The 72,089-nt window shown below is 42.0% G+C and overlaps 1 long non-coding RNA gene and 1 pseudogene across 1 annotated transcript; both read left to right on the top strand.

The window, feature by feature from the left end:
- Nucleotides 1–63,432: 63,432 nt before the first annotated feature.
- Nucleotides 63,433–63,522, top strand: LOC140480960 (U6 spliceosomal RNA; annotated as a pseudogene).
- A 477-nt stretch (nt 63,523–63,999) lies between these two features.
- LOC140480225 (uncharacterized) lies at nt 64,000–69,476 on the top strand. The gene is made up of 3 exons (XR_011961219.1): nt 64,000–64,542; nt 66,900–67,040; nt 69,343–69,476. It is a non-coding gene; the product is annotated as an uncharacterized lncRNA (long non-coding RNA).
- The last annotated feature ends 2,613 nt before the right edge of the window (nt 69,477–72,089 follow it).

Genomic DNA, 72,089 nt, shown 5'->3' with positions numbered 1-72,089 from the left:
CAGTTTGTACTCTTTTAAATGCTGTTGTCAGCAAATATAAAGCATGACAAACAATTTAAACATAACCATATGCAACAGTTGAGATAAAACTTAACGTGTGGTTGCTTTAGTTGTTTTGCCTTTAGGGATAATGAACGAACTGGAGTTTTCTTGGAAAAGGTATGCATCACTGATTTTTATCATGAACTACTACCAATAGGAATTATTGAAAAGTTTGGCCACACAACATAAGTAAGTTAAATTACAACTTACTGAACTAAAGGAAAATCGCTTAGGTTTATATGATTGCCAAATAATTTTAATGAACAATAAGAAGTAAAAGAAATCACTACAAAAATGGATTGTAAGTTACTAAGTAACAAGGAATCTTTTATGGGAACTGAAACATGTTTGTGATTGGAAACACATGCTTTACAAATCCCTTAAATATCTCACATCTCTGCCTGTTGTTTCACAGAAATCTGCTGTTCGTGAGCTTGGATGACATAGCATTAAAGTCACAATGTTATACAATAGTTTGTACAGTGACGCAATGTTAGTTTTCCCGCCACAACTTCTTCATTATACTGTTAATTATAACTTGCTCTTAACTACCAATTATGATGGTAACAAAAACTTGCATTTTCCATCAATCTTTCAACATGCAACAATATTTAAAAGCATTTCACAAATAGGCATAGAAAAGAACTGATGCTAAACCAGGAAGGAAAACATTATAAGAGATAGTTGGGTGTTTGGTCAAAAGATGGATCTTGAGGATGCAGAGAAGCAGTAAGTATAACCAAAATGCACAAACTTTCTTCCACTAATGATGGGATAGTAGAAAGGTAGACAGAAATCAATGGAAGGCTGACAGAAGGGTGTGAGGGTGTGTTTAGATTAGATTCTCTATAGTGTAGAAACAGACCATTTGGTCCTCCGAAGAGCAAACCACCCAGACTCATTTTCCTACATTCACCCCTGACTAATGCACCTAACACTATGGGCAATTTAGCAATTCACCTAACCTGCACATCTTTGTACTTTGGCGAGAATGTGCAAACTCCACGCAGACGGTTGCCCGAGGCGGGAATTGAACCCAGGTCCCTGGCGCTGTGAGGCAGCAGTGCTAACCACTGACCCACCATGCTGCCCCAAACGTACTTAAAGTTAGAAGACATACTTACCTTAAGAATATGTGAACACATCATGACATGACTGTGTACTAGTTTGAAAGGAATTGGATGATACAGTCAAATGCACTAACCTAGAATGTCAATTGTATGAACATTGTTGGATAGATAGGGTAAGTAAATGTGTAGTCTTTGACTGGAAATTATCTATAGATATAGTTGATTGGAAGATTGTTGTCTGTAAAAATAATTTAGAACTGTTGCTTCTAAAGGTTCTGCCATTTACTGTTTACTATCGTCTGCATTAGACCTTCCAAATTTATCCTCTTGCATTTGTCCATATTTAACTTCATCTGCCATTTCTCCATCCAAGTCTCCAACCTATCTATAGCCTGCTATATTCTCTGGCAATCCTTCCAGCACAGATCCCTGTGGAACACCACTGGAAAAGGTATGATGCAGAAGGTCATGGTAGACAAGAATGAAAACTTTGACATTAAATCATGATGGAATGGTCAGTGTAGCTCAAATAAATAGTTTTGCAGCTCTTAGTTTGGAAGATGATAGATATACTATACAAACATTTCAGATAGTAAAGAATAAAATACCAGGAAGGAGAGCATTAGAATTGTACAGCAATGGAAATAGATCATTTGATCCAACCCAATCTAGTCCCACCTGCCAGCACCAACCCATAACCCTCCAAACCCTTCCGATTCATATACCCATCCAGATGCCTTTTTAAATGTTGCAATTGTACTAGCCTCTACCATTTCCTCTGGGAGCTCATTCCATACACGTACCACTCTCGGCGTGAAAGAAGTGCCCCTTAGATCTCTTTTATATCTTTCCCCTCTCACCCTTAAACCTATGCCCTCTAGTTCTGGACTCCCCCACCCCAGGGAAAAGACTTTGTCTATTTATCCTATCCATGCCCCTCATGATTTTATAAACATCTATAGGGTCACCTCTCAGCCTACGATGCTCCAGGGAAAACAGCCCTAGCCTATTCAACCTCTCCCTATAGCTCAAATCCTCCAGCCCTGGCAACACCCTTGTAACTCTTTGCTGATCTTTTCAGGTTTGACAATATCCTTCAGATAGGAAGAAGACCAGAATTGCAGCAATATTCCAAAAGTGGCCTAGCCAATGTCCTGTACAGCCACAACATGACCTCCCAACTCTAGTACTCAATACTCTGACCAATAAAGGAAAGCATACCAAATGCCTTCTTTGCTATCCTATCCACCTGCAACACTACTTTCAAGGGGCTATGAACCTGCACTCCAAGGTCTCTTTGTTCAGCAACACTCCCAAGGACCTTACCATTAAGTGTATAAGTCCTGCTAAGATTTGCTTTCCCAAAATGCAGCATCTCATATTTATCCAAATTAAACTCCATCTGCCATTCCTCAGCCCATTGGCCCATTTGTTCAAGATCCCATTGGAATCTGACATAACCTTCTTCGCTGTCCACTACACCTCCAATTTTGGTGTCATTTGCAAACTTACTAACTATACCTCTTATGCTCACCTCCAAATCATTTATATAAATGACGACAAGTAGTGGACCCAGCACCAATCCTTGTGGCACTCCACTGGTCACAGGCCTCCAGTCTGAAAAAAAACCCTCCACCACTACCCTGTGTCTTCTACCTTTGAGCTAGTTCAGTATCCAAGTGGTTAGTTCTCCCTGTATTCCATGAGATCTAACCTTGCTAATTAGTCTCCCATGGGTACCTTGTCACACGCCTTACTGAAGTCCATATAGATCATGTCTACCACTCTGCCTTCATAAATCCTCTTTGTTGCTTCTTCAAAAAACTCAATTAACTTTGTGAGACATGATTTCCCACACACAAAGCCACATTGACTATCCCTAATCAGTCCTTGCCTTTCCAAATGCATGTACATCCTGTCTCTCAGGATTCCCTCCAACAATTTGCCCACCACTGACGTTGGGTTCACCGGTCTATAGTTCCCTGGCTTCTCCTTACCACCTTTCTTAAATAGTGGTGCCACGTTAGCCAACCTCCAGTCTTCCAGCACCTCACCTGTGACTATCAATGATACAGGGGAGCAGCAATCACTTCCCGAGCTTCTGAGGTATACCTGATCAGGTCCTGGGGATTTATCTACTTTTATGCATTTCAAGAAATCCAGCACTTCCTCCTCTGTAATATGGACAGTTTTCATGATGTCATCATCTATTTCCCTACATCCTATATCTTCCATGCTTCTTTCAACAGTAAACACTGATGCAAAATAATCGTTCAGTATCTCCCCCATCTCCTGCAACTCCACATAAAGGCCGCCTTGCTGATCTTTGAGAGGCCCTATTCTCTCCCTAGTTACGCTATTGTCCTTAATGTATTTGTAAAAACCCTTTGGCTTTTCCTTAATTCTATTTGCCAAAGCTATCTCATGTCCCCTTTTTACCTTCGTGATTTCCCTCTTAAGTATACTCCTACTGCCTTTACACTCTCCTGAGGATTCACTCGATCTATCCTGTCTATATCTGACATATGCTTCTTTCTATTTTTAATCAAACCCTCAATTTCTTTAGTCATCCAGCATTCCCTATATCTACCAGCCTTTCCTTTCCCCCTAACAGGAATATACTTTCTCTGGACTGTTATCTCATTCCTGAAGGCTTCCCATTTTCCAGCCATCCCTTTACCTGCAAATATCAGCCCCCAATCAGCTTTTGAAAGTTCTTGCCTAATACCATCAAATTAGCCTTTCTCCAATTTAGGACTTCAACTTTTAGATCTGGTCTATCCTTTTCCATCACTATTTTAAAATTAATAGAATTATGGTCGCTGGCCCCAAAGTGCACCCCCACTGACACCTTAGTCACCAGCCCTGCCTTATTTTCCAAGAGTAGGGCAGGTTTTGCACCTTCTCTAGTACATACATCCACATATTGAATCAGAAAATTTTCTTGTACACACTTAACAAATTCCTCTCCATCTAAACCCTTAACACTATGGTAATCCCAGTCTATGTTTGGAAAGTTAAAATCCCTGCTGTAACCACCCTATTATTCTTACAGATTACTGAGATCTCTTTACAATTTTGTTTCTCAATTTCCCTCTGACTATTAGGGGTACTATAATACAATCTCAATAAGGTGATCATCCCTTTCTTATTTCTCAGTTCCACCCAAATAATTTCCCTCGATGTATTTCTGGGAATATCTCCCCTCAGTACAGCTGTAATGCTATCCCTTATCAAAACCACCACTCCCCCTCCTCTCTTGCCTCCCTTTCTGTCCTCCGTGTAGCATGTCTATACTGGAACATTAAGCTGCCAACCCTGTCCATCCCTGAACCACGTTTCTGTAATTGCTATGATATCCCAGTCCCATGTTTCTAAACATGCCCTAAGTTCATCTGCCTTCCCTGTTAGACCTCTTGCAATGAAATAATGCAGTTTAATTTATCAGTCCTACCTTGTTCTCTGCTTTGCCCCTGCCTGCCCTGACTGTTCAACTCACTTCATTTCTCAACTGTACTAGTCTCAGATTGACCTCTTTCCTCACTATCACCGGATCCCACCAACTTCGCCCCCCCCCACCCTCCACCTTGCTAGTTTAAATCCCCCCAAGCAGCTCTCGTAAATCTCCCTGCCAGTATATTTGTCTCCTTCCAAGTCTGGTGCCATCCATCCTCCTTGCACATGTCACTTCTACCCTCGAAGAGATCCCAATGCATTGAAGCAGTTGTGTCCAGAAGTGATCAGACATAGTTGAGGGATCCTTTTATATATTAGTATTCAAGACAGAGCTGACTAATATTGACCTAGAGTGGAAAGTATGAATTCAATTATTTGGTCTTCATGACATTTTTATTTCGTTCCTTTGTTTGAATTCGTGAAAATCAAGGTGAAATGTGAAAGGGAAATCATTTTGACCAATAGGTTCGAGTTTTTTGAAGAAGCAACGTGTTCTCTAGATAAAGGGCAACCTGTGGATGGATTGCAGTTCGGTTTTCAGAAGTATCTGATGAAGTGCCAAATCAAAGGGTTTTGCGGAAAATGAAAGCTCAAGGTGTCGGGATAACAGATTGACATGAATAACAAAAATCAGGGAGTAGACACAGATTGTTTTCAGATTTGTTAGATATAATGAGTGATATGCCACAACGATTGGTGCTGGGACGTTACAGTTTACAATTTTTATAAATGACTTGGATGAAGGAAAGGAGATTATGGTTGCCAAATTTGCTGATGGCACAAAGATATGTGGGAAACTAAGCAGTGCAGCAGACATAGGATGTAGGTGAGTGAGCAAAGATACGGCAAATTGATTATAATGTGGGAAAAATGTGAAATTGTCCACTTTACCAGGACGAATAAAATATGCATTACGGCAACTCGCAATGACTCATTTGACAGCACCTTCTAAACTTGAGACCTTTACCATCGACTGTTAAAGGGGAACAGAAGCACAAGACAATCACCTTCCCAAATTATACACTTGGAGCTGCATTTCCATAACTTCAGTGTTGCTACCTTCCTAACAACAGAATATACCTACACTACAAGGACTGACGGTTCAAGAAGGCAAATCACCATCACTTTCTCAGAGAATCACAGAATTGTTAGAAAAATTGCAGAAGAAGGCCTTTCTAAAGCAAAATTAGGGATGAAAAGTCAATGCTGGGCTCGTCAGTGATGCCCACAGCCCATGAAGGAAAGAAACACAAAGTGTTTATGATGCTGCCATATGCTGTAGATGAAGTTTCATGAATTCTCCCCATCTATTCAGATGGGGAGTTATAGCAGTACACCTCTGTATTAACACAATGACACTTATATTTTTGATGAAAAATTTGAATGTTCAAAGCCCTGTCTGCCTCACCAATCCTCCTTCTCAATGCACATTGGACCCTGGTATGCATGATTTGTTTAACCTGGAAACTAAGCACACCATTCAAGAGTTTGTGATCAGGTTTCCAAAACACATTATATGACAGTGACTGGCATTATCATACTACTTCTTCCACCATCTCAACCAGTGAGATTTATAGTCTTTATTTGCCAGTTCTGCAGTTGAGGACCTTTTGGAAAGTCATCCTCTTGACTGTTAAAAATTCCTTAAGAACGGTCAGCTGCTCATATAAGGTAACCAAGAAGGTCACAAAGACAAATGTAACATTGGGAGGGAGGGAGACTGTAACAGAGGAGTGGGAAGCAGGTCAGAGAAGAGTAGAGTCTGGGAAAGGGAGAGAGTGAGAAGCAGATGCAAAAGAGTGAGGGAGGAAGAAACTCTGTGAGAGAAAGAGAAAAAGATGAACAGTGTGTGAGAGAGGAAGAGAAAGTGTAAGAGAACCTGTGTATGAGAAAAAGAGTGTGCAAGAGAGATGAAGAAACTATGAAAGAGGGCAAGAGAGATTAAGAGACAGAGAATGGATGTGTGATATGGGGGAAGAGTGTATGAGAGGAAGGCAGGGTGTGAAAGGAAGTGTTAGAGACCGTGTGCATAACAGAGAGGGGAGAGTGTTTCAGACAGGGAGAACAAATGTCTGTTAAAGAGAGTGTGTGAGAGAAAGTCTGAGAGAATGTGAGCTATGAAGACTAGCTAAGAGTGTGACAAAGGGAGAGAATGTGAGAGAGAGATGGAAGTGAGAGTGAGTATGAGACAAATAGACTGTATGTGAGGGAGAGAGAGAGGGGGGGGAAAGAGGGCAGCCTTACGATAGTTTGACTAAACCTTTTCACATTTGCGTGACTCCAGGAATAGTGAGGTTTGATTGACTGCATACACCAGTCAGTCATCATAAATATGAGCAAGAGTGTGGAAGAGGTTCTGAGAAAGAGAGCATGTGAGGATGTTGTTGCAGAGCACTGTGCTATGTTGAGCCTACACCTACAACATGTGCTAGCAACAAACACAAAAAAACACTTAACCAAAAGTCTCTAGGGAGTAGTCCTCAGTCAGGTCAGGGAGACAGCCTTCTAGCTTTTTTTTGGGGGGGTATGATGGGAATTGTGGGGGGAGTCGGGCAAGAATAAGTCAATGGAATCATCAATATCTGTCCAGGGGCTTAGACGTGGTTAGTTGGCTGCTTGGGACAGAGAGGGTTACTGTACACAAGTGAGTGGCTCTGGTCAGTCCAGTGCAATCAGTCGGGGGAGTCACACTAAGTCAGTTGGGAAGCTGCGCAGAGATCACTTTGTGGTCTGATCACACAAGTCCATGCCATCCATTCAAGCCATCAGAGAGTGGGTGATGGTCAATCCTAGTGTCTGCTCACTGTACATTAAGGGACAGAGGTGGGGAGGGGAGCCGGGTGGGTTGATTGGTGTTATCTGGCCCATTGCTGCAGTAGGGAAGTTGGCAATATAAAATTCTGGGATGCAAGGGGAAAGATGATATGAGGCAAGGAGATGATAGTACATCAGAGGACATGAGTTACATTGTGAAGATTGTCTCATCGACGGTCACAACCACCCTGACTTCAATGGAGGAAACAGCGCAGCATGATGGTTAGTATCTCTCAACTGCAGACTAGCTCTCCACTCAGAGAGGGTTCTAAGATGGATGAGGCTCAGAATGAATGACCAAATCACAATACCTTCATACAGTACTCTTGTATGTGCAGTGAAGTGTCAGCCATGTCAGCTGAATGCCCTGAGAAGTGTTTCTTTTGGTTCCCCTCCCACAACATGCATTGTGAAGGACAACTCCTGACTGGCAGCATTGACATGGGGCTTGGCTGGGCTTTAAAATTGGCACTGGTCCCCTTGTAACCCCAGGAGATCCTGGCAGTGATAACTGTGATACCTCTGTCTCTGTTGAGAGAGAAACTAGACTGAGTGGATTGCCTTTGAAACCTGGTACGTAGGTAATGAGAGAAGTTTGGAGAAAAGTGTGAGGATTCTCACAGAGAGAAACCCTCCCGGCAACTCACTAAAATTGTCATTTAGCTGATTACTGGGTAAAAATCAGCCCAGCGTTTGTGAGAGAGTACATATGAGAGAGTGCTTATGAGACAGTGAATGTGAGAAAGAGTGAATGAGAGAAGGAGGTTGGAAGTGAGTGAGAGAGGGAAAAAAAGGAATTGTGAGAATGAAGGACAGAGTGTGGCAAGGGTGAAACACCAAGAGTGACAGAAATTTTGTGCATGAGACTAAGAGAGAAAGAGTATCTGAGAGCGGAAACTTAGAGAGTATCAGACTTGTGGGAAAGGCAAATGTGTGAGTTACAGAAAAGGTCTGAGAGAGAGTCTGTGTGAGATACTGTATGAGACAGAGAGTCAGAAGGTAAATGTGGTAATGGGATTATGAGAGAGTGTGTATGAGTGAGCAGTAATGTAAGAAAGAGAGAGAGAGATCGCGTGAAAGAGAGGAAGAGTGGGAGATGGAGGCCTCAAGAGAGTATGAGAGAGAAAGTGTGGGGGAGAGTGGGTTTTTGTGTGAGACTGTGAATAAGAGGGAGGGAGACTGGGTCAACATAAGAGACTTAGTAAGAGCAACAGAATTGTGAGAGAATGCGTGAGTGAGTGTGTAAGCATAACAGTGTGTGAAAAACAGAATTCAGAGAAGGGGGAGAGAGAAGGTATTGGAGGATGTGAAGGTGAAGGAGAGAATGAATTTGAGGGAAAAAGAATTTGAGGAAAAGTGACACCAAGGGAATAGATGTGGGAGAAAGAGAAAATGATGCAGCAGGCAGTGAAGAAGGCTAACTATAAGTCAGCATTTATAACGAGAGGAGTCAAGTACTGAAATAAGGCTAACTTGCTGTTATTGTCAAGGGCATTAGTGTGATCACACCTGGAATATTGCAGCTTCTACCTTTTATGAGGAAGGATGTTCTTGCTTTGGAGGGAGTGCAGCAAAGGTTTACAGAATTGATTGAGGAGCTGGCAGGACTGATTTATGAGGAGAGATTAAGTTGGTTAGGATTATATTATTGAAGTTCAGAAGAACGAGGGGGGCTCTTATAGAAATGTATAAAATTCAACAGGCCTGGACAGGATAAATGCAGGAAGGCTGTTCCCAATGATGGGGGAGTTGAGAACCAGGGGTCATTGTTTAAGGATAGGGTGGAACCCTTTAGGAATGAGATAGGAGAAATTTCTTTACCCAGAAAGTGGTGACCCTGTGTAATTCACTATTACAGAAAGTGGGTGTGGCCAAAACAATCAGTGCTTTGAAGAAGGAGATAGAGATAGCCCTTGTGGCCAAAGATATCAAGGGATGTGGGGACATTATATTGAATGGTGGAGCAGGTTTGAGGGGCTCAAATGGCTACTCCTGCTCTTCCATCTTATATGAGAGATTGAGAGAGAGAGCAGAGACTGTGTGAGAGGAAGTCTATAAGAGTGCATGAGAGAAACCTGAGGCAGAAAGAACACAAAGGAGATGGAGAGCGAGTACAAGAGTGAGTGTGAGAGAAACTGAGGGTCCATGAGAGAGAGTTTGAAGGGAATGAGGGAAAGTGTGAGACAGAAAGGTTGAGTGTGTGTCAGGGGAACAGCAAGATGGAGAGAGGGAGATTAAAAGATAGTGAGAGGGTGTGAAGAGGGCCACTGTGTCAGAGGATGTACAGTGAGCAAGAGAGAATGAGAGACAATATAAGAGAGTATGTGTAAAAGAGAGGGAGCATACACATTAGAAATAAAATTAAAGGAACTGTAAAAGTGAGGGAAAGTGTGAGAGAAGGTGAGGGTGTAAGAGGTACACTGTGAAAGAAGTTTTATGTGAGAGGGAGACAGATAGAGAGCGTGCTTGTGGGAGACAGTGAGTGAAAGAAGTAGAGATTGATTGAGAGAGTGAGTGCGTGTGTGTATATGTAAGAGTGTTAAAGAGCGTATGAGTGAGTGAGAGAGAGAAACAGAATGTGTGAAGGGGGAAAAGAGAGTAGGAGAATGAGAGAGAGAGGGTAGAAATGAAAGGGAACATGAGAGTGAGGGAAGGTGAGTGTGGGAGTGAGAGCATTTTAGAACCAAGAGATGGAGATTATTAGAAAGCATCTATGAGAAAATGCACTGTGTGAGGACAGAAAATGAAGTAGGAGAGTGTAAGAGTCGTAGAGATGTAGAGCACGGAAACAGACCTTTCGGTCCAACCAGTCCATGCCGAACAGATATCCCAACCCAATCTAGTCCCACCTGCCAGCATCTGGCCCATATCCCTCCAAACCCTTCCTATTCATATACCCATCCAGATGCCTTTTAAATGTTGCAATTGTACTAGCCTCCACCACTTCCTCTGGCAGCCGATTCCACATACATACCACCCATTCTGTGCATACTTTGCCCCTTAGGTCTCTTTTATATCTTTCCCCTCTCACCCTAAACCTATGCCCTCTAGTTCTGGACTCCCCCACCCCAGGGAAAAGACTTTGTTTACCCTATCCATGCCCCTCATGATTTTATAAACCTCTATAAGGTCACCCCTCAGCCTCTGATGGTCCAGGGAAAACAGCCCCAGCCTATTCAACCTCTCCCTATAACTCAAATCCTCCAACCCTGGCAACATCCTTGTAAATCTTTTCTGAACCCTTTCAAGTTTTACAATATCTTTCCGATAGGAAGGAGACTAGAATTGCACACAATATTCCAACAGTGGCCTAACCAATGTCCTGTACAGCTGAAACATGACCTCTCGACTCCTGTACTCAAAACTCTGACCAATAAAGGAAAGCATACCAAATGCCGCCTTCACTATTCTATTTACCTGCAACTCTACTCTCAAGGAGCTATGAACCTGCACTCCAAGGTCTCTTTGTTCAGTAACACTCCCGAGGACCTAACCATTAAGTGTATAAGTCCTGCTAAGATTTGCTTTCCCAAAATGCAGTACCTCGCATTTATCTAAATTAAACTCAATTGCCACTTCTCAGCCCATTGGCCCATCTGGTCAAGGTCCCATTGTAATCCGAGGTAACCTTCGCTATCCACTACATCTCCAATTTTGGTGTCATAGATTAGATTAGATTAGATTACTTACAGTGTGGAAACAGGCCCTTCGGCCCAACAAGTCCACACCGCCCCGCCGAAGCGTAACCCACCCATACCCCTACATCTACATTTACCCCTTACCTAACACTATGGGCAATTTAGCATGGCCAATTCACCTGGCCTACACATCTTTGGACTGCGGGAGAAAACCAGAGCACCCGGAGGAAACCCACGCAAACGTCATCTGCAAACTTACAAACTATACCCCTTAAGCTCACATCCAAATCATTAATATAAATGACGAAAAGTAGTGGACCCAGCACCGATCCTTGTGGCACTCCACTGGTCACAGGCCTCCAGTCTGAAAAACAACCCTCCACCACCCTCTTTCCTCTACCTTTGTGCCAGTTCTGTATCCAAGTGACTAGTTCTCCCTGTATTCTATGTGATCTAACCTTGCTAATCAGTCTCCCATGAGGAACCTTGTTGAAAGCCTTACTGAAGTCCATATAGGTTGCGTCTATCACTCTGCCCTCATTAATCCATTTTGTTACTTCTTCAAAAAACTCATTCAAGTTTGTGAGACATGATTTCCCATGCACAAAGCCATATTGACTATCCCTAATCAGTCCTTGCCTTTCCAAATACATGTAAATCTTGTCCCTCAGGATTCCCTCCAACAACTTGCCCAGCACTGATGTCAGGCTCACTGGTCTGTAGTCCCCTTGCTTGTCCTTACCACCTTCCTCAAATAGTGATACCACGTTTGCCAACGTCCAGTCTTCCAGCACCTCATCTGTGACTATTGATGATACAATGAGGCCCAGCAATCACTTCCCTAGCTTCCCACAGAGTTCTCGGGTACACCTGATCAGGTCCTGGGGATTTATCCACTGTTATGCATTTCAAGACATGCAACACTTCCACCTCTGTAAAATGAACAGTTTTCAAGATGTCACTATCTATTTCCCGACATTCTATATCTTCCATGTCCTTTTCAACAGTAAACACTGATGCAAAATGCTCATTTAGTATCTTACCCCATCTCCTGCAGCTCCACAGCCTTGCTGATCTTTGAGGGGCCCTATTCTCTCCCTTTTGTCCTTAATGTCTTTGTAAAAACCCTTTGGATTCTCCTTAACTCTATTTGCCAAAGCTATCTCCTGTCCCCTTTTTGCCCTCCTGATTTCCCTCTTAAGTATACTCCTACTGCCTTTGTACTGTTCTAAGGATTCACTGGATGTATACTGTTTATACCTAACATATACTTCCTTTTTCTCTTAACCGAACTCTCAATTTCTTTAGTCATCCAGTATTCCTCACACCTACCAGCCTTTCCTTTCACCCTAATAGGAATATACTGTCTGCACTCTTGCTATCTCATTTGTGAAGGCTTCCTAGTTTCCAGCTGTCCCTTTATGTGAGAGCGATGATAAAGTTTTGAGAGATAAGGTATGCATGAGGAGAGAGCCAGGGAAAGAGTGTGTGGGAGACTTTTTGAAGTTATGCCAAACCAAATCTCAAGCAGCTTCTGCCGGGTTTCTTATTGAATGGGAATGAGAGCCTGGAAAGATGACTGATAGTTTTTTGCAGCACTGACAAGAGGGATTACTTTTGCTCAAACTAATTGAGCCATTATGGTATAGACTTTTACATTGAACTGAGACCAGCAGCACCATTGGTCAAACTGGTGTCAGAGGTAGCTTCGTGGATCATCATTTACTGGGGTCAGTATCCAGGGATGATCCAGTGAAAGTTGCTGTCATGATGGCCACAGTGAAGAACAGGGCAGTTAAACATGCTGTAATATCCACTCCTGTGACAGGAAGATCAGGTTGATTCAGCAGCAGCTACAAGGCTGTACAGTCCCAGGTTGTTGTCACAGATATTCCTACCTTCTTAATGTTTCTCCTTGGTCGACTGGAAGAAGACCTCAAGTATGCTCCACTTTATTCAGATGTTGATTGAAAGGAGTCCTCAACTGGAAGAAGCAAATGATGCACTCCTTTCCCAGCTTTCTGCGTATCAATAATTTTGAAAATGTTTGATTTTTGTTCCCCTAAACATACCTGCATTAGATGCCGTTCCAAGTGTAGTATAATAATAGCTAAGAAACCATCACAAATTCTCATTTTCCATTGGTCTAATCAATGACGGAATTCATGGTGATCAGTTTGGTTTGTCACACTCCCCTTTGGGAAGCCCCAGTAAAGCCCTATACTGCTGTACCAAAATGGTTTTGCTTCCCTTTATTTGGAGGATTATGGTAGCTGAATTTTAATGAGGTTAATCAGCTCAGGAGGCCATCATGAACATTTTTGGTGCATCAAACTCCACATCAGAAAGCTACAGGAGGCCTCCACAAAATAAAAGTCTCTTATTCTCATACAGGCACAAACACATGACACACCACAGACAAACACCTCGTTCATTTATAGTAGATAGAAACAGGAAGTAGTGGAAATGCTTACCAAGTCTGTAGCATCTGTGCAGAGCATGACAGGTCAGTGAACTTTTGTCAAAGCTAGTGCAGATTGTGGATCTGAAACATTCATTCTGTTTCTCTCTCCCCACAACTGCTGCCTGGTCTACTGATTATATATGGCATTTTCTCTTTATCTTTTAAATTTCCTCCACCTGTAGTAATCTGCCCTCTTATTGTATGCCATGTACTGAGCATTTGTAAGTTTGTTTAATTTCAATTTATAGTAAGAAAATATTCATCACGGATTGCAAAGCGTATGTTTTTTATCTGTTAACAAAGCCAATGTCTAGATATTATGATAGGGCCAGATTCAATGTTAAGGGCTGGGAGTGTGGGGATGCTGCAAGAAGGAACCAGCGGGTGTTTCCTTCCCTAGGCTTCATGGAGTCAAAAGTCAATGTTCAGGACTCACAGGATATATCTGTCCCACTGTATAATGCAATTCTGATGCCTCTTGGTTGATCTGCCTTGCTGGTGGCACAGAAAGTAACCAGATGTGGTTATGTTGGTGTCTGGGTAATGCTGGTCTGTGAGGTATGAATCCATGAGTATGACTATCAAGCTGTTCCTTGACTAGTTTGTGGGTCAGCTCTTACATTTTTGGCAAAGATGCCCAGACGTCAGTAAGGAGGACTTTGCAGAGTTGACAAGGCAGGGTTTACCACTGATTTAGGGTTAAGGTGCATCTTCCAACTGATTTCATTCCTTTTAATCTCTGTAGCAGTGTGATTTAACTGAGTGGCTTGTAAGGTCATCTCGCAACAACCATATTGTTGTTGATCTGTTGTCAGATGTAGGCCAGAATGTGTAAAGATGGAAAATCACCCTCTACAAGGCATTATGGTACCAGATTTTTTTAATGACAACTGACAATTAATTCAAGGTAAATATTACTGTGTGTGGCTTTAAATTCCAGTCATTATTCATTAAAATCCTAAGACCATAAAATGGAAAAAAAATAAAACGTATGCCATTCAGCCCATTGAGTCTGCTCTCCCACTCAATGAGATCATGATGAATTGAAAGTCCTCCTTTTTCCTGCCTTTTTCCCATAACCTGGGATTCCCTTACTGATTAAAAATGTTAAATACACTGAGTGCTCTAGGACCAACAGCCCTCTGCAGTGAAGAATTCCAGAGATTCACTATCTCTGAGAGAAGAAACTCTTCCTCATCTTTGTTTTAAATTGGCAGCTCCTATTGCCTAGAGGAATTGTACCCATGTTCCCACAGCATTAACTTAGGCCTCTGGACTGTTAGCCCAGTGACATTACCACTGCACCACTACTTCTTGCCCCGACCCAGTAGAAAATGTTTAGTAAATGTTCTATTCTGTACTTGGTGACGCACTCACTGACATCCCAAAGAGGAAAAAGAATGATCCTTCTCAGGAACTTTAATGACTGGGTTTGCCATGATTCTGAAGTCTGTAGTGGAACCATTAGTTTAAAAACAATGGCATGATAAAGCCAATGCACATGGCGCCCTCCTGCTGACAAAGTGTGCTCAGCATGGCCTCTTTCAAACAAACAGCTTCTTCTACCAAAAGTTGAAAAACAAAATCACATGGAGAAATTGGTGGCAGATGGATTTCAATCTGGATAAATGTGAGGTATTGGATTTTGGTACGACAAACAAGGATAGGACTTATACAATTAATGGTAGGAACCTAGAATAATAGAAAATATTTACAAAAATGTTGCCAGGGTTGGAGGATTTGAGTCATAGGGAGAGGCTGAATAGGATGGGGCCTTTTTCTCTGGAGCACCGAAGGCTGAGAGGTAACCTTATAGAGGTTTATAAAATCATGAAGGCATAGATAGGGTAAATAGACAAAGTCTTTTCCCTGGGGTGGAGGAGTCCAGAACTAGAGGGCATACGGTAGTATTGTAAAACAGAGAGACCTAGGGGTTCATGTACATGGTTCTTGTACATATAGACAGGGTGGTTAAAGAGGTAATTAGCACACTCACCTTCATTGCTCAGTCTTTTGAGTACTGGAGTTGGGACGTTATGTTGAGGTTATACAGGACATTGGTGAGGCCTCTTCTAGAATACTGTGTTCAATTCTAATCGCTCAGTTTTAGGAAACATATTACCAAGCTATAGAGGGTTCAGAAGAGATTTACCAGAATGTTGCCAGGTTTGGAAAGTTTGAATTATAAAGAAAGGCTGGATAGGCTGGGACTTTTTTCACTGGAGCAGTGAAGATTGAGAGGTGTCCTGATAGAAGCTTATAAAATAATGAGGGGTATAATTAAAGTTGATGGCAGTTGTCTTTTCCCTAAGGTGGGGAATTTCAAGACTTCAGAGGAGAGAGATTTAAAAAAAGACATGAGGTAAATTTTTTACACAGTGTGTGGTTCGAGTGTGGAATGAGCTTCCTAAGGAAGTAGTGGATGTGGATACAATTACAACATTTAAAAGACATTGGGATGGATACATGAATTCTAGTTTAGTTTGGGATTATATTCGTCATGGACTGGTTGGACAAAGGACAAAGGTGTGTTCCCATGCTATATGACTCTATGGCTAGATATTCCAGATCAAAACATTGGCACCTCAGGGAATATATTATTATTCGACTCACAAGTCCAAGTGATGTTTATCTTTCACTTCACATGGGCCACTGATGCTTCGTGAAGAGGTTATGACATGTTCAATTGCTGATGTGCCCCTAATAAGCTCCAAGATATCACAAAGCCCAGAATTCCAAGGGGAAAAAGCATAATGTCTTAACCTAAAATAGCCACATTGAAGAGAAGATTTCCATGGACAGCTCATGACAAATTTGGAAAACATTCACACATACAACTCCGTTCCCAATCAGCAGAATCAGGTTTAGTTAACTGTTCTAGAATTCTATGCCCAAACGATATGCCCAATCATCAGCTCCAAGGTTGATTTGACAAACTGATTTTATAATATGTGACTTCCTGGAAAGAAAACCAAGCAGGTTTCATTGTCTGGTGGAGCAATGCAAGGCTGCAAATCAAGAAGACAGACTTCCAAGACTAATGTCCAAATACAGAAGTCAAACAAGACACGGTGGGAAAATCTGACAGATCCAACAATATAACAATATTGTTATGATGTACAAAGCTTGTATGAAGGCACCAGGGTCATTTATAGATCGTGATCAAATGTGTAGCATCGCCTTCATTCACAGGATGATGTTTCTCTTCTTACAGTTAATAATGTCATTAGTCATTGCTGGAAAAAACAGTTATTCAAATGTGGTTCCTAATTAAGCTATTCCCTTATTACAAAGTAGTAGAATCTGTGGATGAACTGCTCTTGATGGAATAAATGCAAGAAGCAATCATAGAAATTAAAAATCCTGTGGTCTTTATGGCATTCCTGCTGAGGTCTTCAAAGCTCGGAGATCTTTGCCAAATATAGACTCCATTTATTTATCCAATGGATTTGAGAGGAAAAAGAATGACTTCCAACTTCAAGAAAGAGATATTTGTAACTATCTCCAAAGCGGGCAGCTAGTCTCTCTTTCAGAAGTTGCAACCATCTTTTAAACTGGCTAAAACAATAAAAAGCAAGATGAAACAAGAGAAGGTTTTGCTCCTTCCAACATTATTCCTTACTTGCTACTCTCCTCCACAAAGATGCACAAATGATTGACGTATGATATTGCAACTTACCCTAAACAGGAAATATCATGCTGTCAGCAGCTGCAAATGTTTGCTAACTTAAATCCTGAAAGGTTGAAAGACTAGTTTTATCGAAAGCAAGAATATTTGATTGCTGCTTGGCAAGATCACAGAATCATTGAAGAATCCCTGCGGTGCAGAGGTCATTCAGCCCATCGAGCCTACATCCATGCTCAATGAAGAGCATCCCACCCAGACCCACTCCCCCACCTTAACTGTGCATTTACCATGACTAAACCCCCTAGTCCGTAGATCCCTGGATGTTACAGGGCAATTTTGTGTGACCAATCCACCTAACGTGCACATCTTTAAACAGTGGGAGTAAACTGGAGAAGACAGCAGAAACCCAAGCAGATACAGGGAGAATGTGCGAACTCTACACAGACAATCACCTGAGGGTGGAAGCAAACCCAAGTTCCTGGCACCGTGAAGCAGCAATGCTAACCACTGAGCCACAATGTCACCCTGACTGACCAATCATCTTCCATGATTTCAATGCCACAGTTGGCACAGGGCATGAGATTTGGTAAGGACTTACTGAGAGTAACAGATGTAGAGAGGAAAATTAGCGGGAGAAACATTTGACAAGTAAATTAGTAAAGGCCATCTTCTGCTGAAGATGTGCAGAGCATGGACTTCTCATTATGAGCACTGTATTCTATCTATCAAACTGGTACAAAACAACTTGTAATCACTGTGCTCTTAGGGCTGGCATCAAATTGATCATATTATTGTGAGAAAGAAGTGCAAACAGGTCAGTTATTGGTCAGAGTATTGAGTACAGGCGTTGGGAGGTCATGTTGCAGCTGTACAGTTGTGAAAATATTTACAAAAATGTTGCCAGGGTTGGAGGATTTGAGCTAAAGGGATAGGCTGAATAGGCTGGGAATGTTTTCCGTGGAGTACCGAAGGCTGAGAGGTGACCTTATAGAGATTTATAAAATCATGAAGGGCATGGATAGGTTAAATAGACAAAGTCTTTTCCCTGGGGTGTTGGAGTCCAGAACTAGAGGGCATAGGTTTAGGGTGAGAGGGGAATGATTTAAAAGAGACCGAAGGAGCAACTTTTTCATGCAGAGGGTGGTGTGTATACGGAATGAGCTGCCAGAGGAAGTGGTGGAGTCTGGTACAATTGCAACATTTAAAAGGCATCTGGATGGGTGTATGAATAGGAAGGGTTTGGAGGGATATAGGCCAAGTGCTAGCAAATGGGGCTAGATTAATTTAGGCTATCTGGTCGTCATGGACAAGTTAGACCGAAGGGTCTGTTTCCGTGTTGTACAGCTCTGTGACTCTTATGTCTCAATGACACATGTGAGAAGCCCAAATTCAGCAGGGCCATCTGAACTTAATGCTGAAGCAAGGGCCATATACTGCAGTATATGTTACAAAATGTTAAAGTAGGTATAAATGCTGGAGCAAGGACCATATACTGCAAAGTATGTCATAAAATCTTAAAGTAGACATAAATGTTCATGAAGGCTATCAATGGCATATAAAACTGTCAACCTTTCAAGGTCTTCAAATAGCCTGACTTCTAAAAATCGCAAACCAATTGCATTCCTATGTCTGTGAGTTGGTAATAATTGTTTCCTAGCAGGTTCAATGGCTGTTTGTTGACATAATTCCAAACATTATCATTATTGCATTATTAATGCTTGACTGCTTTCTGCAATTGATTAACATTGCAGTAGGGGAGGATGTCTGCACTGTTGAATAGGCAGATCAAAGAGATTACTAAAGGATTAATGGAAATATAGAAAATAAAAGGTGACCTATTTGAAAAATGCATGATTCTTAGAGGACTTGACTTGCAGAAAGATTGTTTCTCCTTGTGGCTAAGATCAGAGGGCAGGATTTCAGGATAAGGAGTTTATGATAGAGACATGGAGGAATTTTGTCTCTTAGAAGGTGGTGAATCTGTGTAATTCTTTAACACAGAGAGTTGTTGAGGCTGTGTCATTTTGCTATATTCAAAATTGAGGCAGACAATTAAGAATTATAGAGAAAAGACAAGAAAATAGAATTGAAAATTATCAAATCAATCATAGCCTTATTGAGGCAGAACAGACTTGATTGGCTGAATGGTCTGTTTCTACTCACAGTATTTAAATGTCTCGTCCAGTTCAGTTTCTGATTTATTGTAACACCAAGGATGTTGCTGAGGAGGGATTCGGTAATACCATTAATGGTAATGCTACTGAATGTCAAGGGGAAATTGTTAGATTCTCTCCAGTTACAGAAGGTCATTGCCTGGTACTTGTGTGGCACAAATATTACTTGCCATTTGTCAACCCAAACTTGAATGATGTCGAGGTTTGTTGCCTATGTATACAGACTACTGAATTAACTGAGGAGTAGTAAATGCTGCTTCAAATTGTTCAATTATCAGCAAACATCCTTAGAATGGAGGGATGGACATTAATGAAGCAGCTGAAGATAGTTGGACCTAGGACACTACCCTGAGGGACTTCTGCAGAGATGTCCTGGGCCTGAGATGATTGAGCTCCAACAATCACTACTAACTACCAATGTGCCAAGTACAATTTCAACCATAGAGTCAGAGAGATGTACAGTACAGAAACAGACCCTTTAGTCCAACATGTCCATGCTGACCAGATAGCCTAAATTAATTAGTCCCATTTGCCAGCATTTGGCCCATATCGCTCTTAACCCTGCCTTCTCACATGCCCACTCAGATGCCTTTTAAATGCTATAATTGTACCAGCCTCAACCACTTCCACTGGCAGCTCATTCCATAAACACACACCAACCTCTGAAAAAAATGTTGCCCCTTGAGTCCCTTTTAAATCTTTTCCCTCTCACCTCAAACCTATGCCCTCTAGTTCTGGACTCCCTTATCTTTGGGAAAATACCTTGTCCTTTCATCTTATCTGTGAGTTCAGAAACTTCTATAAAGTCACCCCTCAGTTGCTGACACTCAAGGGAAAATGGCCCCGGTTTATTCAGCTTCTCCCTATAACTAAACCCTCCAATGTTGGCAACATTCTTGTAAATATTTTCCAAACCCTTTATAGTTTCACAACATCTTTCCTATAGCAGGGAGACCAGAATTGTGCACTGTTTTCAAAAAGTGGCCTAACCAAAGTCCTATGCAGCTGCAATATGACCTCTCAACTCCTATATTTAGTGCACTGACCAATAAAGCCAAGCATACCAAACCAGAGGAGAATTTTCCCCCGAATCCCATGGATTCCACTTCTGAAGACCGGATTGCAGAGATGACTCAAAATCACATGGAAGTTACAGGTTCCTACCATTGACATTCTGTCTTTAACTGACATTCTGTCTTTGACTGACATGCTCAGTAATCACACTGTACTCAAAACAGCACAGATGAGTTGGGAAAGATACATCGCAATAATGTTTAATGAGCATTTGCCAAAAATGAGCTAATTAAAATGTTCACATTGAGGACAGAAATGAACTCTTCAAGAATCAGTTCTTACTGAGAGTTTCAACATTGTTCCTGAGACATACATGGGATCACAACATCATATGTTACAGTGTTATCAGCAAAGACATCACCTCTTATAAACAGAAGTCACACTGACAGATAATATGAATTTCACAACTCCAGAGCTTTTTCTCTGTCCAAAACACAACAGATCTATTCATGGTCAAATCACAATAACTAGTCATCTTTGAGCACATTGCACCTGAAATTTATTTCAATGATTTCTAGGTGATCTCATGGTTATCTTTGACTGCAAAGGATGAAGACACTTTTGTTATATAGCACAGTATCTTCTGACTCAGCCTAAGAGGTTCACCAGTTTTGAAAGCACCCACCAGAATATAAAAACACCACAATCCATCTGTAACTTTCCTAACATGTCAACAAATCATAAACAGTCATTGAAGAAGAGAAAATAAATCCTATAATTTTGTTTCTTTAAAACAATGTGGAGGAGTTATTGACATTGATATTTGAGGTCATGAATCGTTACTTGAGAAAAAAGCTAAGAGCAACAGCAGGAGTTAGCCTGCCATTGGCTCTTGGATTTTGGATCCATTTAGACCATTTTCCCACAGGCATTCTCTGAATAATAAACTTGATGGGATCAACTGAACCCACTTAACTGTCATCTATATTCCAGTATAATCAATGACACATACCACAGATCAGCTAATTCTCATAAAATGGTGAATTTCTCCTCATAAATCTAAATTGTAACCTTAACCTAGAATTACTGCTGTTACATTTTATGTGAGTGAATATTTACATCATTTTTCATTGCCTATTTAAATGAAAAAATTAACAATTTTATTTTAGATTTATTACTGTCTTGTATAGAATTAGAATTCCTACAGTGTGAAAACAGGCCCTTCGGCCCAGCATGTCCACACCGGCCCTCTGAAGAGTATCACACCAAGACCCATTCCCCTATTACTCGACATTTCCCCCGACTAATGCACCTAACCTACACATCCCTGAACACTACGGGCAATTTAGCATGGCCAATTCACCTAACCTGCACATATTTGGATTGGAGGAGAAAACCCACACAGACACAGAGACAATGTGAAAAATCCACCCAGACAGTCGCCCAAGGCTGGAATCAAACCTAAGTCCCTGGCACTGTGAGGCAACAGTGCCAACCACTGAGCCACCATGTTGCCTCTATATATAATATAGAAAATAAAGGAATTTGATAATAAACCACTTACTCATTTATGCAACATAATTTGTGAATTCACTTAAAAAACCATTGTGAAATAAAATCACAAAATGTAAAGGAAACACATACTAACCTTGTAACCCAGCTGACTGCAGGAAGCCAGAGAACCAGGGTTTATGCACAGACAAGTTTCAAGTTTCAAAAACACCTGAATATAGCTTCACAACATTGTAAAATATTATGCAATGTACTGGTAAGTCTGTTGTCATGTTGTATCTTAATGTTTGGTGTGCACTGCACAATGGCAGAGGTAGAGGTATGACTCAAATCCTTCTCAAAAAAATTCATTATCCACACTCTATACATTCTAACTGAGTATGAGGTCCAAGTTATTGCTTCTGTCTTCAGAGACTCACCATCAGCATGTGGTCATGGCATCCTCATTAACAAACCCTCCTTTAGGCATGCTGAGCAGCTAACCCTTTACAAAAGAGTCATTCTGGAAGGTAGTATTTTCATTTGAGTAGATTATTAAAATTTGAAATGTGAGGAAGACTGGTAAATCCAGTGTTATTGCCATCTTCAATTGCCTGGCTCTGAAACAAGGTAATTTATAAACGAAACTGGGAAACAAACTACATTGTTGCTGCTTTTTGCACCGCCACAACCTTTCTTTTAACACTCGGATACTCTGCACATTATAACAGGTCCAACAAATTATTGTATGATATAGCTTGATAACATTTGTGACAGGGACTTTGTTAATGGTATTATTGAAATGGACTGTTCCACTGATGCTTTCACAGATGGCACTGAGAAAATGTTAGATGTGTAACCGGATGTCCAGCTAGCAGACACCTCACCATAATGCAACATTCAGATATGAAGCTTGAGCATCAAATCAAGAACATAAAATTCCAGAATCGTTATAGTGCAGAAGAAAGACATTCTGCTTATCATTTCTGTGCCAGCTCTCCCAATGAGTACCGCACCTCATCCCATTTTCCTGCTTCACCAGGAAACCCTGCACATCGTTCCTTTGCAAATAACCAGCTGTTTCCCTTGTGATTGAATAGAAGTGAGTCTGTGTAGTAGAAGAGGAGCTGACCAGAAGGCCAGCTTAAGACAATTGTCTCCGCATACAGAAGAATATGAGGAAGATACCAATGCTAGAGCACTCTGTTAAGGCAACTCGAATCTCCAAAACACCTCACTTCCCCCTTCAAATTACCTTTCTACAGTCAGAAAAAGTACATGTTCAAGATGCTGTCACAACTGCTGTCGGCAGTTGCAGGGATACCTTATGACCTAGCTTGTAGATGTGAAGAGTCATATACCTCCTAGGAAATACTCAGCAAAATCAATGAGGCAACCCTCTTTCTCTCACAGCTCTTTGACACCCCACTTATCAATTCTTATACGTGCAGTCGACAGGCATTCTCCTTACTGCTGCTATGCCTGATACTGCTACCCAGCTGTGCATCCCATTGAACGTTGGCATCTAGAGACGTCCTTCAGTATTCATATGGTGGGACAGGAACCACAAACCAACACTTCTCAGGGCACATAGATGGCATGGCTGACACTTCATTGCATATGCAACTGCAGATTCCTACAGTTATCACTGTTTGAGTACCAAGTCACACATCTTACCTGTCCTTAGCCACATCCCACCTTCTAAGTCACTGCTACTCTTTCCCCAGTGCCCACTTTTCCCCAGCATCTTATCATTATTCAAAGTTAAAGCATTACATACAGAAGAGCTTTTGAACACCTGAAAGCATCTGATTTATTCACAAAAGCTTACTGAAAACAAACAGAAGCCGCATTTGCTTCTTGAAACAGAAACAAACTGCTTACATGTTTGAGCACCAGCCATTTTACAGTCACTGAGCGATTACTGCAATCAGCTTTCAGCTCCTGGAAATCGGTATCAATTCAATTCTTTCTAGTTTGTAGCATGGAATGCTGCTGTGCTTTTTTTGTTCAGATGGTAATGTTCTTTCAGTTTAGTGTCTTTGTCTTTCTCCATGGAAGATTGATACTGCTCTCTTAGCTCTTCAGCGTCAAATATATCCCTTCTTTGCCTGTTCTGATTGTGCATAGCCTGTAATTTTTCTTTTATTCATTCACAGGATGAGGGCCTCACTTGCTAGGCCAACATTTATTGCCCATCCCTAATTGCCCAGAGGGGTGTTAAGAGTTAATCACATTGCTGTGCGTCTGGGGTCACATGTAAGCCAGTTGTTTTACGGTATGGGCCCCTTTATCACAAAATGTGTACACTTTATTGTAACCTACACCTGAGAGAAATCAGCAATATTGGCAAATCTTACTGCCCAGGCTGCAGCACTTATGTTTTTGTTTTGAAATGTGATGAAGAGGCAGGATGAGATTCAAATAGATGCAGTAGCAGGATGGTTACATGTGTGAGTGGACAACTGATCTCTCTCACACACACACACATCTCCAATAACACCTTGGTGGATAAAGGTTTCATGCAGCCATTGCAAAATGATGGCCACCCACTCCTTCGTAGACTTTTACAACACTGAAAGAGATCATTTGTCCCATTGTGTCCATGCCAGTGAACAAATATCTGACTATGCTAATCCCATTTTCCAACACTTAGTCCTGGAGGCTATGGAAATGCAAGTGAAGTTCTAAAACCTGCTTAAATGTTCCAAGAGTTTCTGACCCAAATGGCCTTTTAGGCAGTGCATTCCAGACTCCCATTATCTTGTGGATGAAAAACATTCTCCTCAACTCTCCTCTGAGCTTTCTGCCTCTTACCTTTAATCTATTCACCCTGGTTATTGACCCCTGTACTAAAGCCAAAAGTGCCTGTCTATCAAACCTCAATGTCCCTCAATCCCTCTAGCAGGTCCCATCTCAACCTTTGCTGCTCCAAGAAAAATAACCCCAGTCTATTCATTCTTTCCTCACAGTTCAGATCACCTAGCCTGGGCAACATTCTGGTGAACCTTCTTTACAACCTTTGTGTGTAATCACATCCTTCCTCTAATTTGGTGACCAGAACTGCATACCGTAGTCCAGTTGTGGCCTAACCACCATTTTAGACAATTGCAGCATAACCCTCCTGCCCTTGTACTTTAATGCATCAGCTAATAAAGGCAACAATCCCACATGCCTTTTTAACTAGCTTACCCTACCTCTCCTGGTACCTTCAGGGATTTACAGATATGCTCCCTCTGATCGTCAATGTTTTCTGGAATTCTTCCATTATAGTGTAATCCCTAGTCTTGCTAACCATTCCCAACACTATTACCTCACACTTTTCCAAGTTGATTCCATTTATGACTGCTCTGCCCACCAAAGCAATCTGTTGATTTCCTCTTGAAATAAATGACTCATCAATATATACCATAGAGTCATAGAGATGTACAGCAAGGAAACAGACCCTTCAGACCAACTCGTCCAAGCCGATGAGATATCCAAACTCAATCTAGTCCCACCTACCAGCACCTACCGGCCCATATCCCTCTAAACCCTTCCTTTTCATATACCCATCCAGATGCCTTTTAAATGTTGCAGTTGTACCAGCCTCCAACACTTCCTCTGGCAGCTCATTCCACACACATATCACCCTCTGAGTGAAAACGTTGTCCCTTAGGTCTCTTCTATATCATTCCCCTCTCACCCTAAACCTATGCTCTCTAGTTCTGGACTCCTCCACCCCAGGGATAAGACTTTGCCTATTTATCCTATCCATGCCCCCCCATGATTTTATAAACCTCTTTAAGATCACCCCACAGCCTCCGATGCTCCAGGGAAAACAGCCTCAGCCTGTTCAGCTGCGCCCTATAGCTCAAATTCTCCAACCCTAGCAGCATCTTTGTAATTTTTTTCTGAATCTTTTCAAGTTTCACAATGTCCTTCTGATAGGAAGAAGACCAGAATTGCATGCAATATTCCAACAGTGGCCTAACCAATGTCTTGTACAGCCACAACATGACCTCTCAACTCCTGCACTCAATACTCTGACCAATAAAGGAAAGCATTCCAAATGCCTTCTTCACTATCCTATCTACCTGCGACTCCATTTTCAAGGAGCTATGAACCTGCACTCCAAGTTCTCTTTGTTCAACAACACATCCTGGTATCTTACCATTAAGTGTATAAGTCCTGCTAAGATTTGTTTACCCAAAATGCAGCATCTCACATTTACCTAAATTAAACTCCATCTGCCACTTCTCAGCCCATTGGCCCATTGATCAAGATGCTGTTGTAATCTGAGGTAACCTTCTTTGCTGGCCACTGAACCTCCAGTTTTGGTGTCATCAGTAAACTTACTAACTATACCTCTTATACTCACTTCCAAATCATTTATATAAATGACAAAATATAATACTAATTTTCAAGTAATTTGTGAACATCTTGGTCATACCTTCTAGATTTAAGACCAAATCATTAATGTACAACATAATCAGCACAAATATTGCAAAACCCTATTAGAAACATACTTCCATTCACAATACCTCCCTGCACCATCACCCTCACCTTCCTGCCTGTCAGTCAAGTTTAGATACAACATGTCACTTTACCTTATACCCTGCAGACAGCTTATTTTCTTAACCCATCAGCTATTAGGAACCTCATGAAAAGCATTGGCAAGTTCATGTAAACTACCACAAATGCTTAGCCTTCATAAATATTCCTGGTTAACTTCTCAAAAACTTTGATTCAATTCATCAAACATGACCTTAGCATTTGCATGTTGATTATTTCTGACTGATCACTGTCTCTCCAAATGCAAATATATTCTGTCACCTAGACTTATTTCTGATAACTTCCTCACCTTGAAGTTGGATTGACTAACCAGTAATTTTCTGGTCTATCCTTTCTTCCCTTATTTAATAATGGGACAATGTTAGCAGTCCTCAAATCCTCTGGCATCTCACCTGTTGCTACAGAGGAAATGATAATTACTGCCAGGGTCCCTATCATCTCTGTGTTTGCCTCCTTCAATAGTCTGGGATACATCCCATTTCGTTCAGTGGATATATCCACTTTTACGACTGCTAACCCTGTTTATACCTCCTCCCTCTTTATGTTAATTTCTTCTGATATTTCAGTTCTGCGCACTGATATCTGTACCTCCGTCATCTTTTCCATTGTAAAGATTGACACAAAGTATTCATTAAGGACTGTGCCCACATTTCTGTGTCCACACATAAATGACCTCTAGGTTCTACTCTTTCCCTAGTTGATCTGTTGTTGAGGTCACCCGTTCTGTGCCAGTATCCTGGAATATGCTCAGCCTGGCTGACATGATGCCTCACTTTGGTTGAGGAACTGGTATCAAGAGTGAAAGGCTCTGGCTCTCCTGCACCTTCACATCCTGGGGGGATTTCAGGTGTGACCTCTTCCTGAGGAGGCTGTTCAGCTGCTGAACTTGGTCGTGAATTTGCAGGTGCATCTGTTCCTCTTCCATTTCTCTATTCCTTTGTTATATTGCAGCAACAGTGATAATAACCCCTGGTATGGTGGATCCGTCAGTTATACTTGTAATGAAGCCTTTGTGGGGAACAGAAGAAATCGAACAGGCCTTTAGTAAGATGAGTAGACAGCATTCATACCCCTAACACTGTATATTGCTCTATACAGTGTGACTCCTAAAAATCTTCCCTTCAATTTCAAAGAAGTGACTTTTGAAAATATTTCTATTTTATACTAGCTTTCAACAGTATAAGTTCCACTACCATCAAAAATGAGTGACGCGACACCAAGGTAGCCCAGCTGGAGAAAAAGGGTCATGCAATTCTGACGCAGAAACTCTAATTCACTCTCCAGTTACCCACGTGTCTTTAAACAGTTCTAAGTTAAGGCTATTGCATTTTTACATTTGCCATACAGTGAGCATAGCATTTCCAGTCCCCTTGCTGAGGTGCCAGGATTATACCACAGTGAGCTTTGCACCCATTAATTTGTGTACAAGTTGACATCAGTGGTTTCTCATGACCATCCAATTACAGTAGTTATTTAAATTTAGCAGGACTGTCACTGGGAGCTGGAAGAAGAGAAGATAATGACAGGTCAACATTCCTTAAAGAGGTGTTATAATAGGAAATAGACTTCACCGTCTAAATATATGACAGTGTGCTGTATATGGGAACAGAAATTTGTGTATGCTTTAGGAACCCTGTATTAATGTCTAAACTGGGTAATTATTAAATGGTCTTGATGAGGCAGTGTAGGGCAAAACATTGCCGATATTGATAGAGACTGCGAATGGACTCTTGGTCAATTGATGGATGGCTAAAACACACAAACTCTTTGATGGATATGCTGTTGGATCTGAGAATAATTGTTCTGCTTGGTGTACCAGGACATTGTCCACAGAAAGTATCACAGCAATATGGCTGGAAGGAGGTATTGCTTATCCACAATGTGGTTTGCATTCTCTCACTTACAACCTTCTGATTAATATTGAGTTAAACACCTTCAGATTGTGAATTAACTCCCATACCTTCCCTTTCTTTTAGCTTTACCTGTTGCATTCTCTGTCACCATGTCCTCTCTCCCCTCTCCCCAACTCCAGTGGAATCATCTTTTCAGTCTGGCAGTGGGATACACCATTCGTTCTGCCATTCTCGTATTCTGATCACTTAATATGCACTATCAACACACTTTCTCCCCAAGCACTCCACCCCACCACACTACTATTTCATAAATGCTGCCCCTTCCACACTTCATGTCAGCTCTGATAAAGCGTCATCTAGACTCAAAATGTTAGCTCTTTCCATGGATGCTGACTGACCTGCTGTGATTTCCAGCATTTTTTTGTTTTCAATACAGATTCCAGCATCTGCAATAATTTACTCCAACCTTTTTTCTTTATTTGTTTGATCCAAAAAATTGCTTTCACATAAACAATGAATTCTGATAACATCACTATGGGAATTGGTTTTCAGAAGTTACAGAGTTTTACAATGCGATTCAAGTGACTTAATATTGTTGTTGATACTGATGATGTATAATTATAGGTAGCGATCCTATTTATGTATTTGATCACTTGGTGTCTTGGTCTTGGTCATTTCATTGGCTGCAGTGTAATTACATCTTGATGTAAAGCCAACTTTTGAAACTTGCAATAAACTGACTGCAAACTTTTCAAAATTAATTGAAAATCATCCGCGTCCACCAATCAACAAGTGGTTCACAGTTACCTACCTTTTGGATGTTGGTGAGCAAGATTTAATTTCCTTGGGTTAAAAATTGTACAGTATCAGGTGGCTTTGTTATTATAATGACATAGATGGAGAGTGTGTTCCAGAAGGTAGGAAAAAATGGATTTGTCTGTTCGGATAATCCTCCATCTGGTACTATACATATCACCTGTATGTCAGGTAATATAGGTGAGGGAAGCTTTTCCCACTCGCCAAGAAATTATTGTAAGTTTTGGCCAGCCTGCATTAATATACTCTGCAATATCTCCTTAATGAAGGCCAGAAAGGTCTTTGTTTTGTACTAACGCATTAAAAATATGATCACCGGACTGGAGGACATTGAGTTTTTTTGAGGCTGCGTTTTGCTGTCATCCACTGCAACTTCATCAGTAAAGATTTAGCCATCACAATATCACACATGAGAATTTAATTCTTGTGCCATTTCTTTCTGCCTTCATTTTTTCCTAAATCTGTTTTCTTCAGTATGGTTTTCCTAGGGTGGGGGTGTCCAAAGAGGGCATAAGCATAAGGTAAGAAGGGAAAGAGTTAAAAAGGACCTGAAGAGTAACTTTTTTACGCAGAGGGATGGTCCATGTATAGAATGAGCTGCCAGAAGAATTGATGAAAGGGAGTAGGTATAACATTTAAAATGCATCGGGTTGAGTATATGAATAGGGAATGTTTAGAGTGATATAAGCCAAATGCTAGCAATGGGACCAGCTCAGGTTGGGACCTCTGGTCAGCGTGGATGAGTTGAACTGAAGTGTCTGTTTCCATGCTGTATGACTCTATGAGTGAACAACAGTGTGTCTTTTTCTTTCTGTCTGTACAGATTGGGTACCTTCACCAGCTTTTCTCTAACATCCTAGTCAGCAAATTTAAACAGAAATTTTGAGCTCTAACCAAGCAGGAAGCTATCTTTGTGTCCTGGGCTTGTTGTGATATTGGATGCAGCAATCAAAAGCTGGCTTTTTAGAGGAACTTGAAAGGTTTTGAGGAAGCAAAATGCATTCTGATAGAGATTTTAGATGTTTATCTGCTCATCATCAGAAAAGACTGAATATATGATCGAGTGAAAAAAACTGCATTGTGATTTTCCATCATGAGCCATATTTGATTATGGATATTTTGTAGAAGTGACCAAATGGTTTCCAGAAGGCATTACCATGTCAAACAACCATTGATCCATGAAAAATGCTCTCTATGCTGAGATCATTGGATAAAGAATAGTTCATACATATGTAACATTACTGACTGAACCTTCAGATGATCTGTGCCAAAGCATATTATTTCAAATTTCAGGCATGGTGAATCACCATGTAATGCTGATAGATTCTACAGAGGTCAGCCAGGCAATCTCAGAAAAACAGCACTTAAGAACATTTTTTTAAAAACCCAGCAAATAATCCAGCCTGCTCCACAATTCAATACTATCTTGGTTGATTTTTTGACTTCCATTTCACTCCCTATCAATCAATTCCTTCAATCCCCAGGACACCAACATTCTGTCTGTCTCAGCCATAGATGTAGTCAGGGATGCAGCATTACAGGTCCCTAGGGTAGAGAATTCTCAAGGTTCATAAGCCTTGGAATGCTAGTCACACCTCTGCTAGAGAAACATTATTTATTTACCTGTTACACAACCGTTTCCTGAGGCTTTCCAAGATCGAATCATTTCATTTTTAATCTCTCTTGTCCTTCACACAATCCCTTTTATTCCTTTCCCAAGCCCTCTTTCGCTTTCCACAAACCCATCACTTGCTTAAATTCCGTTACATTTCCAACATGCTGCTGACTGTGTTTGGAATGTTGACCTTATCATTTTTAAGCCAGAGGTGTAAGACCTCCCTGTTTTGGCCACAGTATGTATTCATCTGTGAAGTGATTTGGAGGCCTGTGGTGAGCCAAAATTACCGTGATGCCTTATCTCCTGGAGATACACCCATTGAGCTCTGTCTTTGGTTCCACAAATTTCACTGCATTTAAAATGTACTTGCTAACTTTTTAAAAAATTTTAAGTTCTTCCCACCAACCTCGATACACAAAACTCTGCTCAAAGCCCTCCCGATCCTGCTCACACCCTCATTGTGCTCCTGACATAGCTCAGCAACTCCCTGCACTGATAAGCACAACCTGTTGCCCTCCCTTCCCTCCCGTTGGGATGAGCAGTGTCAGGGGAGGAGGTGTGGGAGTGTTGACCAGTGTTGGGGCAGGGGAGAGGAGCAGCACTGGGGTGGGCAGGAACAATGGCTGGAAGCAGTGAGTTGTGTTGATTGGTGGGGTGGAAGGCAGGGTTGGAGGGGGTGAGCAGTGTCGGGAGCGGGTGAGGGGGAGGGTGAACAGTGGCCACAGGGGTTCGCAGTTTGGGAAATGTTTAAGCAGCCTCAGGCTTGCTGGGGTACTTTGACACCCTTTTTAATTTAAAGAGCTGCAGTCTTGGCACCAAAATCAGGGTCAAACTAAGTACTGGGAAAGCAGCTCAGGGTTCTCATGCAGACAGATCCTGGATCAAATCTTCAACTACTCCCATGGAATCTAGCACCAGCAGAAATCCGCTTCCTGGAACTTCTGTTGCCAGTGAGACCCTTGCTAGAGGCAAACATCTCATCTTCCTGCACAATTAACACTGTTTTTCTGTCTATGGATTCTACCTGAACAGCAGAGTCTTTCCAACCTTTCCTCCTTTTGTTAAACATTAACTTGTGGTGATCCAACAGAATTATGCCCTTGTCTCAATTATACACATTAAAATAAATGTTTAAATAAGAAGAAGCATAACACCATATTGTTTTACTGTTTACTTTTAGTGCACTTCCTGGCAATAGCTACAACAGCAGGCAACAAATTTAAATGTGTTAATTTAACTTCCTATTACATCAATGCATGAGTAATATTGCAACTGACATATGTAAAAGGTTCCAAAATATAACAGAGATTAGCAAGAATAATGACATTTTAATCATGGATATTTTAAACTGTTTGATTTTGGAGAGAGGAGCCCCATACGTTATGGAACAGGTTACTGTGAAATGGGGGGTCTGGAGGTGAGGGTTGAGTAATTTTAACCTAAAGAACCACTGGGCTTTGGCCATATTGTGGGGAGGTGGGGACTTAAAAGTCTATAAAATCTGTTTCCTGACCAAACCCACCTCCAACTTGACCAATTCTGGCTTTTATTGTGACTGAAAAGTGGGCAGGTTATCAACCAGGAGGTGGGCTGGAATTTTCAATATGACAACAAGGCTGCAATTCCTATTGTGGATCCAGTTCACGACTTTACTTTCATAGATCGGATTTCCTGATCACTTCTTCCGATTAATCACCCCAATCAAAGTGCTCTTTAGTTTGCTCCTCCTTTGATTACTACTGGCTTCCCAAATAAACCCTCTTCTCCCTAAATAAAACTCTAAAACAGCCTGTATGATTGGCACCCCATCCACCACCTTAAAAATTTGCTCCTGCCACCACTCGTAACCAGTGGCATCAGTGTGTGCCATGCACAAGGTACACAGCAATAATTCACTGAGACTTCCTTAATAGCACCTTTCAAACATGCAATCTCAAACAGACAGGAAGACAAATGCAGCATTTGGGAACACCACCACCTAAAAGTTCACTTTCAAGCCACATACCATCCCACCTTATAATTTTATCTTCATTCTATCACTTTCACTGTTTTAAATCCAGAAGCTCCCACTTTAATAGATCTGTCAGGTACCTACCACCTCATGGACTTTAGTCATTCCAGAAAGCAGTTTGACACCAACTCGCACAGACAATTATGGAAAAGCAACAAATTCCAGTGACACATATTTCATGAAAGAATTGAAAAGAAAAAAATTGTTAGCCAGAATATCAAATGCAAAATACTACAAATCGAAAATGAAAACAGAAACTTAAGATGACTCAAGGCAAGGCACCGAGGTGCTCAAGTAGCTCCAACTCATCCTAAAGGAAACAGTGGTGTATTTGTAGAGGAGTCATCAATTAGTTAAGCAATCCTAGTATTTGATTAGTTTTGTGGTTAATAACTTCACAAGACGTGAGAATAATGATGCATGATTAACATCGATATTGGTTCAGTTTTCCTTTTCCACATTTGGCAATTGATCCATTCACTGCATATACATTTACTATTTTATTGTTCTAATTTGTATTGCTTTATTGTCATTTATCTTAAAATTCTACTGTTATTGTGTATTCATTTGTCTTCTGGAAGTTACCAGTGTTCAGATTTTAATAGGTCTGACGTAAATTAGATCGAGGGGGAGAATAAATTTTTGAAGTTTTACAGGTGCTGAACAAAACACTGTATAACTTTAGCAATACCACTATCTATATAAGTCATCAAATTATCATTTGGGTGGAAGGACTCTGATGTCATAACACCAATGCATTGGCTACGTATGACTGTCATTGAACCACAGCACCCACTGTTTAAATGTAGCTGAGCCAAAAAGTGTGTTTAGACTTTGCAGTCATGAGAAAATGTGAGTAGTGCACCTAGATGAGTCACAAATGGAAACGCATGAATACTTGAAGTTGTAATAGAGATGTAGTGGAAAATAATCGCATGGTCTGTAGGAGTAAAATTAAGAAGCTTGATTAAATCTCTAATTTTTAAGAACGTACAGTCTATTTTCTGCACAAGTCAAGTAGAAACAGTGAATGATCTGGGGGAGAATTAGGAAGTTGTATTCCAGCTGTGAGATTCCTTTGCAGTTGGATAATGTGTGAGTGCAGCTGAAATAGTTTGTGAATGGTGGACCTTTGAATTGGCTGCCTCTTTGAACTTGTTTGCAATTTTATATGAAATACTTGATAACTTAAACTTTCTGAGTATGTGCCAACAATCCAAAACTATGCTCTCAAGCCAAATTGGAAAATTGTTGAGAATGTATTCGTGATTTTCTGAAATCAAGGAGCTTTGTTGCTGGCACATACTTGGAAAATTTATCCTAAAAGTAGCCCATTATAAACATACTTTAGAAATAAGTTAATTTGGATAATGGTTTATAATGTCTTATTAGGTTTTTTTGTCAATATCACAAAATAAATTGCACACAATGAATTACTTTTGAAATAATGTACCTGCTGGTGTTTGTGTAAGTAATACCTTGCAAGGCGATGTGTGACTATTTTTGGTGTTATTGGTTGAGAAACAAATATAAGTCAGGACAGTAGGAGAGCAGCTCTACAAGAAGATTTTTTCTGAGATGTTTTTGGGCAGAGATAAGGCCTTGATTTAATGCCTTGTATGTGGGATGATACTTTACTCAGTGTAATATGTTCATACACTCAGTCACTAACAAACTGAAGAGCTGCTTAAACGTCTGCATGGGCACCCTTTGCTGAGGGGCTATGGGCTCCATTCATTTGGAGGACTGTTCCTGGGCAGAGCTAACTAACCAGTATTTTCACGTTATTGTCCTATGCTACATCAATGTAACTAAACAATAATGTGGACTTAATCTTAAACTGAGCCTGATGTCTGACAAGAGACCATCGTGTATCTGAGACGGTACGCAGAATTGTATAACTGAGCAACGTGAGCTATGGCAAGACATGGTGAAATAGGTAAGATGATTATCTTGATGTTAAGATGATGTCACCACAATATCCCCCCCCCCTTTTGCTCTAGTGGCATGGCAAAATTCTTGCTGGCAAGTGGTGAGTTCCCAATGGCGATCTTTATTGTTTAACAGTTCATTAACAGCCCAACGCGCCATGGGTTTCAATGTTACTCAAAGTGACATAAAATCTGGTTATTTGGAAAACTCAACATGGAAATCAAAGCAGGACCCTGAGGTTCAGCTCACCACCTGCTCCAAACGTTCTCCGTGTTGCCCACATCCAAACAGAAGGGCAGGGCATGACCCATGATCACCAGCTAAATATACTTTTTCACCTTGGGCACTGGAACCCAACCTTCTGAGAACTATTGCCACTATCCTGGCATCAATGTGAAGCCCTATGTGTGCCCTCTAATCCTGTACTGGTGAAGAAAGGCACAACAGAATCTACAAGTACATGACTGCAGTGAGTACATTTAGCACCCAGGTGAAACAACCGATGAAGCGCATAATCTACACTTTGGTCAGATTGCTCTGTTAATGCATACTCCCTAGTACATACCGCTATGCCCACAGTATGCAACCTTGCCAGGCTAAGCCTTGCACTGATAATTGGCACTGACACACACCAGGCATGGGCACAGCACTGTGCTGTGCTGTGCAGCAGTGCTCAGTCGAGGGCATCTACATCTTGCTTGTCAGTCAAACTACCAGCAATTGCACCAAACTCAGGGCATCTGCAGCAAGCAGTGAGATATGTCTGAAAGTCTTCAGGGACTGGTCTGCACCCAATCCATGTGGACGCCCGTCTGTGAGGGGAGTCTACAACAGTTGGTCAAGGAGCTCCCAAACCAAATCTGGACGCGGGCATTGGACAGGCATCCAGTGGGGTAGCTTTGCTCAGCAGGTCTGTGCATTTGTGCATTAGGGACCAGATCATGGTCAGCCCTTTGACTCTGTCGGGGTCATGCTGGGGACAAGACCTGCCATAGAGAGGGCATTTGTAGCTACCAGTCAGGGGTCTGTGTAGGTATCAGCCAGGGCTGATGTGGTGGGTCGCAAGAGTGTGGGTCACAGTCAGTTTGTCGCAACCGGCCACAGCTGTTAAGGAGGAAGGGGAATAGGAGTCAGATGGGCAGAGAAGTGAGGCAGGTTTTGATACTTTGACCTGGTTTGGGTTATGAACTGGGGAAGTATGAAGCCTGTGGTGTTCATGAAAATGGCACCTAGGGGAAACGAATAGTGTTGCAAATCTCAGCAATGTGTTAAACCTGAGGCTGTGGGTCAGTAGTGGAGGACCACTTGCTGTCATTTCCATCATAATACAAATGGATATGGTGCAGTGTCCAGGAAAACCACCAGAAATGCATTCATGATGGGAGAGTTATGTGAGCCAGGATGTATTTGGAATGATGGGGGGCCCCATCTACAATCAGTCACTGGGCATTCACAGGGGAAGAACTCTGGCACCGCATAAGTGAAATGTTGATGACATTGGTTGACAGGTTGTACATTCCCTGGCCATGGTGCAGCATTGACCCTCACTGTGTGTGGCACTCCACCAGCACCATCATCACTGGGCAACAGCTGAGATAGACACTCTGGTGCATGCAGACAGCTGACCTGTGGCAGGTTTTGAAAGTGGGGAGATTTAAGGTGTCAGAGGATGCTGCAGGTTATAACAAAGCATTCAGGCCCTATACAGAAACACAGCTAACCACAAGAACAGTGAAAAACAAGCTTTCTCACAAAGTCAAACTATGTCCACAAGTGTCAACTGTGGGCCCCATCCCCAGAAAATATTTCTTTCTTTTCTCCCTCCTGCTGCACCTGACTGAGCTTATCTTTTGTGCTGGTGGGGTGGACGGAGACCCCACTGGGGCTGATGATTTTGTCAAGTGATTCCCAAAGCCATTTTGTCTGGATGTATCAATCCTCCCAAGTGTCTTCTTGTCTGAGGTAAGGTGACGCTTCCCAGCATGAACTTTCAACGATTGGATGGGGGTTGGGGGAGGCAAGCAAGTTGAAAGTTGGAAGGCTCAGCAATCTCTGCAATCACCTGAGTATTCACTGCCGAAGGAGCTGTGTGTGACTCGTCCTCCAGCTAGGTGCCTCCTGGTGCCACCCTGCCTCCATGTGAGAGCGGAACACCTGGACAATGGCCAAGGTTCCCTACCTCCTACCCTCTTACCCTCCTGAGGATCAATGTTTGGAGTGCAATTACTCAGAAGAATGAAACCAGGGAATGCTAGATAAATTCACAGTTGACATCAAGATAGGTAGTAAAGAACTTGGGAAGACAACATAAGGAAATTCCAGAAAGATTTAGATAAGTTGAGTGAAAGGTTAAAATCCAGTATGGGAAAATGTGAACTTATTCACTTTGGCAAGTAAATATTTAAAAAGTATAGCATTAATTAAATTATTTAAAGGACATAATATTTATTTATTTTTTAAAAACTTGAATTACTTAAGTTACACCATTATGGATCCATTAACACCAAATCAACTGCAACAGTTCAAGGAGGCAGCTCACCAACACCATCTCAAGTGCAACAAGGAGTGGACAAGAAAGACTGGTCTAACCAACAATGGCCATATCTCATTAATGAATAAATACTTCAAGAACAACTGAAAAATTCTGAGGTGCAAAGAGATTTAGCTTAGATTACTTACAGTGTGGAAACAGGCCCTTCGATCCAACAAGTCCACACTGATCTGCCAAAGCACAACCCACCCATTCCCTTACATTTACCCCTTCACCTAACACTATAGGCAATTTAGAATGACCAATTCACCTGACCTGCACATTTTTGGATTGTGGGAGGAAACCGGAGCACCCGGAGAAAACCCACACAGACACGGGGAGAATGTGCAAACTCCACACAGACAGTTGGGAATTGAACCCGGGTCTCTGGCGCTGTGAGGTAGCAGTGCTAACCACTGTGCACCATGCCGCCCATAAAGGGTTCTGATGCAGTTACAAAATTTAAGCATACAGCTACGCACATAATCAGGAAAACTAGTTTGTTGCAAGGAAGGTTGTGAGAGGTAATGAACAGAAAAGTAAGGATTTAAGCTTCATTTATACAGGACATTGCTGAGACCAGATCAAATATTGTGTGCAATTCTGGTTTCCTTATCTAAGGAAGGCTGCAAATGGTAACTCAGAGAAAGTTTATTCAATTGATACATGGAATGAGAGTGTTGTCTTATGGGGGTAGGTTGATTTAGCTGGGCTTGGTTTGAACTAAGGCTTAAAAGTGTGAGGGGTGACTTGATAGAAATTGTACGATCCCGAATGATCTTGAGATGGTGGATGGAATTTCCTCTTGTGGGTCCCTCCAGAACAAGGGCCCACTATTTTAAAATAAGGCATCTCCCTTTCAGGACAGGAATGTGGGGATTTTTTTTCTCTCTGAGAGTTGTGTAACTTTGGAATTTTTGCTTCAGAAGGTGGTGGATGTGGAGTCATACAGGGTTATATGGGAATGGAAGATTCAAAATGCAAATTCGCCTTATTGAATGGCAGAGCAGGTTTGAAGTGGTGGTCTACTTCTGCTCCTATTTTGTGTACTTTCTACAGAGGGCGTAGAAGGATGGGTGAGTAAATTTGCGGATGACACAAAAATCAGTGGAGCTGTGGACAGTTCCGAATGGTTTTGCAGGTTACCTGGGGACATCAATAAGCGGCAGGGCTGTGCTGAGAGGTGGCAAATGGAGTTTAATGTGGAAAAGTGTGAGGTGATTCACTTTGGAAGGAGCAAGAGGAATAAAGAGTACGGGGTTAATGGTAAGATTCTTGGTAGTGTAGATGAGCAGAGATATTTTGTTGTCCATGTACATAGATCCCTGAGAGTTGCCACCCTGGTTGTAGGGTTGTTTAAAATGGCGTACTGTGTGTAAGTTTTATTGGTAGAGGGATTGGGTTTCGGAGCCATGAGGTCATACTGCAGCTGTACAAACCTCTGCTGTGGCCACACTTGGAGTATTGCGTACAGGTCTGGTCACCGCATTACAGGAAGGATGTGGAACCTTTGGAAAAGGATCAGAGATGATTTATGAAGATGTTCCCTGGTATGAAGGGAAGGTCTTATGAGGAAAGGCTGAGGGACGTGAGGCTGTTTTCATTAGCAAGAAGAATGTTGAGATGTGACTTAATTGAGGCATCTCAGATAATCAGAGGGTTACATAGGGTGGACAGTGAGAGCCTTTTTCCTTGGATGGTGATGGCTAGCACGAGGGGACATAGCTTTAAATTGAAGGGTGACAGATATAGGACAGATGTCAGAGGTAGTTTCTTTACTCAGAGTCGTAAGAGTGTGGAATTTCCCACCTGCAACTGTCGTAGACTTGCCAAACCTATTTCCATTTAAATGATCCTTGGAGAACCACATGGATGGAAACGGAATAGTGTAATAATCGGCTTCAGATTGGTTTTCACGGATCGGTGCAACATTGAGGGCCTGTACTGCACTGTAATGTTCTATGTTCTATGCAAAATAGCTGATAAGGAAACTCTCCAGCTCTAAGTGCCTGTCATCAGCTGTACTGGAAGGAATGGCAGGCTTGCTTCTTTGGCCACATTACAAGCTCACCTTCTTTGGCTAACACAATCTGGCGTATACCTCAAATCTGGAGCTTATGGTGGGGATGTTACCATTGTCCAATCGGCTCTCTTCCCAGCCTGTATCTATCAATTAAAAAAGACTGCATTTATTTAATTTGAATAGGAAGTTACTTTGACAAATGTCATTGTCACAAATGTATGGAGGAACAGTGCATTCCAAACAGCAATGTTTGGACTGACACATTTAACTGCACAACCAGGCAGTTGATAGGAAGGGTGTGAATGCATTGGAGAGAGTACAGAAGCAAATTGCAAGGGTGGTTCAAGAATGAGAAACTTCAGTTATAAGGATGGATTAAAGAAATTAGGACTGTCTTTCTTAACAAGAAGAAGGATAAAAGGAGATTTGATAGAGGTTTTTAAGGTTGTGAGCAGGGTGGATACAGTAGATTGGGAAAAGCTGTTCCTGTTCATAAATGGGAAAAAAACATGAAGGCATAGATTTAATGTGGTGTACAAATAAAACAAGGGCAATATGAGGGAAAAAAATATCACACAGCGAGTGGGTAGGATATGGACTGCATTCTCTGAAAATGTGGAGGAGGCAAGTTCAAGTGAAGAACTCAAGAGGGCATTGGATGATTATTTGGATATAAATAGTGTGCAGGAAAAGGGGGAAATGGCAGTAGGTAATAGCACTGCTGCAGACATAATGGGACACATTGCCTGCTTCTGCACCGTAATAAATCAATGATGTTGTTGTCTGTCTTCTCCAGCTGGAACTTGCTGTGTCATTGTGCTGACAGTGAGCAGTGTTGCCTCATCATTACTTCCTCAGTTACATCTGGACCAACAGAGTTACTACCACTTTCTTCCTGTGACCTTCCACCAACATTGCTTACAATACTGTAAATAGGATGGGAAAAAAATTGAAAATTGTTTTTGCAATTAGACACTGTATTTCCATTTTCAGTTTATTTACCTGTTTAGTTTCTCAAATTGATATGAAGTACTTACAAAGAGAACTTAAAAAACTCATGGACATTGTGAATGGTCCCTGCTACCTTATGCATATAATAGTTTGACATGTGTGCTCACTAAATAAGTTAGTAATCAAATGCATTCACTGACTCCAAAATAACTTTAACCAAAAAACAAAATGAAGGTGAAAGGAAGTAAAATTGGAGACGATGATGCATGAACAATTTTCAGATCCAGTTAAATGAGCAATTTGATATTGGGTTTCACATCTCCTGCTCAGCACTAATTCTGTGCTGGGAATTGTTTAGGATGCTCCCCACTATCCCTGAATTCCTAATTCCTTCCCACCTTGGCATTCCTCTTCCTGATTTCAGGTATGGTGCAGGAGCTATAATAACTTGGGCTTCATGTTGAGCTCGCTCTGAGGTTTCTCTGTTCTTTCTGCTGAATCCACAATCCTAAAAGCAAGTAAACCAAATTTAAAAAATCAATTTTTTTGATTTTCTTTTATGCATCATAAATCAAATCTGCTAACTACGATAGACTAATAAATAACTTTTTCAGGTACTCACTTTAATGACAATGTTTTATTAACTCTTTCATTCACAGGACACAGACATCAGAACTCAACTAATTGCCCGTCTGAAATTGTTCTTGAGAAGGTAGTGGGTGAACTGCCTTCTTGAACCGCTGCAATCCATACGTTGTAGGTTCACCCACAGTTCTAATAGGATGGGAATTCAAAGAGTTTGCCTCAGTAGCAGCAAAGAAAAGGCACTTCAGTTCCAAATCTGTGATTCTGTAAGGCCAAGATGGTGCATGATTTGGAGAGACATTTTGAAGGTTTTTCTATACATCTGCTGCCCTTATTCTTCTAAATGGTGCAAACCAAGCATTGGACTACTGTCAAAGGAACTTTTACACATAACCTAGAGCACAAAATCAAAACCTGGGCAACATTTCACAAAGGTTCAAATATATCAAAACAAAGATTCTCCCTTCAATAACCCCTCTGGAATACCTACCTTTGTGTTTTCATTGTGCTACACATACCATTACTTAGAGAAGAGTTGAATAAATGAACAGCTTCCCTAAAATGTGGTTTACAGGATGAGAGGAGACCTTACTGAGGTATATAGGATTCTTAGGGGGCTTGACAGGGTCGATGTGGAGAGGTCGTTTCCCCTTGTGGGAGAGTCTGGACTGGAGCCCAAAATCACAGAGTAAGGGGTCACCTTCGAAATGAGGAGTGATCTCCTCTCTCAGAGGGTAGTGAAGCTGTGGGATTTTTTTTTACTACAGCAGGTTGTTGATGTTGGATCATTAAGTACATTCAAGGCTGAGTTGGACAGCGTTTTAATCAGTAAGGGGAATCAAGGGTTATGGAGAAAAGGAGGAAAATGGGGTTAAAGTCTATCAGATCAGCCATGATCTCATTGAATGGCAGAGCAACTTGATGGGCCAAATGACCTACTTCTGCTCCTATGACGCTGTTTTTTTTTAAGGAAAGACTGAAGACTTTTGAAGATGAGATTCATCCAGAAACCTGAAAAACCCTTTGTCAAACGTTGAACAATGAGCTGTTGACCAGGCTTGTCCAAAGGCTGGCCCACAGGCCAGAATGTTACCGCATTCTGGTCGTACACAGCCCACCATCAGATTCCGAGTGCAGGGAAACATACTGTGTGGAGGATTCCACATGGCAATGTTCCTCCAATCAGAGGCCTTCCTCCTCTGAACCTGTCAGCTGCAAATGAGGAAGTGACAGAGCAGTGAGGTAATGAGAGAGAGTGTAGGAGGCAGTGAGAGAGAGATTGTGTGGGAAGGAAAGAGTGTGTGGGAGGCAGTGAAAGAGAGGCAGCATGTTGTCTTTTTGGGTCTGAGTCAAGGATGTCACAGAACATCTGCGGGACATTCTTCCACAAAAAGGTGGACAGTAAGAGGTTGTGGTCCACATTGGTACTGACAACATTGGTAGAAAGGGAAATACTGCAGTCAGAGTTCATGGAGCTTGATAGAAAACTAGCAAGCAGGAGCTTCAAAATAATAATCTCTGCACGTACAGAAACAGGAAAAAAGATGGATGAATGTGAGGCAGGAAAGACAGTGCAAGGAGGAAAGCCAGAGATTCCTGGAATACTGAGACTACCTCTAGGAGAAATGGCTGCAGTACACGGGAGACAGTTTGCATCTGAACAGATCCAGGACTAAGTTGTTCCCAGGGCAGTTTGCTCATCCTATTAGGGAGAATTTGAATTTGTTCAACAGGATATGGAAACCAGGAGAAATAAGTACAAAGTAAAACCAGAACACACAAAATGCCAGAAGAGGCAGAGAGTCCTGGATCAGAGAATTGTGAGTTAATATATCAAGTGGAATGTTATAGGGATCTAAATGATGTGGGCTGTGGGAAAATGTGTGGTAAAATCAGCTGATCAGTGCAGCAAGACCCATCTTGACTTTAAGAAGAACTCGTGACATCTTTTATGATTTATGTAAATGAGGTGATAAGAGTCATATTAAACTGTGGCGAGATACTAATTCACAGGAAGTAGCACTTATTAAATGCCTCATTAATGGCACAACTCACTTCCAACCAAACCATCACCCACGATTGGATCCATGGACATAGGCCCCTCATATTCATTGTCACAGATATTGGCATCTGGCAGGAGATAGCTTTGGCAAATAGGATTAAGGATAATCCAAAGGAATTCTAAAAATACCTTAAGGACAAAAGAGTAACTAGGGAGAGAAAAGGGCCCCTTAAAGATCAGCAAGGCCATCTATGTGTGGAACTGCAGGAGATGGGTGAGACACTAAATGAGTATTTTGCATCAGTGTTCAGTGTGGAGAAGGACATGGATGCTCGAGACCTTGGGGGAATAAATAGTGATATCTTGAAAAGTGTCCATATTATGCAGGAGGAGGTGCTGGACTTGTTAAAAAGCATTAAGGTTGATAAATCCCCGAGACCTGTTCAGGTGTAACTTACATGTTTGTGGGAAGATAGGGAATTGATTGCTGGGCCCCTTGCTGAGATATGTACATCATTGATGGCCACAAGTGAGGTGCTAGAAGACTGGAGGTTGGCTAACATGGTGCCATTGTTTAAGAATGGTGGTAAGGACAAGACAAGGGAGTGATAGACTGTTAAGGCTGACATCAGCAGTGGGCATGTTGCTGGAGGGGATTCTCAGGGATAGGATTTACAAACTTTTGGAAAGGTAAGGACTGATTAGGGATAGTTGACATGGCCTTGTGCATGGGAAATCATGTCTCATGAACTTGACTGTGTTTTCTGAGGAAGTGATGAATAGAATTAATGGGGCAGAGTGGTGGATGTGATCTATATGGATTTCAGTTTGGCTTTTGACAAGGTTCTGCATGGTTCACAAGTTATATCACATGGATTACAGGGCAAACTAACCATTTGGATACAGAATTGGCTCGAAGGTAGAAGACAGAGGGTGATGGTGGAGGATTGCTTTTCAGACTGGAGGCCTGTGGCCAGTGGTGTGCCACAAGGATCGGTGCTGGGTCCACTACTTTTCATCATTTATATAAATGATTTAGATGTTAGGAAGTTTGTAGATGACATCAAAATTGGAGGTGTAGTGGACAGTTAAGAAGGTTACCTCAGAGAACAATGGGACTTTAATCAGATGGGTCAATGGGCTGAGGGGTGGCAGATGGAGTTTAATTTAGATAAATGCGAGGTGCTGCATTTTGGAAAGGCAAATCAGACCAATACTTATACATTTAATGATAAGGTCCTGGGGAGTGCTGCCAATCAGAGAGTGCACGTTCATAGTTCCTTGAAAGTGGAGTTGCAGATAGTGAAGAAGGCACATGGTACACATGCCTTTACTGGTCAGTGAATTAAGTATAAGAATTAGGAGGTCATATTGCAGTTGCATAGGTCATTGGCTAGGCCATTTTTGGAGCCCTGTGTTCAATTCTGATCTCCCTATTATAGGGAAGACGTGTGAAACTTGAAAGGGCTCAGAAAAGATTTACAAGGATGTTGCCAGGAATGGAGGGTTTGAGCTATAGGGAGAGGCTGAATAGGCTGGGGCTATTTTCCCTGGAGCATCAGAGGCTGAGGGGTGACCTTATAGAGGGGCATGGATAGGATAAATAGACAAGGTCTTTTCCCTGGGTTGGGGGTGTCCAAAATGAGGGAACATTGGTTCAGGGTGAGAGGGGAAAGATGTAAAATGGATCTAAGGGGCAACATTTTCACACAGAGGGTGGTGTGTATATGGAATGAGTTGCCAGAGGATGTGGTGGAGGCTGGTACAATTCCAGCATTTAAAAGGCATCTGGTTGGGTATATGAATAGGAAGGGTTTAGAGGGATATTGGCCAAATGCTGGCAAATGGGACTAGATTAGTTTAGGATATGTGGTCAGCATGGACGAGTTGAACCAGATGGTCTGTTTCCATGCTGTACAAGTTTATGACTCTGCGAATCTATCTAACAACCGATCAGGGCCATCTTGTCAGTTCACCGATGAACTGACAGTGCACTCTAGAAACACAAAGTTTCATTTCTGCTGGTGTACCAGCAGCTAGCAGCAACATGTTGTGGCAGGGATACATTGCACACGGCAACAGGCACCTAGCTCACAGACTGGGCTTGGCATAACTCAGAGCTGCTTGTTTGCTCTCTTAGACCCTCACTCAGTCTGCGCCTGCTTCATACATACTCCCATCATGTCTGCTTTGCTGGCCAGTTAGCGCAGTCACAAAACACTGGTCAGCAGTGCTCAGTGGACAGAGCACATGTCTTGCTGTGTGGCAGTGCTATGTCAATCTCACATCGGCTCCATGCACCAGCAGCTTATGTGGCAAACGCCCTGCATGTGCAGCAAGGGGGCTAGACACATATCCAATTCCTGCAAGAATGGTCTTCAATGAAGTTCATGGAAGCGCATACCAGTAAGGGGATCCAAGTGTAGAGGAGAGGCATCCAGTTGGGGTGTTTGCAGTCAGGGCACCTGTTCCCTGCAAAAAAAAAGAATTGAGTCATGATCAGTCCAATAACTATTGCAGACAATTTCGGGGGAAAGGGCAAATGCGGTCAGGTAAATATTCCAGCACCATTCTGAGGTCTGAGCATTTCTTGCCCAGGGTTGTTCATGATGCAAATTGATGTAATGGGGAAGAAAATGGTGTGGGTTACGCTTGCAGTGGGCGAGGTAAGTGACTCAACTGTGAGGGAAAGCTGGTTCAGCAACCATCAATCATGGGGCCTTTTAAAAAGGAAGAACACTGGCTACAGGTCCATGTAGTGTGAAGCCCACATGTTTGGAGGCTGCCCAATTAGCAGACCATCACACTGCATTGACCCTTCCTATGAGTTACACCTCCCTACCACAGTCACTGGTGGTCAGCTCTTTGACAGTTGCACCTTTGTGCACAGAGGGAGCCATTTGGGATGTTGAACAAGGAGGGTCAGAGGTGCCACCATTGGACAATGAATGTGTACTACTGCTCCCAGATGGTGTAGAAAGCTTTCAGCACAGAACTCCATCCATTGAGTCTCATTTGTGACCATGAATAGTTCCTTGATGGTGCAAAAATGAATTTTCTGCCCATACAGACAAACTCACAATCACATGAAAGTTGAAATCAGGAACATTTATGCATAAACTGTCAGTGTGGTTCAAACTATTTTCACTTGTGCCACCAAAGTGCCATCAATTTATCATTTTCTTCATTTCCTTCCCACCACATGTTAGTGCAATCTCTGGTTCTGCAGCTGGGGGTGGAGAGAGTTTGTTCAGCTGTTAAACCTATTGATTCTCATCCCCAATGGTGTTTGTGTCCAGATGTGCCAGGAGCAAGTTGACATTCCTTAGCTCCAATCTCTGAGGGTCAGAGAGTGCTGGCAGAGTGGAGGTAAAGGGCCCACCCACCTCTGCAGTCTCCTGAATGGGAAGTACAAAGTAACTTCTGGCAGGTGCCCCCTGGCACTGCCCTGTCGCCTTGTGAAGAGGGGACATCTGAACCAGGAAGGTTCCCAACCACCCTGTCACCATGCCTTCAGTCCTCAGGACTAATGGCTGGGAGATGATATGCAGATTTATGTCCTGGTAATCACTTCTTCAACCTGTCACTTTTAATGAATCATAGAATTGTTATGCTGCAGAGGGAGGCCATTTGCCTCTGCCTCTCTGAGCTTTTCAACCCCTGCCTTTTCCCATAACTCCACATTCTCTGACTATTGAAAAAAAAAATCATCCATTGTCCTGCTGAATGCACCAAGTGAACTTATCTCCACCACACTTCCAACCGGTGTATTCCAGGCCCTAACTACTTGCTGCGTGGAAATGTTTCTTCTCAACTCAAATTTACTTACTCCCCCAGGATCCCACTGTTTGTTTAGAAATATGTAGAATTGTGTTCCTTGTTTGACATTGCCTCTTTGGCCTCTTGTTCTTCCTTCCAAAATGAATCACTTCACACTCCTTTTTAATAAATCTGTCACCTCTCCGGCAATGCCACCAGCCAATCGACATCTGTTTAATGTCAGTCATTTTGCACCTTGCAGTTCACAATATTTCCAAGATATGTGCATTTAACACATTTCAAAACTGCACCCCCAAGTCAAGGTCATGAATATAGATGAAGAAAAGCAGGTGTGATTCAGGCTGTCCTTGGAGGGAAACCCACATTCCCTCCCTTCTGCAAAACAATGGTCACCATTGCACAATGATTTTTGTCACTCTGCCAAATTCATATCCATGCCCTAGCTGACAGTCAGTTAATATTGTCCTGGAATTTCTGTAAGTTTTCTCCCAAGGTTAAACTGAATTCCTTGTGTTTGCTGGGCTTACTCTTACACATATTTTCTTATCTAACCATCCTGAGATGTTGTTTTATACTTCTGGAGCAGGTGGACTTAAACCCAGGTTTCCTGGTTGAAAGATATGGACACTATCACTGTGCAACAAGTACCTCTGGATTCATTCTTATAGTTACAGTTCTCCAGTTTTCTGGCACCACCTCTTCATCTCAGTCGCATTAGAAGACTATTGCCTATCCTTCCATCATTATTCTCTTCTGCTACCTCAAATACATCTCAGTGAGTCTTGGTGGCTTGTCAAACTTTAAGTATACCCAGCATTTATAATACCTCGACTTTATCAAGTTTTAGACCATTCACTGACTCAGTTACATCCTTTTTCACTATAATTTCAGCATCTTTTCTCATTTTAATGACAGATGTAAATCATTTAGCACTTCAACAAGGCATGCTTCCACCATGCACAAAGCTTATTTTCACTTTGAATCAGTCTATTTCTGCTTTTACTGCTGTTTCTCTACCTATATGCTTTTTGAATTTTATTTTTTTAAGTAGCCTGTTAATTTTTATACCATCACAGAATCAAAGAACATGTTATTGTGCAGAAAACTACTTGTCCCATCATCTCTGCGCCAGGACTTTGTAGGAGCAATTTAGTTGGTGCCACACTCCCAGCTTCTCCACATAGACCTGGACTTCCTTGTTTTTCAGATAACAATCAGTTTTCCCCTGGAATAGTTGGATTGAACCTAGCTCCACCACATTCCAAAAACTAACCACTCGCTGTGTGAAAAATCTTTTCCTTATGTCCCCATTCCTTCTTTTGCCAACTACCTTAAACATGGTCCCTCTGGTTCTCAACTATTCCACTAACGGAAATAAATTTTTCCTATCCATTCTGGTCAGCCAACTAATAATTTTGAAAAAAAATTATTTTTTTATTGTCAACTTTCTCTTCTTATCTTTGCCTATCTACATCCATAATTTAAATTCTTCATCACTAGAACCTTTTTTTATAAATTGTTTTGTACTTTCTCTAATACCTTCACATCTTTACCTCAAAAAGAACCTGCAAGTTACTTAAACCTGCCATCAACAAATCCACGCTGGTTTACCTTAATTAATCTCTACACTTTAAGAAAAGTGTAGAATTACCATTTTGAAACATTCCTCACCACCTCAGCAAAATCTCTGACTGTAAGAATGGCTGGTGTAACAGTTCCTGCTTCTTTTGGTCACCAAAACATTGCCCCATATATTTTACTTATCATATTAAGTGATCTTTTTCTTGATAACACATCAGTATGGTTACAATTTCCAAAATAGAATCACATTTATAATATATTTTCCAAAATAGAATCACAGTAATAAAATATTTGCCAATGTCAATAACATAAAATGTGCAGCAATTACGAAATTCTCCACTCTTGCCAATGAATCTAGGAATATACTTCTGCTTTAGGTCATTTTATTTGACTAATAGGCTGTTTAGACAAACTGGTATGAAATCTGATGAGTGAAAAAGATCAGATTCACTTCTTGGTTTGGCAAAACTGATGGAATCTGAACCTGTTTTGAACCACGAAGATTACTTCCTCCTACAGTTTCATGGCTAAATCAAAATTTGGCTCAGCTTGTTGAGTGTTTGGAACTGAATGAAGCATTTTTGAAGAACTAAGCCTTGGGTAGATGAAACCAATGAGAAAAGATCAGTCTTTATTCAAGTGCATGCAGAACAGCACCATGTGGAAAGGAGAATGCTCTGTGTTACTTGTTATGACTGACTTGTTGCTAAAATTTTGCATCATCTTATTTTTGACTTTCCTTGAGTTTTCAAGACTTATGCCCTTGATTTCTCAATTTTAAAACCTGACTTTATTCTTCTTTCATCAAATCCACACACTGTGCTCTCAATGAACTACCGTTTGAGCACCTGCTACAGAGCTTTGTATTACATGAGTAGTTTTCCCTCCCACACAGAGGAAATGTTTCAGGCTCCAGTCAGCATGCCTAACAGTTCAGACTGAAAACTAAAAATAATTTATGTTGATCCCACTTATGGGAATCCTATGTTAAGCGGGGCTCTTGTTCAAATTATCATCCAGCATTCTCTTTCAGAACGTGTACATGTATTTGTTTTTATATGTCCTTGTGCACGTGACTCTGTACATGAATCTGTCAATGTGTGTACCTGTGTCTATGACTGGATGTATCTATGTGGGTGGCTCTGGGCATGTGAGTGCATATGTCCTTTGTGGGTGTCTCTGCACATGCCAATGTATATGTCCTTTGTGGGTGACTCTGGGCACGTTGGTGTATATGTCCTTTGTGAATGACTGGGAGTGCCATTGTTTGAATGGGTTTGTGTTTCTCCATGGTTACGAATTATATTGGTTTGATTTTTCACTACCTCCTGTCCAAAATCCACAAACCTGACTGCCCCGGCCAACCCATTGTCTCAGCCTGCTCCTGCCCCACCGAACTCATCTCTGCATACCTCGACACGGTCCTGTCCCCATTAGCCCAAAAACTCCCCACCTACGTTCGGGACACCACCCACGCCCTCCACCTCCTCCATGATTTTCGCTTCCCTGGTCCCCAACACCTTATCTTCACCATGGACATCCAGTCCCTGTACACCTCCATCCCCCATCATGAAGGACTCAAAGCCCTCCGCTTCTTCCTTTCCCTCCGTACCAACCAGTACCTTCCACTGACACCCTCCTTCGACTGAGTGAACTGGTCCTCACTCTGAACAACTTCTCTTTCCAATCCTCCCACTTCCTCCAAACCAAAGGAGTAGCAATGGGCACCCACATGGGCCCCAGCTATGCCTGCCTCTTCGTAGGATATGTGGAACAGTCCATCTTCCGCAGCTACACTGGCACCACCCCCCACCTTTTCCTCCAGTTCATCCACTTTACCAACACCTTCCACCCCGACCTCAAATTTACCTGGACCGTCTCAGACTCCTCCCTCCCCTTCCAAGACCTCTCCATTTCTATCTCGGGCGACCGAATCAACACGGACATTTACTATAAACTGACCGACTCCCACAGTTACCTAGACTACACCTCCTCCCACCCTACCCCCTGTAAAAACGCCACCCCATATTCCCAATTCCTTCGTCTCTGATGCATCTGCTCCTAGGATGACCAGTTCCAATACCATACAACTCAAATGGCCTTCTTCTTCAAAGATCGCAATTTCCCCCCAGACGTGATCGACGATGCTCTCCACCGCATCTCCTCCACTTCCCGCTCCTCCACCCTTGAGCCCCGCCCCTCCAATCGCCATCAGGACAGAACTCCTCTCCCGGTCCTCACCTACCACCCCACCAACCTCCATATACATCGTATCATCCGTCGTCATTTCCACCACCTCCAAATGGACCCCACCACCAGGGATATATTTTCCTCCCCTCCCCTCCCCTATCAGCATTCTGAAAAGACCACTCCCTCCGTGATTCCCTCGTCAGGTCCACAACCCCACCAAGCCAACCTCCACTCCCGGCACCTTCCCCTGTAACCACAAGAAATGCAAAACTTGCGCCCACACCTCCCCCCTTATTTCCCTCCAAGGCCCCAAGGGATCCTTCCATATCCACCACAAATTCACCTGCACCTCCACACACATCATTTACTGCATCCACTGCACCCGATGTGGCCTCCTCTATATTGGGGAGACAGGCCGCCTACTTGCGGAACGTTTCAGAGAACACCCCTGGACACCTGGACCAACCAACCCAACCACCCCGTGGCTCAACACTTCAACTCCCCTTCCCACTCCACCAAGGACATACAGGTCCTTGGACTCCTCCATCGCCAGACTATAGCAACATGACGACTGGAGGAAGAGCACCTCATCTTCCGCCTAGGAACCCTCCAACCACAAGGGATGAACTCAGATTTCTCTAGTTTCCTCATTTCCCCTCCCCCCACCTTGTCTCAGTCCCAACCCTCGAAATCAGCACCACCTTGCTAACCTGCAACCTTCTTCCTGACCTCTCCACCCCCACTCCGGCCTATCACCCTCACCTTTACCTCCTTCCACCTATCGCATTTCCAACGCCCTCCCCCAAGTCCCTCCTCCCTACCTTTTATCTTAGCCTGCTTGGCACACCTTCCTCATTCCTGAAGAAGGGCTTATGCCCGAAAAGTCGATTCTCCTGTTCCTTGGATGCTGCCTGACCTGCTGCGCCTTTCCAGCAACACATTTTCAGCTCAGTGGTGAGAGAGGTGACAAGATGGGGAATGAATTAGTTGAGTTGGCTTTGGAGAAAAAATAATCACCCCTTCCTAACCTCCTTAATCAGTAACAAATTGTTGGATGAGAAGGTATATTGGGAATTTTCTCAACTCATCAATGATTAAATCCATAAGTGACCAATTAATGGCTGTTAAAGGGCTTTAATACACCAACTTCTTTAGTGACTGTTTTCCAATTGGGAAACCATGGCAACCTGCCAACAGGGTTGTGGGTGATGCCTTCAAATCTGCTAAATTGAGTATTCACAGACACATAAGTGGGCGAGTGTAATGGGGTAGACAATAAAAGCCATGCCCTTGCTTTTCCTTCAAGCACCAACCATACCATCCCCCACCCCGACTTCCTTCTCCGTGCAACAAGAAGATGAAAATGATGCACCAGCTCACAACTGGATCTTCCAGGGAGTAGGCCTAGACTGGCAGATTGGGTGATAACTGATCACCAGTGTGATAGGGTGAGATACTCTCCCTTGCTCGCTTGAAGTTTGGCGAGGGAATCAGGTCTTTATTGGGTGACAGGCATAGTGAGGCCTTGCAGGTTAAGTTGTTGAGAGAGGCTCCGATCATGAAAGCTCTCAGACGGGAACCAGGGATCCAGGGAATGGGTGTCAAATCACATACCTCCTCTTTCCGGCGTGGCTTTTCCTAGTGGATGCTTCTGGATATCCCAAACTTCAGAAAGCCAGCCAACAGTAGTAAAAGTTCAAAAGTAAAATGACACAGTAGCTTGCAGCTTCATGATCATATTCAAATTTGCAGCCTAGTGCCTTTAATCAGGTTGGTTTCCTGTTTATTTTCCAGCTATAATTAAAGCCAAAAATGGGCAGTGTGAGGTGGATTTGGCTTGGGAATCATATTTCTGAGAGTTTGATCCATCTTCTCTGCAGTGATTGGAATGAGCTCAGTGAGGCGGAACTCATAGAATATGAGTTACCTGATTGGGGCTGTTAATCTGGTCCAATCAGAGAGCCCTAACTGACAGATATAAACATAGGTGGCAGGGGGTCTGCTCACTGTAGGAGCCAGCACTGAGCTCACCTGGTCTGTGTCATGTACTACACACATGTAAAATAAAGGGTAACTTGGTGACTGGATACCGGCCTTGTAGAATTATTTCAGTCCCCACCTTAAAACCCGCCCATTACTTTCAATACAAATTCAGCCTTACATCGCAGCCAGTGTGTCTCTGTATTAGACAAAGAATGCATTGAGTTTGATTTGATTCTCTTGTATGACTGACTAGCCTGCTGAAGCTCAGCACAGAGATTTTTCAGTGAGGTATGGCTTACTGAAACTATAATCTTTACCCTAAAATCGTATACTCAGCATTCCCAGAAAAAGAGATGGAAAAAATTGGGGATTTTTTTTGTTTTCAATTGCTATTGTCGATCTTCCTGTTTTTTGTTTTAGAAAAGAAACACAATTTATTGGTGCCAAGCCATGGGTTTCATTAATTTCTTCTGTCTTGATCACTGGAGAGACTATTTTTGAACAGCTAAAAATATAGAAGAAGAACTCCTAATGTTCACACTCCCCCATAGCATTGGACCAAATGTAAGATTTTATAACAGCATTAAGTTATCTTGTGCTCCAGGGATGAATGGCATTTCTATCATTTACAGACTTAGTAATGAGGTTATTATACAAAAATAATGGTAATACCATGGTATTTTAAACAAGATTTTTCTAGTTTGACAGAAGTTAACCTTTACCCTTATTGTAATACTATCCATGGGAGCAAAGCAATTCACATGCTATAAAAAGGTGCATGATCCAGAGAAAGTCCCCCCTCCATAATGTAACATGAAACTCCTGGCAATCACTGTCTGGTAGCCTTCTAAGAAAGATAATGTTAAATGGAGAACTATGCAGTGATGATGGAATGCATGCTTAAATAACTAGGATTCATGCAAAGTTGACAACAGGCTTTTATCATATTGTGTTACCTCATTTTTAAAGATAGGTCATTACAAAAAAAAACAGTGGCCCAACCTACAATTTCTTGGTTTTACAAAGACCAGATGAAGAAGAATCTAATTTCTGGCACAAGTTAATTTTGACTGTTTTTTTCTATTTAGCTTTTAGTTCACAAAATGATATTGGAAGAAGCACTGGCAGTAGTTACTGAAGGGACTTTATTTTTCTTATAATAATGTAATTAAATGCAACAAAAATGTAAATAAGAAAATAATTTCAAATACTTTGTATCGATCTGCCTTATCCTTCATTTAACCTCTTTGTCTTCTACCGTTCTGCCTTAAAGACAACAAGTAACTCTTTGGTACACACTCACTTACATTATTATCCTCAACATTAGGTGCAGACTTAGGTTAATGAATGGATGACATAAAAATCTGAATTTTACACTCTTTATAGAAAAAGCTACAGCTCCTGTATTTAATTATAATCAGATGGCAGGTATTAACTGGGGATTCAGTTGTGCACCCATATTTATAATAGCGCCAAGCATGTTTAATTAAATTGATAAGTTTCTTTTCTAAGTTTATCTTTTTTTGTTGCAGGGGAGTAATAGTGCCCTTTCAAATGGGACATTTATTTGGTCATTGGTTATTTTGATTACGAATTTAGTAGAAGCTGCTTATATAAAGTAGTAAACAGGCACATGTATGGTAATATGTGCCTGTCTGCAGAGCGATGCCAAAAATGTGGGTTCAATTCCTGCACAGGCTGAGACTACCATGGAGAACTGTCCTTATCAAACTCTCCCTCGCCTGAGGCATGGTGACCAGCTCTGTCCAATGAGAGAGTAGCTCTATGGTCTGGGAGGACTATGGCAATTTTATCTGTAAACAAAAACATATAGGTTTTCAAAGACCAGAGTCTAGTTCTTTCCTCCACTGCTTGGATACCCAGTGCTTCCCCAGACTGGAATTTTCCTCCTTTGGTAACACTGATGCTGGCACAGTGTCACTGTCATGGACATCAATACAATTCACTAACACTGGGCCTGTGCTCTGTTGGAGTTGTAAGTCTGTGAGAAAACAGGTTGACTAGAAGATGGATTCTGTCTGAAGATGTTAGGTTGCTTGTTAAGATGTTTGGTTTCTTCCTGTAGGCTTTCAACAGCTGAAATCATCATAAAGCATCTCTTGAAACAATCTTAAATGCCGCTGAATGATGTGGACCACAGACAGAAATTTGGAGAAAACCACATGGGAATTCAAGTTAGGCCTTTCTGGACAGTGTGTGCAACAAGCCCAATTTTCCAAGAGAGTTTCAGGCATACTTGATTTCTCGCCAGTGAGGTACCTATTAACAGAGATTAGTCCTCATACTCACCCTCATTAACACTGAATGTCACCTTATTAATATGAAGCTTTCTATTCCTAGGCACCAAATAGAAACTGAACACTGAGAATTCCCAACACAAAACCAAATGTCTACCTGGTGACACCAGCTCATCACTCACTCTTCTGGTCTGCTATCTTCTGCACCCAGCAATAACAACTCATGGGATGCTCCATGAGCAGTGACTGCAAACACACCACATCTACGATTGCTGGCACCCAACACTTGTTAACTTCTCTGCACCATCATGGCACATTTCCAATCAACTCACTGCCTACTTCGGAAGTGTAATGGTGCACCCCAAGGTGAATTCCAGGGCTGCTTCTCTGCTCTCTTAGTGCACCTTTACTTTGTGCCTACCTGTATATCTGGAATGTTCCTGCCTTGCCTTGTCACTTGTGCCTTGGTTCCTCAGCCAGAGCATAAAAAGCTTTCTTTGCTGCTTAACACAACCGCAAAGCCAGGCAGTTTGTTATGTTTGTCAGCAATCATCAATCAAAGAGTTGTCATGTTGTTGTATGATACCATGCTACCTCAATATCACACCTAAAGCAAGGGCCAGCTGATTGTGTAGCAAACATTCTGCATTTTTTCAACCTAATGGCCAACACTGGTAGTTGAAAAGGAATAGTCCTCAGTTATTCAAGAGAGGCTACTGTCAGTCAAGGGATTCTGATGATGTCTGTCGGGAATAACATCCGTGAACAGTCAAGGGGCTTGGGTGCAGTCAGGCTTTGCTTCCTACAGTCACAGTTGGGGGTCTGTCTCAACACAGCCTGAGGAATGGGCCACAGTCAGTTCTGGGCGTCAGTGGAATGAGCATTGTTGGGACCATCAGGAGCACTGTAGGGGTAGGAAGGCGAAGGGGATCAACACTGGAAATTGTAGGCACAAGTCTGGGATGTGGAAGGGACAAGGGCAGTGAAGAGTTAACCGTGGTATATAAGGGAATGGGAAGTCAATAGAGTAGGTGGACAGGGGATGGTGTATGGAGTGGGGAGACGTGACGGGCAAATACTATCACCGTGGCCTTGCCAGTGGTGGGGGTGGACTGCAAACTGTGCTGCATGATGGTGGACATCACCAACCTAGAGTGACAGGGCTGAGAGAGTGAGGAAGACTGTTCAAGATGGTGAGTAGGACCATGTAAGGTCAAGATGGGCCGTCCAGGGATACCAAGTAGAAAGGGTCACAGAGGTGTGCCCACAAGGTGTGGGCGGCACGGTGGCACAGTGGTTAGCACTGCTGCCTCACAGCGCCAGAGACCCGGGTTCAATTCCCACCTCAGGCGACTGACTGTGTGGAGTTTGCACATTCTCCCTGTGTCTGCGTGGGTTTCCTCCCGATGCTCCGGTTACCTCCCACAGTCCAAAGGTGTGCAGGTAAGGTGAATTGGCCATGCTAAATTGCCCGTAGTGTTAGGTGAAGGGGTAAATGTAGGGGTATGGGTGGGTTGTGCTTTAGCAGGTCGGTGTGGACTTGTTGGGCCGAAGGGCCTGTTTCCACCCTGTAGGTAATCTAATCTAATCTAAAAAAGACATGCAGTGAGGAATCCTGAAGCACATGCTGTCAAATACTGAAAAACAAGTAAGAGTGGAAAATGGCTGCAGATGGCATCAGTGTCCATTCTGATGACCAAAACCAAAAACTCCACAACTGTGGAGACGCTTCGAGTGAAATTGTCTCAGTCATGCATCTGCAGAGTGTGGGTTCACATCATTTGCAAACACATCATCATGGATGTGAAATAAACAAGGTGTGTACAAGTCTGTGGGCTATAAACGTTGGTCACAGGCAATGTTGACCATGTCATTGGTCCTTGTAAATGACAGACTAATATCTCTATGAAGCAGAAGTGATTACAGGCAACCTTAAAAGAGGCACAAATGGGTTACAACGTACAGAGTCAATGCAAAACTTCCTCGAACTCACCAAAATGATGCTCCACACAAAATATCATAGAATTCAGCCCAGTTTACACAAACAGTGGTTTGCGTGTGAAATGAACTTCCTGAGGAAGTGGTGAATGTGGGTATAATTACAATGTTTAAAAGACGTTTGGATAATTACATGAATTGGAAAGGTTTGGCGGCATATGGGCCAGGAGCAGGCAGGTGGGGTGAGTTTAGTTTGGATTATGTTCAGCGTGGACTGGTTGGACCAAAGATCCTGTTTCCGTGCTGTATGATTCAATGACTCTATGTTCTCTGACATGGAAATCAAAAGACTGAACTGAACAATTGAGTAAGATATCTTTACTGGAAATAAAAGGAATGGAACGATAACCTTTTAGGTGCCGATTTGGATTGTGCAATGATTTGAAATAGTAAAAACAATTTGATAGAGAAAATATGTCAACTTATGGGGATTCCAAATCTCAAAGCCATAAATAGTGATCAAGGCATGGTTAGAATGTGAAACTAACTAACATGAAGAGAAGTTGAGGTGAATAACATTGATGCATTTATGGGGAAGTTAGGACAAGAGGGAGAACAAAACTAAATTAGAAAAAGATTTTATTTTACATGGCCATCGGCCATCCCAAAGTGCTTTGAAGCCAGCAAATTACTTTTGACATGTACCCCAGTACTCAGTACTGGAGTATCACTTCAAATGTTTTGTTCAAGCAAAGGCAAAATTCTGCACTTGCCAGAAATCTTAAATAAAAGCAGAAAATGCTGGAAATGCTTAGCAGGTCAGACAGTGTTTGTGGGCGAAACAGAGGGCTGAACCTTACATTTTGTTTGACTAAATGGGAATTATGCTGATTCATTTGGAGGGATTCTTGCCATGAGATCTAGTGAGATTGTTGTAATATCTGATTAAACCTGCCTCATTAATTAGCTAACCTCCTCCAGAGTATCATTCACATCTGATTCTATCCCCATCTTTAAACCCACCATTTTCCCCAACATGTCACCACTCACTGTATATCTGCTGAAACAGAGGCATCCTGGCGCCCAGGGCATCTTTAACAGGGGCTGTGCTCTTGGATGAGCGCTGGCATGCTGAAGGTTCCCTGCTCATTAATGAAGAGAACAGAAGCATGTTAGCATGGAAAATGGTGCAGCATTTCTCCAATTGGAGGTTGTAGTTAAGGGGTGGCACAAAAGTGAGCAGCTCTCTTCCTGGATGTTGGGCAGAGGAGGCCTTGGCACTAGACCCTGCCAACTGGGTGTGAGATTACTACCTGCAGTCTCTATGGTGTAGAGAAACAGCCAGCATTTCTATGTGAAGGTTAATGCCTTTTCTTCATTCTGCCACGGTATGTGCCACATTCTTCCCTCAGCTACCTCACACTCTATATCCTGCATCTACCTCCCACCAAGGCTCATGCTCTACCATATTTTCACCTTCCTGTCAACCCCCTGCCCTCCCACAGCATTACCCCTGCATGGCCTCAGCTGCCACCTGACTCCTCAGGGCACCTTGCCACCTTTACTACATTTGCACTGATACGAACAGCTGTGCCATGCACTTCCATCTCACTCAGTCCCTCCCCTTCTCACATTACAGGAAAAGACGGCCATGGAACAGAAAGGGTCAGACAGGAGGAAGAGTGCCCGACAGTCAGCTCCTCTGCCCCTACAAGGAGAGATTACTGAACCTTGCAGGAGAAGAAGCGAGCAGCCCTGAGATGCAGCCTGGTTCAGTGTGTGCCTGTTCCTGTGTACAGTGTGTCTGTACAGAGGCCTTTTAACGGTTAGCCATTGGTGCACCCTGTACTGACAGTTTGAGCTTCCCAAGGGTCCTGTAAGTGGATTGGAAGTGATGACAAATCTCAGGTGGCAATGCCCGCGGCTGATGGGTAATTGCGACTGATAGCATACCAGCTTGGGTGCTGAGCATTTGGCGACTCTTCACAGCCAGTGGTGAGCTGAAGTTGCCAAGTACCTGATTTGACTTCCATTTTGAGACAGTGGAATAATTGGTGAAGAATACCATTGGTGATTTGGTGGTAATAAAAATGCCATTTAGTTGTGCAAGCGCAATTCTGGATAAAGAAAAGGAAAAAATAAATAAACAATTAGGCACAGTGTCGGGGGTGAGGGAGGGGCAGTATGGGGAGGGGGTGCATTATTTCCCTCACCAAAGCTATTTTGATTTAGTCCCTCCCTTGTTTTCCCTGCCTTTCTAGTTTGTGTTATTGTTACACTACGCCTGGTGGTCACTGTTTGTAATTTGTTGTTCATTAATGGTGCAATTAATGGAGGGCTTTTCAAAAGGTAAGTTAATTGAATAATTAGGCACAGTGACCAATCCTCTGGGCTAGAAGGTCCAGGTTCAAGTTCCACCTGCCCTGGAGGTCTGTTATAACGTCTTTGAATAAATTGATTAAAAATACCTAAACAGGCACAAAATGCATAATCTCCTCCCAAAGCCACATCTAATTTAAAGTATTAGGTCTCCTTTGAGATTTTATTCAGAGTGCATTGTCAGGGGCTATTACCTGCTTAATTTGGCCCAATTTAATATAACTTTGTTCCATTTGGATTAGTGCAGGCTCATGGTTTTAATGGTTTTATTAAAAAGAGAATAAATAGACGCAGACTAAAGCAGTGGCTTTAGGATGTGTAATGCTGTCAATAAAAGCTTATAGAACTGTGAAAGATTGACTCCAATGTAGCCATTGCTAATTTGGACTTTGACCTATATTTTCCAGAGCAGGATAATGGGCAGCAAGACTCTATCATTAGCCCTGGCCCATCACCATCTCTTTTGCCTCAATCCAAATGGTGTCATGCTCTTGGTGGTCCTCTTTAAAAGTATTTTGCTGGATCTTCTTTGCCTACTGTCATCCTCCATACCCTCCCCTACCTCACCGTTTTCTACCTAGTGATGTTAAGCCTCTCAAGCGGAGTATACATCCTGGAAATGTCCTGCCAGCATCAGGACATGTCTCCATCATAGGCATCTCTGACCAGTACTGCATCGCACTTCCTCACTGTTAATGCCATATCTCCAATTGATGCCCAGGATCTTATGTTAGCAGTGTTGATGAAAAATGTCAAACTTACATATCTTTGCTGTTCCTGTCCATGTCTCACTGGCGAAGATTACAGTTGTTACCAATATGTAGAGTCAAAGAGTCATGGCCATGCTTGTGCTGAATGCCTAGATCATGTGGAGTCAATGAAGATTGTTGCTCTTTCTTGTGTGGGTAGTGGGTCCTACATCAAACTCCTTGGAGATGTTGCTTCTGAGCTGAAGTGGTTGATATCCTTAATGATCTGATGCCCAGTTGTGATGGGGGTGGGAGTGGAATGTCTTCGGGGTGTGGTTGCTATTCAGGCATTGCTGCCTTGGTCTTTTCACAGCTGAACCATAAACCGACACCACTATCTTCAAAACTGGTGAAAATATCTTGGGCCACATTTTGGCCAAGACAGCGATTTTACCTGCATCATACAGATCTGCCAACCAATGGTGTTGCTGCAGGATTAGTAATTGGCTTTCTCGAATTTTGTCTGCACCATCAATGGCAGTGGTCCTCAGTTAAATCCTAGAAGGTGTGGTGAAGGGATTGCAAGGGAAATTATCATTATCGGAGAAGAAATAATCAGAGTGATGTGGAATGATTAGGTTAGAGAAAGGTGACAAAGAAGGAATGGGATGATTGGGAAATGAGCCACTTAATTGAGAGAAGAGAGCTGACAATGACCAAAAAAGATAAAGTTTTTTTGTATAATTAGTATTAGTATATGTATTACAGTATTGTGTATAAACTCATTCCTTATGAATATGCAAAACAGCTGCTCATGAGGGAAGCAGTGGGAAATATTGCAGAGTGGATTTATTTTCTTCTGGGTCAGATGCAGGATTGACTATAGTTGGAATCTGGATTTTATACCATGTGCTATAAAGTAATTACTTTACATATTTTCCAGAATGTAAGTGAGAAATAATTTGAAGAAGTTTACAATAGCAAGATAATTGCAACCCCTTTATGGGAATCCTGTGGCATATGGGGGCTCCTCATTAGTTGCACCATCTGAACAAACAGCTTTGTAGGAAGTATCTCCAGCTGCATTCACTCAGAATTGAAATGAATGATCTTGAGATGCAGATCGTTCTGTTATAACACACATTTCGTCAACATGAATTCATTGTAACGTGATTGACAATTTACAGACACTGTTTCTAAAATGAGTAATTTTAAAAGGTATGTTGGCTGTAACACAATTACAGTGCCAAGACATTAAGTGCTGTTTCTCAAGTGTAATTTTTCTATAACTGGGGTTGCACAGGAACACAACCATCACATTATAGACGAACTGACTGTACAGTGGGAGGCAGTCCATGGTATATGGGAGGTGATACGAGGAGCTTTGCACAGGACTTCAATCTTAACCTTGAGGGCCCACACAGTGTTTGGTCAACACTTCTACTCAACGCATGGATTTCTTCTCAGCCAAAGATTGGTCGGATTTCTTAACCTCGTCGCAACTTTATTGTTTGAAATGGTGGGAGAAAGAATAAAGGAATATATTACATTTTTAATGGTCAGTTACATTGCTTTTACATCTTCTAAGATTCCTGACGTGGAAAACTGGATATGCAAAATGATATTATGTTATAGAATCAATGTTCTATCACAGAGAACACGTGACAAGTATGTGGCAGTGCAGAATGATTAACAAGAATGTGTTATTATTGTCAGTGTTCATATTTCCACTGAATGAGCTGACTTTTAGTGGAAGCTATCTGCTGGAACTAAGTAGGAAACTTAATTGTTGCCTGTCGCCAGCCCATTTAACTCAGCACAACTTTTAGCATCCTTCAGTGACTAGTTACAGATTGCTGATGTGATGATAATCTGCAACTACCAATGGAAAGATTTCAAATTAAAAGGATACCATTAAAAGCCAGAAGGACTCTGTTATAGATCTACCAGTGAAGATACAGAAACCGGAAGAATAGATATGTGATGTGGGATGACTCCCCTTCCCCTGCATCCTAGTTATCTGATGCTTCCCTGAAGATCATGCAATAGAATGATGTCTCATGTAGAAGCATTGGCACCGAAATTACTTGGAGAAAGTGAGGACTGCAGATGCTGGAAATCAGAGTCAAAAAGTGTGGCTCTGGAAAAGCACAGCAGGTCAGGCTCCTCGGATGCTGCCTGACCTGCTACACTTTTCCAGTGCCACACTTTTGACACTGAAATTAGATGACTTTGTTCAACTGTGTGATAGACAGGCCGCATGATGGTTAGCACTGCTATCTCATAGGTTTGCACAGGTCTGCACAGGTTTCCTCTTCCAGTCCACAAAGGTGTGTATGTGGATTGACAATGCTAAATTGCCCATAGTGTCCAGGGTTGTGGAGGTTAGCCATGGGGTAGGGGATGAATCTGGGTGGGATGCTCCTTAAAGAGTTGGTGTGGACCTGTTGGGCCAAATAGTCTGTTTCCGCACTGTAGGGATTTGATTCTATATATTTTTGGGTTGAATACATCTTATTAAAGGAAAATACCAGACACATAACCACTCTTAGTAGTAGTTTAAAATGGTTTGCTTAAACTGTTGTTCTAATGTGTGGGATACGTAAACTTTCCAAAGTAATTTGAAGCATACCGAGAACTTTTCAGGTCCTAAAGTAGTGGCCTTTTGACCCATTTGGGACTTTTCTCAATTTGTGACTCATAATGGTCTGATTAGGGGAGCCATTATGCTCAAAATACCAGGACAATTTGAGGTACACAAGCCATAACTCCAGTAATTGGCTGATTAATGAAAATAATACTTGGCTGTTCCTAATAGGCAGATAATAGGGTAAATACCAAACCCAACCATCCTCCATTTTTAATCTGCCTTCCACCACACAAGAAAAATAAGGTATTCAGCTAAGTTTAGATGCAACATATTTATACTTGCTAGAACTGACAGACAAAGATATTCAGTGCTCAGAATTTCCCAGAAGCCTGGGGAACCTAAAATTCTGTGTTGCCTTCTCACAGCAATGACTCACAGCATTGTCAAATTGTCAGACAATTGACAACTTTTCTCGTATAGGATAAGTTGTTGTTATAAATTTGAAATTTGGCCATGTTACATCCTGACAAGTGCAAGATGAAAAGTTTTGTAAACATGTGCCCCTTTCAGAAATATTTATGAGTGTGTGTGATAAGTATAAGTAAATGAGACAACAAAACCTCAAGGTTATTTGGAATCTTGGTGGTTAAATGTCCAATTTACAGCATTTCTGATTTCAAAATATCAATGCTGCAAAATAGACACACTCACATTTGCATCTGGTTATCTGTTCTGTACTCCTGTTAAAGACAGTTCAGAGTTTCATGTTATGAGCTGAAACATGCAAAATGTAACCTTGATCAAATGTATGAGAGAGCAGGAGGTAAAGGTGAGATTTCTGCCCTCTTGTAAGTGATCATTAACTGACTTGACGAAACGGAATTATTTTCAAGACATAGAGCTGACATGTTGCTGAAACCTTACAGACTCAGTTTCAGTTCCATGTGATTTGATGTCACTAAGACATAGCTATGTGTGATTTGAAAAGATAGGAAACATTAAAATAATATCTGGAAAATTATGTGTAACACAAATGGCAATTCCTGATATGCACAGAAACAGGTGGACCTCTCTTCATGAGATTTTGTAAAATCAGCTTCCTGAGATAATATTCCTCGATTTGAGGTATTTAACTAATACCTAGAATTAACTATGGACTAGGCATGATATTTTAGACTCTCTGTCTCTCTTTTGTGTTCTTCTTGTTCATTCTTCAAAATGAAGATGATCATCTTCAATATCTGGGGTATTTTGTTTCCACTAGCTTCTTTGGTAACATTTAAGACTGTTTTGTGCACATAAGCTTAATCTGTAAATAGGACGGGATACTGCAGACAATTGAGTTTTGAATGAGTGAGTCTCACAATTTACTGTCCTTGCAATCTTCAGTAACACTTATATTAAAATCGGAACAATGCAGAAAAGACTAGATGGCCCCAGCACAAGGATGACATGCAAATGTATTTTTGATATGTGATGCTGATCAGAATTGTATCAAAAATGCAGAAAAAGTGAGAAAGGAAATGAGCAGCGATTGCATGGGGGCGCTGTACGGACTGTGGGAAAGGGGAAGCTTACAAGAAGGAATGATGCAATGTGTTGTTAAAACATCGAACATCCTGAATGCCTCCCCTGAGGGCTGTATTGGCTTTGGCTCCTTGCTTTTGGTATGTGGAGAGAACAAAGAATTTCTAGTGTTTTTAACTTGTAACATTTGTCTTACAAGGAAGAAAATTGCAGTGTCATATGGTTCTAGAAAACCAGCTCCAGATATTTTGCAGACCATGCACTGACTCTGTCTGGCAACTTTGTCAGGCTGAATCAGACACTAGTATGATATCTGACCCTGAGATGAGCACCCATCTGGGCCATTAGTAAGACTGTAGATCACCAACATTATGGAATTGCCTGACTTCCTTTTTATTCATTCACAGGATGGGGATATTGTTGGCAAGGCCAGAATTTGTGAGAAGATTTGTAGCTCGGGTGCTCGTTGTTGTGGCTCTGTTGGGACAACACTACTATTATAGGACAAGCCAAACAGAGAACAGCCAGGGAATTCCTAGAGGCATGGCATTCATCCACAGATTCAATCAATAAGCACATTGACCTGGACCCAATATACCGACCACTGCAACAGACAGCTGGAACTGACAACCGGAAGTGGCAGAGACAAACCACTATAAATGCCGGAGGAAACACTATAGAAGTGCTTCACAGGAGGCTCCCAAGCACTGAGGAGGGCACCCAGACAGGGGACGAAACGTCTGCAACACAAATTCCCAGCTCGGCGAACAGAGCCACACCAGGCCAAAATTTATTGTCAATTGCTAATTGCCCTTGAGGAGATGGTGATGGGCTTCCTTCTTAAACTGAGATATTTGAATCATCGATAGTCACAGATGAGGTGCTGGAAGACTGGACGTTGGCAAACGTGGTGCCACTGTTTAAGAAGGGCAGTAAAGACAAGCCAGGGAACTATAGACCGGTGAGTCTGACCTCGGTGGTGGGCAAGTTGTTGGAGGGAATCCTGAGGGACAGGATATACAAGTATTTGGAAAGGCAAGGACTGATTAGGGATAGTCAACATGGCTTTATGCATGGGAAATCATGTCTCACAAACTTGATTGAGTTTTTTGAAGAAGTAGCAAAGATGATTGATGAGGGCAGAGGAGTAGATGTGATCTATATGGACTTCAGTAAGGTGTTCGACAAGGTTCCCCATGGGAGACTGATTAACAAGGTTAGATCTCATGGAATACAGGGAGAACTAGCCATTTGGATACAGAACTGGCTCAAAGGTAGAAGACACAGGGTGGTGGTGGAGGGTTGTTTTTCAGTCTGGAGGCCTGTGACCAGTGGAGTGCTACAAGGATCGGTGCTGGGCCCTCTATTTTTTGTCATTTACATAAATGATTTGAATGTGAGCATAAGAAGTACAGTTAGTAAGTTTGCAGATGACACCAAAATTGGAGGTGTAGTGGACAATGAAGAGGGTTACCTCAGATTACAACAGGATCTTGACCAGCTGGGCAAATGGGCTGAGAAGCGGCAGATGGAGTTTAATTCAGATAAATGTGAGGTGCTGCATTTTGGGAAAGCAAATCTTAGCAGGACTTATACACTTAATGGTAAGGTCCTCAGGAGTGTTGCTAAACAAAGAGACCTTGGAGTGCAGGTTCATAGCTCCTTGAAAGTGGAGTCGCAGATAGATAGGATAGTGAAGGAGACGTTTGGTATGCTTTCCTTTATTGGTCAGAGTAATTGAGTACAGGAGTTGGGAGGTCATGTTGTGGCTGTACAGGACATTGGTTAGGCCACTGTTGGAATATTGCATGCAATTCTGGTCTCCTTCCTATCGGAAAGATGTTGTGAAACTTGAAAGGGTTCAGAAAATATTTACAAGGATGTTGCCAAGGTTGGAGGATCTGAGCTACAGGGAGAGGCTCAACAGACTGGGACTGTTTTCCCTGGAGCATCGGAGGCTGAGGGGTGACCTTATAGAGGTTTACAAAGTTATGAGGGGCATGGATAGGGTAAATTGACTTAGTCTTTTCCCTGGGGTCAGGAAGTCCAGAACTAGAGGGCATAGGTTTAAGGTGAGAGGAGAAAGATATAAAAGAGACCTAAGGGGCAGCATTTTCACACAGAGGGTGGTACGTGTATGGTATGAGCTGCCAGAGGAAGTGATGGAGGCTGGTACAATTGAGGCATTTGGATGGGTATATGAACAGGAAGGGTTTGGAGGGATATGGGCCGGGTGCTGGCAGGTGTGACTAGATTGGGTTGGGATATCTGGTCGGCATGGACGGGTTGGACTGAAGGGTCTGTTTCCATGCTGTACATCTCTATAACTCTATGTTAAGGCCCAGAGGTCTGAATCTGTCACAGTGATGCTAGGACGAGTTTCAGAGTTTTTATCCAATGACAGTGAAGGAACGGTAATATAGTTCCAAATCAGGATGGTGGGGTAGCTTGGAAGGGTGCTCCCATGCATCTGCTGCCTTGGCTGTCTAGGTGATGGAGATTGCAGGTCCAGAAGGTGCTTTCAAAGGGGTTATAACACTCCTTTAAACATCGTGGAATCTTATTATAATTAAAGGTGCTATATCAATCCAAGTTACATTATTGTTGATTTGCCTTTACTTAATAATGATGGTATTTTCACCTGCACAGTATGTCATATCAGACCCGAGTGTCTCTTCCACGTCACTGCGTTATATAATTGCAAAGATTGTTACATAGCTTTGTTTTGAAAGGAACTGAGCAATTTCCTTTTGGTTGGGATAGTAATGACTCATACTGAATTCAGTGAAATGGAATGGCTAGTGACTGAAGGGTCAGTCAAGGGTTGGTATTCAGAACAGCCAACAAAGACTGCTTAGTTTTGCAGCACAGTAGGATTTTATGTCAAAGTCTTTAGGACAATGAATACATTTTGTCATTGCTGTGTGTAAAGAAGTGCAGCAATGATAAAGCCTTCATTGTTGAAGTTAATATATGGGAAGTACACTTGAAGGAATTATAATATTTCAGTATGAGTCACCATGGTCAGAATCCAGTGGGAAGGTAGCAGAGTTTTTTTTAACCAGGTCACAACTGATTACTTCACAGCCTTATATGGGTATGCAGGAACAGGATAGTGCAAGGAGCATGCTAAATGATTTAATATTACTAATCAGCTGCATTTTTATTAAAGGAACTCCATCTCTGATTATAATTGTGCTAAACTGTAAGCTAACAAAGAGTGATTGAAGTAATGAAGAGAACATTTGCTAATGCTGACAAAAAGCTTACATGTTCCTGTGAAAACAACCACTTGTTAACCTTTCCTGGGCCCTACAGGGATTTGAAAGTTCTGCAAACACAGATTTAACCTATGGGAAGCTGACAGGATTGGATCAAAATGCTGATGAAGTAAACATAAAATAAGGTTGGGGGATGTTCAAAGAGACACCCGATGCGATTCTGACAGATTTCCTTCAGGTGAGTTATGTTTAAAATATCTCTATTTACTTGGGAGTCACCTGGCATGGAGGAAGACACAAATCACATGATCACACATTGGAGCCCCACTTTTCATAGGCACCATTTAAAAGCAGCATACTCAGTTCTTTCATTTTCCTACTCGCTTTTACTTTCAAAATGTATCATTTCACACTTCTTTTCCCTTTGTACTGCTCCTGACACATATCTGTCTCTTGTCTCGTCTTGTATGTTGCCGTTTTTCATAGTGGTCATCACACTTTGACAGATAACCCTCAATTTGGTGATATCAGCAGATTTCAGTCTTGCTCTCTCACTTCATAAATCTAAGTAAGTTATGCTTATAATTTAAAAGAAGCAGAAACAGCAGTTCATCTCACCACATCTTTCCAGTTAAAAGGAGTACATAAAGGTAGTGCTACAGTCTGGTAAACCAGAGGCCAGAAACATGATTTCAAATCGTTCAACAGATGAGCCAGTGCTCCTCATTGTGAGGACAAAGAGTTGGGAAACCTCAATGTCTATCACCCAGGATGGCTGAGTTGGACCACTCTTGAGCAAGGTGGTCAGGCTGTAGAGTCATAGAGTCATACTGCGTGGAATCAAACCCTTCAGTCCAACTCATCCAAGTCAGCCAAGTTTCCCAAACAAAACCAGTCCCACTTGCCTGCGTTTGGCCCATATTCAGCTAAACCTTTTCTATTCATGTAACTGTCCAAATGCCTTTCAAATGCTGTAACTGTACCTGCATCTACCACTTCCTCTGGCAGTTTATTTCACAAGCAAACCACCCTCTGGGTGAAAAAGTTGCCTTTAAGGTTCCTTTTAAATCCTTCCCCACTCAACTTGAACTCCCCAACCCTAGGGAGAAGACCTTTGCTGTTCACCTTGTTTAGGTCCCTAATGATTTTGTAAAACTTTATAAGGTTACCCCTCAAACTCCTAGTGTCCAGTGAAAAAGGTCCCAGCTTATCCAGTCTCTCCTTATAACACAAATCCTCTAAACCCGGTAACATCCTTGTAAATCTTTTCTGCACCTTCTCCAATTTAATAATATCCTTCCTACAGTAGGATGACAAGAACTGTGCACAGTACTCCAGAAGAAGCCTCACCAACATCCTGTACAACTGCAACATGACGTCCCAACTCCGATAGTCAATGGTCTGAATGTCTGCCAGACCAAATCAGCAGTAGTAAGTGAGAAATCCAATAATAGGGAAGGATTCACCTTGAACATATTGTCACCAATCCACTGGTCACATATGTATTGTGTAAAAACCAAGTCCCATCTTCATGTTGAGAACAAGCTCCATTGTGTTTTGATGTTCAACTGCTATGATAAATATCACAGTTCAAGACTACGCATCCATGGTGTGCGTGAGGTGTTAACTGCAATGGAATTGTATTCCGCCACAATCTGTAATCTCACACATTGCATTTAATCCCATGCTGTCATTGCTATCAATTCAGAAATCAGCTCTGCATCAATGAAGAGGTCAGTACAAGGAAGCATGTCAAGGGGAGCACCATGTGTACTTAAAAATTGGATGCTGGTCTGGTAAACTACAATCCAGGACTTCAGGCATGCCAGAGAGTGAAAGTAACTTGCATCCAGTTGAGTTAAGTGGTCCCACAACCAATGGCTTAGATCAACATACTGTGAATGTGGACAATTAAACAACTGATTGGTGGAGAAAGTTCCACAGATTAGCAAAATGCAATAACTGCTGGACTTCCAAGTATCAGTCATATCTCATAAATATATAAACAAAAATCCCTTTACCCTATCGTTTGCTTTACATCCTCAACCATTAATGTGATTATATTCTTCTTGATTAATGTCCCATTGGTCTGAGTCTTAGCAGAAATCAGCTGAGTGTCATTGTTGACGAGTTTTGTGGAGGGTTTCCATCTGTGAGCCCTAGTGAGTTTTCTCATGCTATCCTCCCAAATTTGCCTTCTTACCTGTGTACCATACCCCTATGGCACTCCACTTCTTAAATTCTCCAACTTGTCACAGGCAGAAGTACTCATCACTACCAGGACCTCACTGGACTCCTGGAACTGGCACTACTTTTATAGCCCGGCTATGCACCCAGTCATGTACTGGCAATCTGAAGCTGTCCCGCACAGTGTCTTTTATTTGCCCTGAATTTACCACAGAGGGTAATAGGCACCCTACTTTGCCAATGGAGAACTTCAGGTCCTGCTAGGTAGGAAGATTATGTGTTGTCACTGTCCATGGACTGTGTCCTGAGATGTTGGTGACTGGTCATGGTAATGACACTGAACTCTATTTCAGGAATTGTCACCACCTAGTTTCTACGTGATGGGTGAGAGAATGACAAACTGCACATCAATGAGGTGAGATGATGCCATAGTGTTGATGTGAATATATGTAAATAGGCCTCTCGCTGCAAGAATCTCATCTCACTGTTTCACACTCTTTGCTCTCAATGTTGAGAAATGCCTTTCAGACTATCTCACATAGTTTTCCAACTTGCTCACCAATGCTCCTGCCATTCAGGCCCTGGGAAAACTTTGCCCTTGTTTCTGAGAGAAGGATTTTCCACTTTGAAGGGACTTTGAATGTTTTATAAAAATTCTGATAAACCACATCTACTTTGTCTCCTTTTATCTCTATTTTATTCCAGGAATGATTCGGAGATGCCGGTGTTGGACAGGGGTGTACAAAGTTAAAAATCACACAACACCAGGATATAGTCCAACAGGTTTAATTGGAAGCACTAGCTTTCAGAGCGCTGCTCCTTCATCAGGTGGTTGTGGAGTGTAAGGTTTTAAGACACAGAATTTAGAGCAAAGGTTTACAGTGTGATGTAACTGAAATTATATATTAAAAAAGACCTGGATTGTTTGTTAAGTCTCTCATCTGTTAGAAGGACCATGTTGGTTTCAGTTCTTTCATATGTAAATTGCAAATCCCAGACTGCTGAAATATTCTCCCACTGGGAGGAAAGACTCCTATCTGGTGATTGTTATGCGGTGCCCATTCATCTGTTACTGTAGCCTCTGCTTGGTCTCACAGTCAGAGAACACTTCATCAGTCTGGGACATTCGACCTCAGACTTTCAGGTGACCATCCTCCAAGGCAGACTTCGGGATAGGCAGCAATGAGAAATGCTGAAAATGTGTTGCTGTAAAAGCGCAGCAGGTCAGGCAGCATCCAAGGAGCAGGAGAATCGACGTTTCGGGCATGAGCCCTTCTTCACATTTTCAGCTCTGATCTCCAGCATCTGCAGTCCTCACTTTTTCCTAAGAATGAGAAATGGCCGAGCAGTGTCTGATAGCCAAGTTCGGGACCCATCGGGATGGCCTCAACCGGGACCTTGGGTTCATGTCACATTACAGGTGACCCCATTGCACTATACACACGGACAGACACACAGACACACTCTCCTACACACAGTTCTACACACACACACACTCCTACATACACATGTACCCTGTCACACACTTGTGCCCATTTATAATCACACTCACGCAAACGCACCCACTCTCTCACAGACACTCACAACACACAGGCACACACACACACACACACACACTCCTATACACACACACACACACACCTAAAACTGCATGAATCCATGTAAGATACTGTAAATTCATTTTGTAGATTAGAATCAGTCCAAACATTATGGCACAGACAGTATCACACAGGGGAGCTCACACCTTCAATACATTATCTGGGCTGACAGACATCAATTGTTAAAGTTCACTTGAGAATGTAAGTTTTGAAAAAAAGTTTTACGATTTACATATGAAAGAACTAAAACCAACATGGTCATTCTAACAGATGAGAGACTTAACAAACAATCCAGGTCTTTTTCAATATATAATTTCAGTTACATCACACTGCAAACTTTTGCTATAAATTATGTGTCTTACAATCTTATACTCCACAACCATCTGATGAAGGAGCAGCGCTCTGAAAGCTAGTGCTTCCAATTAAACCTATTGGACTATAACCTGGTGTTGTGTGATTTTTTACTTATTCCAGGAAGTTGTCCAACACCATTTTTTTTTAAACTTCCTGCTGAGTTGCCTTCATTTATTTCATGTTTCTCCATAGATTTAGCAATTTCATTCCACGTTAAAAACTCTATGAAGTCATTTCTTATTTCTAAGATTAGAAGACTCTCAATACCAGAAGGTGGTTGGGAGTGTGCTGGTGAAGGGCTTAAAAAGTGTACATGTGAATGAATATGCTGGCGCAGAAACGTTTTGGCTGCTGTTTTTGAATATCAGTGCAAAGGTTTTGTAACTACTTAACAATATTGTTGCTCATTTGCTCCACAGGCTTATAACACTGATTGCTCTTCTAGTTAAGGATTAGATCTGTCCCTGCAATACGCTGGGCCCATAGAAATGTCTTGAAACTGGAAGTGCAGATGTATATCAAATGTGCTCTAACTGACTGATAGCTAGGCTGTGGGGTTTAAGATGGTGGGTGTGCTGGAAAGTATAAATGAAGATTAACCCTTTGTCATTTAGCAGCAACAAAACTAATACAACTGGCTTACAGTTTCATAATTCATACCAATGAGACTCATATAAAATATGGTCATGTAACCGATGATACAAGCATCAGTAAGAGAGATATAGAATAAGCAGGTGAAGAGAGAGGTCTACACTACAGAGCTGCATATGATAACTTACTAAGTACAGATGTAAATAAAAGAATACTTTGTGGCAAGGAGCAAGCAAACTCAAGGACAGTGTATGTGCAGCCACCCATAGCGTCGAGATGCTCCAGACTGGTATCTCAATGTGCAGGAAGCAGCATTGGCTTATGGGACAAGATACAGCAAGGTTGCATCTGGGGAAATAAAATAAATCTTCAGTACTAGGAAACAAAAATGAATCCAAGGGTCACTCCTGAAAAGAGAAGACTCCCAAGACTCCAAAGGTCCTCAGAAAATTTCAAAGAGGCAGCTGGTAAAATGTGGGAAGAGTTTGAAGATAGGTCAAGTCTCAGAAGGCATTGAGAAAAAAAATTTCAGAGGCAGCAAAAAAAACCCCAGAAGA

Source organism: Chiloscyllium punctatum, chromosome 8 (assembly GCF_047496795.1).
Source record: "Chiloscyllium punctatum isolate Juve2018m chromosome 8, sChiPun1.3, whole genome shotgun sequence".
Taxonomy (NCBI): Eukaryota; Metazoa; Chordata; class Chondrichthyes; order Orectolobiformes; family Hemiscylliidae; genus Chiloscyllium; species Chiloscyllium punctatum.
The sequence above is the reverse complement of the archived record's forward strand: the minus strand, read 5'-3'. Positions and strand labels throughout refer to the sequence as shown.